We start from the raw sequence: 72,089 nt of genomic DNA, 5'->3' as shown, positions 1-72,089 counted from the left end.
TAACTTCGACGCATAAATCGTAATAAGAAAACATGTAAATTGCGAGAATGTAAATTACAAGAAAATTAACATGCAAGAATGTAAGTCGCAAGAATATAAATTGCAGGAAAGTAATGTGCATGAAATTAAATGACTTCGAAAGTAAAAGTTTAAACAAGGAAAGTAAAGAAATCGAAAAGATATTTGATAAAAGTAAATTTACATGTATTCAAATTGGTGGTGTCATACGTACATTTCTCAGCGAACTCTTTCTCTTAACACTTGATACTTGAGCGATATGTGAGTGATTTGTACAAAATGAACACACCAAATCCTATCATTAAGACTCCTATTTATACTAAATTTGACCCTAACGGTCATACAATAATCTAATGCCACGTTATCCACGAGAACTCTGGGGATGCCATCTGTCTATGTGCAGTTACATAAACCGTTTCGCAATTCAAATCTTCCCGCTCAAGTCCTTTTCGACATGTGGCCATATAGTTATATTCGAAAATGTTACGGAAATACATTAAGCTTCAGTACTTTATGTAATTTTCCGCGAAATGTCTAAGTCTTGGCAAAGATATCTTTCGTGTTAGCTTCGATACTTCTCTCCTTCGTTTCAACTTAGACATCTTCTTGAAGCATGGCCATCAGTAGCCATTTTTTAAATCTTCGAAGATGGTCATCAGTAACCATCATTCTTCGAACTTAAAACCTTCGAAGATCAACTTCTTAAACGAAATCTCCAGCTAACACTTGGATGATATTGGAGACTTTTACAGAAGGAGAGAACTAACAACGGTTTCGGAGAACGGAGATCTTCTAAGGCAATCTCAATTGAAGATCAAAGAATTCCATAATTTTGTAATGTCTATCATCTCTGATTTTAATTCTTCGAATATTACGATGAGTAGCTAAACCCCCCAATGCTAGGAGGGTGTCCCTGAATCGCCATTGTTATGAACATTATTTCCGTCAGTTTATTTTATTGAAGTTTTTATGAGTTTACTTTTATTGTGCAAAAGTCTTAATACCTTTTCTATCGGACAAATAACTTTCGGATCCACGATTGAGATTTAGGTCGAACAAACAAACTCAACGCAGTTTGTGCAATAATAATACGGTGAAATCGCTTAGGAATGAGGATTTAACCGTAGTAACCGTGTAAATCTTGATAAATATTGTTATATTGCTTGATGTTATCTTTAACGGCTAAGGAATTAGGATTAGAGATAAACACCAAAGGTTTTCAGTTAAGGAATTAAGGAAAACGATTATGGAGATTCGGTAGTAAACCATAATAACAATATTTAATAAATTGTGGACTCAAGTTTACTACAAGGAAATTTAAACACCTAACCCTAGCATGCTTTCTCATTTATTCAAAACCTTTATTTTATGATTGATTTAATTTGTTACAATTTAGTATAATTTCTAAACAACAACAAAATCTCCCATGATATTTTGTTCAATTGAATAATTATAGACTTTGTATTTCCTACGCAATCCTCGAGTTCGATACTGGATATCAACCCCTATTTAAACTACATCAGTGAAAATAGTACACTTACTAATTTTCCGATTAGTACTACTTGTAAAACATAAGTTTTAAAACTTATCTTTTAACTCATATTTGGTGTAGTAGTACATATTTCAAATGAAACAGCTTAGCTATCCATAACTTATGTTTTAAAATTTTTATCAATGTGTTAAAATTTGTTTAGAAAAAGTTATATTTATGTATCAATATGTATCAATAACTTATGTATCAAATTAGTATATATCAATAGAGAAAAAGATTTCAAACATTTGGATTAACCCATTACCCGGACCGAAATGGAAAATAATGAAGCAACACTGTTATGGTTCGATTATGGATTATCTGATTACTCTATCGGTCCCCAAACTGGAAACTCTGATACCCGAACCGAACCGAAAACATACCTACTATAAAGGTATATCAAATAATTGCTAACATAAATACATATATTTTATCCCTAATATTACATCACTTATAATAACCACTTAAGTCACATGACTATTTTTCTCATGTGAATCAGAAAGAGAAGTTTTAAACATATTTTTTAACTATTACATCATTGCAAGTTATGGAAGTCTATGAAATTATCACTAATATTTATATATTTATGTAATAGGTTACATCTTTTTCCATGAAGGTTAATCTTTTTTATTTATTATTGTACTACTACTAATTTGTTCCAAACCAACACGCTTCAACATGAAGACTCATAAAATACGATCCACCAACTTGAATCCACGGGTTGCAAATTAATTGGTTTACATGGAGGAGTGTATTTCATCCGTTATTAAATAATTGAACTTACAAATTATAGTATAAAAGAAACATAAGAGATAATGTAGTTTCTCACAGGTAGAATAATTTGAAACCAAATCCAATTCGCTTTCAATCGAAGAAAAGAAGAATAATTCATTTCATGGCTTCAAAGTTTCGAGCCTTTTGGAATCACCCAATTGGACCCAAAACCGGTGAATTGCTTTTATTTTTTCGTCTCTTCTATCCTTTCGTCCTTTCGTGTTTTCGTTTATGAATTTGGTGTTTTCAATTTGATCATCCATTTATTGGATTTGGATCCCTGATTAGTGTTTTCTTAGAATGTCAATGCTTAATCAGATTTTTGATCTATGAAGCAAACACACCACAAAGATGATACCGATCCTAACACACCGACATCAATAATAATTAATAAATAAATAAATCGCGCGTTTCAAACACCAACAGTATTACCATCTTTTTTCGAAAGTGTCTTATTATAAAACTTTTGATTGCTCGGTAAAAAAAAGGTTGATTGCAAAATTATTATTAGAATGTCAGTGCTTATTCCATTTTAATCGAGTACATTGCTTGTTACGTTGATTTCCATTTGTTGTAATATCTTGGATGCTTCATGAAACCTGCACTTGTTATTATTATTATCATTATCAAAGAACTAGAATTATATGACAAAATTGTTGGATTTTTGATGAGTGAAGCTAGCATAACACACTCGCATGTATGAATTTCACATGCTTTAAGAACAAATACCAAATAGGTTACATTTTTCACCTGATTCAAATTGTTGTCTCTAATTTGTTTTCATTCACCACTGTTGTTGTCTAGTGTTAATGTTGTTATTTTTTATCTGCATACAGTTCACTTCTGGGCTCCTACATTTAAGTGGGGAATCAGCATTGCCAATATTGCTGATTTTTCAAAACCACCTGACATGATCTCTTATCCTCAACAAATAGGTATGTGCATGCACGCCCTTTTGCTCATCATGTGTATTTCTGGATTCTCTGAAAGGAGCAGACATATGCAAGTGAACGAATTTTGTGGAATGCCGAGTATTCAAATTGCAATATAGCAATTATGCTGCATGTATATATTGTTGATCCCTTTTGTTTTTAACACAGCTGTTATGGCTACTGGACTAATCTGGGCGCGTTACAGCACTGTAATCATACCAGTAAGTTATATATTTTTTTCAAAGACAAATTGCTTTTATGTAGTATATGGTTCGCAGTCGCAGCTAAGATATATTGTTCGTTTTGGGTGTGAAAAACCTAACATCTTTGATATGTGGAGAAGACACCTTGTTTAGTTGAGATATATAAATATTGTATATAAACTATCATTAGCCTCAGCTTCCCAACTCCGCTGTGTGGGACTATTCTGGCCAGTCTGAAATAACCACTACATAGATTATTTTCTGAATATTATTAAGTGTTATTTTCTTTTAGTTTCTGTTTACGGTAAAATTTTCCATAATCCTGATATGTTAGTGCCAAATACTTTCGATGTTGCAGAAAAACTGGAACCTTGTTAGTGTAAACCTTGCAATGGCAGGAACTGGCATATACCAACTCTCGCGCAAATTGCGGTAAGTGATATATAGTTATCAGTATTTATGTGAATTTTCCGTGAGATTGTTATTTGACTACTTTGTGATTCAATGTGCATGGCCCAAAAATACTTGTTTGTTCGCCGTATCAATGTCAGAGTTGTGTTTGGGGTGTCCATACTTGTTTGTTGTGTTTTGTATTTTCATGCTGTCAAGTATATTAACTCGTGTTCTACTTTTCAGGGAAGATTATTCCTCAAATGAGGCTGTAGCAAAAGAATGATGAAGAAGAATTTGAAAATGTTGGGTTGTTGTGTAACATAAACTCTGGACCCCAACACCTAAGAGCATCTTCAATAGTGAGAATTTATTTTGATTGTTTGAGCTCTTTATGTGAGACCAAATTGTCACATTACATTTAAGCAATATCTAAGCAATCTAAATAAATTTTATTCCAATGATGATTTAAATAAGCGATCTATACGTGACCCAATCAATTTATATTTGACTCCACAAATTATCAAGATTAATATTATTTAATGATAAACAATACACTTTTTAGATTGCTTCATGAAGCAACTTAAACAAATGTTTAAGCAACAGAACGCCACACATATCTACTTCAATGGTTAAAATGTTACGTTTCGAAACTTATAAATCCTAGTGTGCATTAAACAAAATCCATTGAAGATGCTCTAACACAAAACACTACTTACACATTGTTTACTTAAAAAAAAAAAAAAAAACACCAACATTTGATATATTCATTTATATATTATAATTAAATTAAATATGATTATTTTAGGGAATTTCTTTCTTTATATACCTCTTAACCTTCTTAGGGGTTTTTGGCAAAATTCTCGTTTTAACCCCTAAACTCAAAGATGCACCTCTGAAAGCACCATATTTCATTCTCTTTTTTTTTCAAAATCAGAGGTGTTTCAGAGATGCATCTCCGAATAAACTCATTCTTAAAAAGTTTTAGGGTTTTTCGGAGATGCATCTCCGAATTAGGGTATATACATTAAACTCACGACATAAACCCCTCATTTCTATTTTTGTTCCAAAGTTATACACTCAAACACCCAAAAACTCCAAAATCTCTACTTTTAAAACTCATTTCAACTTATTTCTACTTATTTCTACTCATTTCAGCTCCTTATTTCTACTCATTTCAACTCCTTATTTCAACACTATTAAACCTCCAAATTTGAGCAAGTTTCTCCTAATCCCTTGTTCTACTTTGCATGTGTATAATAAGTTGTTTAGAATCATTTAAATTAATTAGGTTGAAGTATAACTTGTCAAATTTGTCTGTTTGATGTAAAAATTGCATCTTTTGGTGATTTAGGTATAAGCTTCAAAAATGGTTGTTCGCATTTGTTTTCAGAAGTGCATCATCGAAAACACCTATGAGGACTTTCGAAGATGCACTTTCGAAATTATGCTTGAGTTATTTTTTTAAAATTATTTTCAAATCTGTTCTTGTTCCTTCCCTATAAGTACTGAATTTTTTTTTTTAGAAAAATGGTTGACAACCCGAACAAAATTAAACTCGGCAGGCCAAGTCAAACTGCTTCCACTCGGCGTGAGAGAGCTGAGCAGACTACGAGGAGTCGAGAAGGCGTTTAGGTATCGTGGGAAGAAGTGGAGGGAACATTCACTTCTCCTCCCAGGAGTCGTCTATCATGTGCGTCCTCATCAAGGGATAATGAGGAGGCACCAGAGGAGGCACCCATGCAGGTTAATAATCCATAGTATCCAAGAGGACCTTCTAACACCTCCCTCTTGATCTATTACTCCGATCATGTCGTCCGACATGTTTCCACTGGACAAGTATATTTTTTATTACATTTTTTATTTAAATGATTTATGCACAAGTATGTTAAAATTGATATTAATATTTATCTTTACAGGAACGGATGGTACTAAATTTCGTGAACCATGTTCGAATAATATTTACTCTGCATCATCCTATTGCAAACTGGTTCAAGGAGGCCATTTTTGCCTCCGGACTTTCCAGATTTTGTTGTTCTGGTTACATCACTATTAGCCACAGAATGCATGGGGCATTCGTAAAGAGATAGCACCTTCCTATCAAAGGGAGGCTCCTTAACCACTCTGGATGGTGTTGCCTGTCTTCTACACCTTCCTATCAAAGGGAGGCTCCTTAACCACTCTCGCGTCACTCGTGATGTTTTCATTAAATGGATGCTTGACTATTTGGGTGCTCAACCAAAAAAGGCAGTTGAGCAGTGTTCCTCGACTAATTGGGCACATGCAAAGTTCTCATTCTTGAAGGACCTTTATCACGACCATCTCATTGTGGCAATTGATTCTGAGAATGAGGGCAATGCTTTCTTTGTTTAGTATCACTGGGAGTATGCTTTAAAGTGTTACTTCATGTTCTTGGTTGGCACGTCTCTTTTTGTGGACAAAAGTGCTAACTACATGGATGTAACATACCTCCGGCATTTCATGGATTTGGATACAGTGAGGGAGCGGGACTAAGGGGCGACTGTTTGGTATACTTATACCAAAAGTTGAACGAAGCCTCTAACTGGAGGATGAGGCAGCTTACAAGCTCTTGTACACTACCGACGGTACCTTTCATTCCAACTATTAAATTTATTTTACTATTAATAATTTGTTCTTACATTCACTTTATTCGTTATTCAGGGATGAATCATTTTTCACTTCCACCTCATTCATGGTTTGATCTTGATCTTGACTATACAGAGAGAAGTCGAGGGCTGCCATGTATCTGCCCCACATAGGGAATCAGGTTGTGCTATCGTTCCAGGTGTATCTTGATTTGATTGTTCATGATGACGTCGTGATAACACAAATTTATACCATATATTTAGCTTAAAATCCATAAATATTGTTAGCATTTTCATTTAATTATATTATTTTACTATGGTATTATGCGGGTATTTGCGATGTTTTAGGTATTACGTCCATGTTAAAGACTATTTGCGAAAAGGAGAAGAAATAGAGCAAAATCATGCATATTTATTCCAAGAAAATAAAAGAAGAGGTGCTGAAGTGAATAGGGGGTGTAAAGAAGACCCAAAAGCATAAAGGTGGAAGCCCAGCCCACGAAGGAAGCTGGAAACGACCACCTCAGCACGTGGAGACGTCCATCTCCCACCTCCCTCAAATATCTCCACTTGAGACGCACGTCTCAAGTTCGTTACCAAGTCTTGCTGAAAAAGTGGAGACGCGCGTCTCCCAACTCTGAGTCAATAGGGTACTACATTTACGGAAGAAAGCCGCCAAGACTCACCTATAAAAGGACACTGATATTTCATTATCAAGGGTCCGAATTTTCCACAACGAAGTTCTGCCGAATTTATTTCTTAAGCATTATTTTCCTTCGAATTTTTATTCTCAGCATTCTTTTCTCACAGCAATTTCTATACCGGAAATTGTTGTGAATTTTCAATAAATCTAACCTTACGTTAGATTTAGTTTTTATTTCCTTGTTTTAATTTTTACGCCGAATAATATTTGAAGAACGATCCAACCAACTTGTGGTGGAAGTTCGAGTACTTCAAGATTCAAGATTTTATTTTGTTGGAACAAGATTTGTTTTGATCAATATTCTTAGTTTTGATGATAACAATGTATATGAATTTTGTATGAGATAATGTGGTACTCTAATACAATGCAACTTCCATTTCAGGAATTATATAAAGAGTATGCACAAAATCAGCGCAAGAAGCACTAACTCAGAAGGTTCAACATGCAACATCAGAACATGGTCTGGCAAGACATCAGAAGATGGTCAAGCAGAATCAGAACATGGTCTATGGAAGCATCAGAAGGACTTGAGATCAGAAGCAGAAACACTGAAGTTCTCATGGTATCACGCTCAGAAGCACTTCAAGGTCAGAAGACAAGAAGATGCTCTGCACCAAGCTGTTTGACTCTGATGATATTCAAACGTTGTTCACACAAACATCAGATCAGAAGCAAGTACTAGCTGACAGGCTACGCTGACTGACAAAAGGAACGTTGAAAGCTATTAAAGACAACGTCAGTAGACACAGTGAAAGCAAGGCTCGAGGTAGTTGACAAAAGAGTGAAACATTAAATGCAATGTTGTACGGAATACGCAAAGCATTAAATGCTCCCAACGGTCATCTTCTCAAACGCCTATAAATATGAAGTTCTGATGAGAAGCTGAATACAACACTTGCGCAAATATACAGAAATGCTGTCAAATTCAAAAAGCTCTCAAACTTCATCTTCAACCTCACTACATTGCTGTTGTAATATATTAGTGAGATTAAGCTTAAACTTAAGAGAAAATCACAGTTGTGATAATAGCTTTATAAGAAGCATTGTAACTCTTAGAATTTGATTACATTAAGTTGTAAGAACTAGAGTGATCAGGTTGTTGATCAGAATACTCTAGAAAGTCTTAGAGGGTATCTAAGCAGATTGTTCCTAGAGTGATCAGGTTGTGATCAGTATACTCTAGAAGACTTAGAAGTTGACTAAGTGAAAAACCATTGTAATCTCGTGTGATTAGTGGATTAAATCCTCAGGTGAGGTAAACCACTCCAAGGGGGTGGACTGGAGTAGTTTAGTTAACAACGAACCAGGATAAAAATCATTGTGCAAATTGTTTTTATCTTACAAGTTTTAAAGCTACACTTATTCAAACCCCCACCTTTCTAAGTGTTTTTCTATCCTTCATATTTCAGATCTCTATTATTCAGGTTTCTTATTTACAGCTTTTATTATATTTCTTTGCATGATATATTGTATGCCATTTAATATGCCTATTATTATGAACCAAACCAATTTATGCATGTTTAACCGTATCAATATGTCTGGCTAATTAATTAAGATATCGGTATGTAAGGTAAGTTAACCGTGGGATCCGAAATAAGTTGGCTTAAATATGTTTTATTAACTATCACTTATTTTTGGTTTTATGTCTAATCTAATTTGCTAAAGTTCTAAAATCAATAGAGCGAGAGTTTGAGATTTTAGGGCCGATAAAGGTTAAAATCAATAGAGCGAGAGTTTGAGATTTTTAACTGGATAGTAGACATAGGACATTAGTTTTAAGGATGGCGTAAGCGTACTAAAATTGATTAGAATTTATTTATTTTCAAAAAGTGTTCTTAAACCCGACGCGGGACAGCGAGAGCGTACGTTAGGGAATACTAGCATGATCCGAGTCAACAGAGCGAGAGTTTGAGACTAGGAGATTTAAGTAGATAACTGTTAGGAGTGAATTAGTAGTATTTTCATGTGTTAAAATAACTACCTTTTGATCTGAAGTGGAACATATCTTATGATTTTTAAGGATTTTATGGTTAGAATTGAACTCTAGAAGTTCAATGCTAATTGTAGAGCAAATTGTATCACTTTTGGGTGTTATTTGTGCAGGTATTAAGGTTGAAAAGTAGGGACGAGGAAGCGCGAAGGCGTAAGGACTCTGGAGAAGCAAAATCACAAAGAGATGAAGCAGAGGCCGAGCCGCAGCAAAACTGGGCGAGACGCGCCAAACCTTCTGTTCCCATTTCGCGCCTCTCCAATCAGTGTCGCGCTGCGGAAGCTTCGTAAAAAGAAATAATGATATAAATAGAAGCCCTAATCCTCATAAAGGGAATATCTTTGGTGAGCGAAATTCAGAGAGCATTCATATTCCAGAGCTGAAAACAACATTCGACGGAGAATTCAACATCAATCGAAGACATTCCCTTGATTAAGATGAATCCCTCTATGAAGTTTTGTGTGTTCTTCATGTCTATGGAGAGCTAAACCCCATTGTGTTGAGTTTAAGGTAGTAGTTAACCTATGAAGATGCAATAACTTTGATTAATTCCTGTGAATAATTGTTTAAGTTTTATTATCAATAAAAAACCTTGCTTTTATTTTATATCATTGTTGAACTATCAATCGAGAGATAGGGTTCATACTTTTGCCCTAGGTTTTTATATTGACTTGTTCATAATTTTCAGAGATAGGATTGTGAATAAGTTTTCATAAATCATTGTGTTTAATTCCCTATATCTTTATAGTTATTCCGAGAAATCGAATATCATACCGGTAGAGGTGGCTCTAAATTAATCTTAGACATAATATCTGTTTTGAGGATGAATGAAGATAATAGCTTATGTAATGGTTCACTTGTGGATTAATTGATCATTGCATACGAATAGGTTGATGAACCCTAGAACTCAACATATTCATCACCATTGTTACTCATTCTTTAAGCTTTCAGTCAATTAATTATTACTTTCTTATACGCACTTTTAGACTAAATAATCAAAACCAATGTTTTTTACCACTCATTATAATTTGACTATAGAATGGCAGTACTATTGATTCAGCCTCTGTGGATACGATATATTAGAAAATATTTACCCAAAATACTTTCAACAATAACATCTTCATAAAACAAGCATTTTATTAACTATGTTATTTTCAAAAAGCTTTTCTAAATCTAATGGGATGGCGAGAGCGTACATTATGAGTTAGGATAGTAGTCAAAATCAACAGAGCGAGAGTTTGAGAGGAGGACTTTTAAACGACAGAATTAATAAAGATTTTTAATTAAACTAGAACCATAGCCAATGGACCTTCGGATCACCTAAGTTAGACGAAATACATACTGATATCCGTTTATTATTATATTTCTTAGAATTCACAATCTATTTTTCCCTTAGAAACAACCAAATTATTAGTAGCCTTAGCTTTACATAGTAACCTTAGATAACGGTAGATCGATTCATAGTCCCTGTGGATTCGATATTTTTTAAAACTACACGACACGACTGTGCACTTGCAGTTATCAGATTTATAGACACGTAAAGTCGCGATCACATCCTATGGACGTCATTCGAGGATCACACATAGATTATCCCATTCGACTCCATCTCATTGTACTTCGGGTGGCTGGCATGTGGGACCGACACTATGGTCAGTATCTTCCGAAGAGATGTATGCGGCGATTTGGTTATGTTCTGACCATACCCAAATCTCCATTTTAGGCTGCTCCCGACACCATTGTCCGCCGGGATCTCGATGACATCTTTGAGGATTATGAGCATCATATGGTACCACAAGAGTATCAATTGATGCAGACATCCAACAGTTAGCATTATGTAGAGGGATACATAACATGGTTCTACACAGTGTCACACCTTATCAAGACACTGGATGCTCCTAGACGTCCACTTAGGCCAGCTAATGAGGAGATCTTGGAGAACTAGTAGGCGAAAGATGACCATGTCACTGATCTCTTACCGGTCTGTCAGCGGATACAGTTTATTAGGCAGAAGCCTTTGGAGTTAGGTATCATTGAGAGGGGCTATGCCTTTTTTATATTTTTGAACAATTTATGTATTATTTTTTATTATTTCTGAACAATATACTGTGTTTATTATCATTTTTCATTTCTTATCATTTTCCCTTTGCATTTTTATTGTCGTTTTAATCTAACTATGTATCAAAACTTTGATAATTTAAAAATAATAATATCATTGTCCAAGATTTCGGAGATATATATCTGAAACATCTTTCTCAAGCATATATATAAGACAAAAGTCATGATTTTTTTGTTGCCATTATCTTATGAAGTTCTTAAAATTAAATATCTTACAGCAACCAATGCACATATTCTTTGTAACTGTTTAAAAAAACAGCATGAGCATGAAAAAAAACTACTACATTATTCTTTGAAAAGTTTGTTATGATTTAATACATTTGTTTTTACAAGATTTTAAAATTGTTCATGCATATAATTTTGCAATATTTATGATTAGTTGTCAATTGACAGGGTAAAAGAAAATCTGATGAAAATATGTTAAAAATAATTTTTATTTTTATTTCTTATGTAGTTAATATGCTGCAACATAAGTATTGAAAAAAGAATAAGATACTAGATAAAGAAGATAAGAGTTTAATAGTATGCCCTTCTCAAATGTGTGTTTATACTAAAATTAAGTAATACACAAAATAGCAAATAAAGGATCAAAAGACAATAAAGATCATAAATACTTCACACATACTACTGGGAGGATAACTGGCTCGGAAATGAATTTTGTTTGAGCAATTATGATGTGACGATTTCAGATGTATTTTGTGGAGCTTACATGTGTGATTTGGTCACTGAGGGATGGGACTGAAACTTACACATTCTCGATAGTTGGCTTCTTGATCAATTGGATTGAGAAGTTAAAATCTCGATTGCCTTCAATTAAGGGGAAAGGTACTGACGTTTTTTGTTTTCCAGTGCGAGTAACAACAAATTCTCGGTGAGAGAGATGTTCAATGAGCTCGAAGGTTACAATTTCAAGGAGGTTGATGGTGACTGGAACAAAATTTGGAAGGTGTCGGTTCCGCAGAGATGCAAGACCTTCATGTGACTGCTCAAACATAACCGATTGCTAACAAAACTTAGCAAGAACAATAAATGCCTCGGAAGTGCGGGATGCAAGCTTTGTGGAGCTGTCTGTGAAACCAGTCTGCATGCGTTGCAGGACTGTCGAAAATGCATGCAGGTTTGGAAAAGTCTCGTTCCAAGTGATATTAGTATGAAGTTTTTCTCAGCGAATTTGATCAAGTGGATAAGGATTAATATCAACTATAGTGGCATGGATACTAATGATTGGAGTGACATATGAATTATAGTGTGTCATGCGTTGTGGTCGTGGAGAAACCAAGAAGAACATGATGAAAATTATGTGAGACCTCTTGATCCTATCATTCATATTTTTAAAAAGGAATGAAGATAATAAGCAAGCCATTAAGTTGTACATAACAATTAGAGAAGAGGGTAGTGGGAATAAATTTAGTGGTTGGGTCCCTCCAACAAGGAGTGTAATTAAACTGAATACGGATGGTGCTAGCAAAACATATAATGTGTCGGGGTGTGCGAGTGTTCTTAAAGACCATAAAAGGGAGTGGAAATGAAGTTTCTCAAAATATGTGGGAAATAGTAGTGCTATATTGGTGGAGTTATGGGGAGTGTTTGAAGGCTTGAAGCTTACAAAATGGTTGAGGTATAATAGAGTGGAGATTAATGGTGACTCTATGCTGGTAGTAAAAGTTATGGAGGCAGGAGAGGTGGGTCATGTGGAGTGTGTCTCTATTCTTCGAAACATTATGCAGATTATGTGTCTTATGGAGATAGTTGTTATATCGCATATCTACAGATGTGTGAATGCGTGTGCGAATTACTTGGCAAATCTTGGGTTTACTGGAAAGAGATTTGTGTACTACGACAAAGCGCATGGCTTCCTTAAGCCTTTGTTGGAGTCTAATGTTTCTGGGATTATCCTATTGTAGCTTTAGAGTAGTTGTTTTTTCTTTTTGGGCTTAGGCCCTCTCCTTTATCAACTAAAAAAAGACTAATAATAAACCTCTACTAGCATAATATTCCTAGTAAAGAGCAAATAAATAAGATTTTCATAACAAAATTGATTGCGAAATTAAGGGGGAAAATGAAATTATGCAATAAAATATAAGTGCGGTATTTTAAATAATAATGTCAAGTATTTTTCTTTTGTGCAATATCAAAGTCCTTCATTCCAAATGACTTGCTTAAATTTTTCTTTAAGTATTGAGGTACGGTTTGACCGAGCTTTTTTCGGCTGTAAAAGTTACTTTTAAGTTGAAGTGGAAAATAAGAGCTTTATAAATAAAGTTAAAGTTGTTTGATAATATTTATAATTTTTCAACTTACAAAAAAATAATTAAATCGTTTGATATATATCTATGAAAATATTTTATTTAATATATTGATGAAATAATCTAAAAAAGTGAGAAAATAATAAAATATGATTTTTCATCTAAATTTAATACAATGTTTAATATAAAATATTTGCGAGTGAAAATACTGATTTTTGTTCATACTTTTAAAATAATAAAATATTAGATATATGTGTAAAAATATTTTACTCAAAAATGGATACAAATTAAAATAAAATACTACTATAATACTAAAAGATATGAAATATGTTAAGATAATTAAATGAATATTTTTTTTATAAATATTTGAAAATATGTGAAGATAATATTGGCACGTGAATGAATAATTTTTTTTTAATTAGATAAAATAAAATAATATGGGAAGAATTATGAAAATGTATATTGGAACGAAGAATTAAAAAATAATTTATAATACTGTGATATTATAAATTGTGTTCACTGATATTCGAAAATATATAATTATGTACAAGTAAACGTTTCAAAAAATTATTATAAAGTAACTTTCAAGTACTTTTATAGAAGCTCCTTAAATTGTATTTTTACTCATAAAATAAAAGTCATTTTTTAAGGAGGTTTTTCTAAATATTGTTTGGCCCTACTTCTCCTTTAAAGTAAAAGATAAGTCAACAAAAAGTCAGTTCAAACGGTAACTAAATCTTCTTAGTGTTATGACCAACAATCAAAATTTCATCAACACGCAACAAGAGAATGATAAAATCATAATTAAAGAATTTAATCACAACAAGAGAATGATAAGAAATCATCATTAAAGAATTTAAGAACAAACACGCAATGATCAACAACAGTTTACAATTCTCATTCTTCTTCATAAAAGATTCAAACTTCTTGTACCATTTTTGTAGTGCTTGCTTATGTTTGTATAAACTTTTCTTCAACCTACAAATAAACTCTTCATTTCCTTTGACTTAAAATCCCTCATGTTGCTCTATATAGATCTCTTCCTTCAAACTACCATGAACAAACATCATCTTTAAATCAAATTGTTCAACCTCTAAGTTCAAGTTATTTGCTAAATCAAGCAAAACATTATTATAAGTCATCCTCACGATAGGTAAGAAATTATCTTCAAAGATAACATGATTCTTCTATTAAAATTATTTCACAGCCAATGATGTGTTGTATCTTGGCTGAGATTTTTTCTCTTCAAACTATATGTGATCATCAGATACTTATATGGAAGATATCTTTGAGAAACTATGTGCTTTCTTGTAGACCTTCTCAACTCAAATTCAATGGGTGGCTCGGGTTGAGTCTCTAGAAATGCCTTATCGTGATAGGATTATTGCTAATAGTTACACTCTCATCATCTATATGTATGTTTCCTCCATTCATTAGGGCTTGGGGATAACATCAATATAACTTCTAGCACATATTGTTATTTCTCATCATTACAAAAATCTTGAATGATTTGGTCTTCAAAAAGTATTACATCACCACTTATGATAATTTCCTTTCCCATTGGAGCCCACAATCTATTACCAAACTTTTCATGATCATTAATCATAAACACACAATGTTTTAACCTCCTATCAAGCTTAGACATCGCATCTCATGAATGTGAACAAAATTCCTATAATGAAACTATAATCCTACCAGAGATATGGGGCCCGTTTGTTTTGGCTTTTTTTTAAAATGATTTTTATAGTGTTACCAAATTTTGCAAAAAAAATTTTTACAAAAAACTTTTTATAAAAGCTTCAAATGAAAATTTTGTTTGAATAGTTATTCTTAAAATGTGATTTAAGGTATTTCATCTTTTTATGGGGAAAAAATTTGGATATCAAAATTTCAAAAAATCACTTAATTTTGAAGCTATTTCAAATAGATTTTCATAAAAATCATTTTTGAAATACAACTTTTTGAAAAAATTATGATTTTGACTAAGTTTTGGTCTTCAATTATGTATGTTTATGTTATAAGATGTCAAAATTAATGTTTCATTTTAGAAAAAACGAATATAAAAAAACTTGTAATATTTTGAAAAACGGATTTAGAAAATCTATTTTTTTAAAACCGAAACAAACTGGCCCATGGTCATGTACATACTCTATTTGGAACATCCATATAAAGTAGAAAAGAAGGATAAATATTGATCAAATCGACTCTCACTGCCATTGTTGCACCTTAAAAGATTTAAATCAATTTTAACTAGGAGAAGTTTGTTTGATTCTATTATTAATGCTACAACTCATGCTCTCTACAACTTTATTATGTTAAGGTGTGTTTGAAACTCTTTTCTCAAAATTGATTCCATACTCTTTGCAGTATTCTTCAAATAGACCTTTTTATTCACCACCATTATCTGTAGACACATTTCAATTTCCTTCCTTTTTTCCCTTCACCACTCACATGAAAGTGTTTGAAGATACCTAGTACACAAACTATAGATTTTAAAATGAAAGTTTTCACTTTCTAGTGGTCCTTAGTAAAAGTAACAAAACATGATGCAACACCTAAATATTTAGCATTCATTATGCAAACGTCATTGAAAATTAAATTTAGAATATTTGGTCTACAATGACGATAAGAATTATGAAAATAAATTCAATGTTTATTACCACTAAAAAGGAAAGTTTTTAGAAGGGCGTCTTTCACTGGAAGAAAATATTTATTTGCAAGAATGTTAAATCTTTTTTCACTCAAGTGACCAATGCGTGTATGCCGTAAATCACTAAATTCATTTCATCCTTGCAAAACTTTATACACACCCCAAAATTTGTGAGATTTTTATTTTTTCCTACAACTACTTACCATTTGGTGATCGTAATTGTGCCAATACCACCAAAGTAAGTGTGATAATCCTTAATATTCAAGACTTGTTTAGAAATCAAGTTGAGACAAACATGTCTAATATACTTCAGTTGAAGTTGACATCCAACACTAGTTCAACACAAACACCTCTTGTATCAACAATTTCAAAATCTCATTCATTTCCTTTTTTTTACTGTTTCAAAATCACAACCAGTATAAGATGAGAAGAAATGACGCATAGAAGTAACATAGTACAAGACTTTTCTATCACATGTAATTGGATCAATATCTTTATCATTTTTCTTCTCATTGTCTTCATCCATTTTCCTTGAATAATCTCCTTTGAGGATATTAAAATTTCTCTATATATGTGTCTCGCCTTGCACAATTGTATCATTTAATTTCTATTTTAATTCTTAACTTACTTCTTGATTTGCCACAATTCTCATATTTGTTCTTATTAAAAAAAGGTTTAGTTTCTCACATGTGACTTTGTAACTAGAGCTTCTGAATGAGTAAGAGTTGTAGGATTTTTTCATAACCTTATGATATTAATTGATATAGAAATCAAGAATAGAGCTCTAAACTAATCCCTATGAGTCAAATATGCCTTCGAATCATATCCATTAAACTCATACCATAATTCAATGAGAGATGAAAGTGAAAGCGTATATAATTTTGTCATTAAAATCGTTGAAAGTTTACGGGTATGTGATCTTCCAATTTGTAGAGTTTCTTAGGGTTCCTTGAATCTTTTTTGATGGAGATGAAGAGAGAATCCAGATAAACCGTGTATTTTGATCGCTTTATAAATGAAGAAAGTGTAAATAGTTGAATATCAAAATTTATTAGTTGGAAAATATCCAAAATCATAGTATGCATACATAATACCAAACATAGAACATAAATTTCATAAATGACTAACTCCCACTAAACTAAAGATTCCTTGAACCGTAAAACACCCATGTTATCAGTGTACTCATAAAAAACCTTGGGTGGAAGACCTTTTGTAAGAGGATCTGCTACCATGGAGTTTGTCTCTAAGTGTTCAATGGAAATTTGTCCACTTTGCACTCTTTCCTTAGTAACTAGGAACTTGATGTCAATGTGTTTTGACTTGATTGAGCTCCTATTATTATTGGTAGATAGGGTGGTTGATTTGTTGTCACAATATAACTTAAATGGTCTTTCAATTTCTTGAATATATTGCATCCCAGTGACAAGGTTCCTCAACCAAATATCATGGTTGGATGTCTTATAACATGCTATAAATTCAGTTTCCATAGTGGATGAAGCCATAGGACTAAGAGTTTACTTAGCATTGCGCCAAGAAACTGCACCACCAGCCAACATGTAGATATAGCCTGAAGTGGATATTTTATTATCTTGGCATCCAACAAAATCTGAGTCAAAGTATCCAATGATCTCTAACTCGACTGACCTCCTATATGTGAGCATACAATCTTTATCATCTTTAAATACCTCATAACCTTTTTGGCTGCTTTCCAATGATCCATTTCTGGATTGCTTAAATATCTTCCTAACACCCCAACTATCTTCAACAAATTCACCTCAAAACCAAATGAGAGAATTACTTCATGAAACTTGTGATACCATTGACGAGACGCTTGCTTTAGTACATAAATGGATTTTGTTAATTTGCAAATTGTACTAGTTAAAAAGTACATGTGTGCATGTTCCCCCTTAAAGGGAAGGGAGACTCAGAGGCCTTTGTAGGTATATAACACATTTTGGTAGTGAGGGCTTACTCATGGCGGCGAGAAGCCATATACAATGGTTTTTTAGGTTGTTTTAAGGACCAACTCACATGAGGTGAGAGGTCCTACAGGCGACCGGCGCTGCTTGGTTACATGTGAGAGATTATGTTAATGAGGGTGTTGCAATTACAGGGAGCATGCTGCTCTTTTAGGTTCTATAAGTTGGGAATGATCGAGAGTTTGTCTCTTCCCCTTGAGGGGTGATGTATTTATATGGATCTCTTGGACCTAGGGTTTCCTTAGAAAAGGCCACCACTCACTTAGTCAAATAGTGACGATTGAATCCCTATTTCCAAGAGAGACGTAAGTTACTAATGACCTTGACTTTCTCTTTATCCAAGACACGTCTTATCCCATATTTTTCCTACATTTGTGAGGCAATACCTCCCACCGGGTGACCTTAATTTGTCGCCTCCTCCTAGGACAGCCCCAGGGCACCGTCCTAGGAAAGACATTTTGTAAAATATAACATTACACAGTTCCTCAGACACGAGGTCTTTGGAAGAAGGCGAGTTATTTTACACATGTGACCAATGAGGGTATCTCAAGAACTGGTACTCCCCTTGTGGGGTTTTAGATGATATTAGGAGCCCAAGTTCTTCTAGACACAATAATGCCCATCTTGGATAACGAAATGCTAAGTCCCTCAGGCGAGACATGTCAGCCTTTCAGGCAGGACTTCCATCGAGTCCTCCATAAAGAAGGGCATCCTTAAAGTTCTTAAAGGATATATGTAATGAGCTCAACAAGAGTAGAGTCTTGTCCTCATCATCAATCTTAACCTCAATATTCTCAAGATCATCAATAATCTTGGGAAATTATGTCAACTGCTCCACTATATATTTTTCTCCACCATTTAGAAAGAGTAGATTTATTATTTCAGGCACAACCTATGAGCAGACTTGGTCATATACACCCTCTGATCACATTTATAAGCAAATTAAATTTTGTTTCTTACATTTGACTATTAATGTATGTAATCTATATATGGACTACATACATTAATGGTTAAATATACCAAAAAAGTCAATTTTGCTTATAAATGTGACCAAAGGGTGTACAATGATTCAAGGTTTGTCCATATAGAAGTTGCAGTCTACTCCTCGAGGCCAACCCATCAAATTTGGAGACAAAGGCAAAATTTTAGATAAATAATTTTATAACTGAAAAATATATATTAATAAATTTGCATTAATTTGTTATTTTGAAATAAAAGAAACCATCAATAAATTTCTTAAATTTTATTTTTTTCATTAAGTCTCTAAATAATATAAAATTAATAAATAAATGTTAAAATATATTGATTTTATTAATTTATCCTTAATTAAAATTTTAAAATTATCATATTACTTTTTACCATCTTAATAACGTGAATTAAATTTACTAATTTTATGTATTTGTTGAGCTATATAATAAAAATAATTATTTATTATAATTATATAATTTAAGAATTATATTACAAAATTATTAGTATTTTAAAAACATCATTTAAAATTATTCATTAAAAAGATGTATTTTTATCCATGTATAAACAATAATGAAAATAATTTATGATCAAATGAAAATAGATAAGATATCAAAATCAAATTATATATAATTTTGTCAAATAAAAAATAAAAAAAATATTTATAAAAGAATATTTATAAAAATTTAAAATAAATGATTAAATTTATCATAAAACATGGGAAAATTGATAAAAATAAGACTCTAAAAATGGAGTAATGATTTGATAAAAATAAGACTCTCAAAGTAGAGCAGTAAGAGCCGAATTAAGCACTTGTAGGTTACAGGAGTTTTAAGATTTTGTTTGCGAGTTTGAAAGAAAGGAGACGGAAAAAACTTTCAAAAAATATAGAAAATATTTGACATTTTAAAAAAAAATAGTTAGAATGATAAAAGAGTCATTATCATTACTATATTTTTAATATTCAGAATATTATAACAACCTAAAAGATATTTGAAAAATTTATGTAAGTCCTCCAAAACCCTTCTTCAATACAATTTTTTAGTTCACTCATTTTATAGGATTTTTGGTGTTATAAATAAAATCAAACCCTCAAAAACCCTCATACCTAATTTTTTTTTATTCTTTTCATCAAATTCTTTCTATTTTTCAAAGTTCTACTCTCCCATCCCTTCCAAACTAACAAACAAAGCCTTGATATATTCCTACATCTTACTCATTTGTAACTTAAACCATATCTAATACATAGTAAAGAATAAATTGGTGTCATTTGCTTAGCAGTTAGCAATTTTGTTTTCTCTTTATATTATTTAATAATAATAATAATAATAATAATAATAATAATAATAATAATAATAATAATAATAATAATTACTATTCACTCATTCATCTTTATGAATATATTATTAATTTTATAAGAAAAATATTGCACTAATTAATATTTTTAATTATATAAATAAATTTGATTAATTTAAATCTTTATATTACTTAAAGAGTAATAATAATTTTTATAAATGTTGTGTTTTTATCAAATTGAAGTTAAGAAAATTTTATTTTAATATTTTAGGGTTAACTATTTTTTTTGTCCTTATAAATATATCAAATTTTATTTTTAGTCCTTATTAAAAAATGACATATTTTAGTCCCTATAAAAATTTTATGCATTTAGTTTTAGTCCCTTTTATTTTTTAAAATTTTGAAAACTGTTTAATTATCCTTAAAATTTTAATTTATTGAATAATTTTTTTCATACGTGTTTAGAATATTAAATATTTCCTTACTAAATTATATAATTTTTAAAATGAGAAGAATTAAATATGATTTTTTTTTAAATTCTAAAAGATAATGATAAAAGTAATGGAAATCGTGATTTAGAAATCAAATTTTGAGTTCCTTTTTTTTTCGAGGAACTTTTTACAACATTTTCAACATGTCTGTAAAATAATCATTCAAAAATACACATATGTTTAACAGTAGAGACTAAAACTACATGCATAATAATTTTGTGAGGACCAAACTATATCATTTTTTTAATAGGGACTAAAAAAGAAATTTGAGATATTTATAGGGATCAAAAACATACTTAACCCTAATATCAACAACGTCACAGCAAAAATAATTAAATGATTATTTTTATTATTAATTTAAAAATAAATTAAACAAAATTGATTATAACAACTAAATAAACAATTTCTTATGTTACGTAAATTTTAATTAAAGATATAATTATTAATAAATTAAAAAAATTATTTTAAAACGCCTTAATCTTTAATATGTGTTGGATCGGTCTTGCATGGGGTTACGATACAAAGTATTTTCGTCTGTTTAATTATATTTGTTTACGGAGTTGGAGGCCTGGTTTATGGGATAAAATGGTGAGGCCCAAGGCAATGGTTTTGCTTGCCTTGCCCTTGGGTCAAGTCTGCTATTCCCTGACAACTTTTTTTAAAAATTTTATCCCGAGACACAAGATAATGGCAATTTTATCCATATCCACCATCTCGATTTTCTCTGCTTTTGTCATAGCTCCAATACACTTCTCATTGAGTTAAAATTGTTTGCATCTTCATTTTCTACAACCCAAAATTGTTGTCTCCGAAAAACTGTGATATCCGATTTAGTCATGGTTCTCACTTGTAAACAATACCCTTATGCTCTTCGGTAGGCGCCACTTGTTGTGAAATTGGTAGAATAATTAAAATCGCTTGTGAGTAAATTTTTCAGAATCCAATCACAACAAAAAATTTGATGTGTGGGGACAAAGAACAATGACAATCAGAATAAATGGCCTACAACAATTGTAACTCTTTAATGCTATAAGACAATGTATTAACCTGGCAGAAGAAGATAAAAAGAAGACGAGAAACACAACAAGTTTGTTTACCTAATTCAATCAAATGATTCACATCTAAGGAGACAACAGTTCTCCAATTCAATATACTCCAAAAGTTGTTACAATAAATTACAAAAGAGTTATAAGAAAATAGCCTTCAAGGTTTCCTAGAACAAATCCTATTTTTTACCTAAGTGTTTTTCAATGTATTGTCTGATCCTTCTATATAACTCTAAAATGTTTTCTTAAATCCTAAACTCTTATTTCTTCCTTTTTGCTATAAAGTTCTAAAATTGTCACACTTACAATAACAGAACAAATACATATTTATAATTGTTAAAACCCAACAAATCCATGACAAAACTCAAAACATGTCTCATTAATTGTAAGAATAAAAAAGAATATTAATATCTTATAATATCTCTTAAAATATTATAAATATCTTATAATATCTCTTAGAATATTATAAATATTTGATTCGGCCTGAATAGATTTTCTATTGGATAATCTAATATTACAAATGAGTTGTAGTCGCGTCTGAAGCGTGGTAAGAAAGTCGGTTTCGATGTTAAAAATCCTCTACCTAGAAAAGAAACTAAAGTTAAGTATGACTCAATTGAGGATATGAAAATTCTAAGAGCACTTTGACATAATTTATTTTTCAGTTCCAGAAGAACTAATCAAGTACTTGAAAAATGAAATAAAGAAATCTCGTTAAATTATGTCATGAATGAAATACGATGAAACCGAAATTAAGATAACCAAAATAAAGTCAATATTGACAATGTCGTTGTATACAATATAACGCTAAAAGTGATAAATGATAAAAAGAATCATGAGTCAAAGTCTATCAAAGATTGTAGACAAAGTGTAAATTGGCCAAAATGAATATATTCAATTGAAGAATAATTAAACTTACTTTACAAGTGACTCGATTTTGGGCATGTAGTTTGAACACCTCAAGGTGTGAAAGCAATTGGATATAAATGAGTTCTTATAAAAAAGCAAAAGAAGAATAGTATAAAGTTTGATTTGTTGCTCAATGATTTTTACAAAGACCTGAGATCGAGTTTGATGAAACATATTCACATGTAGTGGATTCGATTAATTTTTGATTAATTAGTCTTGTAGCACATGAATGACTTGATTTGAACATGATGGATGTTGTAACATCTTATTTGTATAGTTCAGCTGATAAGGCATAAAATTGAACAAGTATCTTCATGGGTTAAAAAAATATAGACACAAGTGATATAATTATCTTAATAAATATTTGTTAAGGGAGAGATATACAAATAAGTCCACAAGTCCTTGTATTTTTATAAAAATTTCTAAAAAAATACTTTTCTATAATAGTTATCGATGTATATGACATAAAATTATTGGAACTCCTGAAGAGATTCCAAAAGCTATAAATTGTTTTAAGAAATTATTTGAGATGAAGGACTTGGGAAAGAAAAAGTCATTACTAAATGAACATTTAGAAAATGAAACTTTTACATACCAAAAAGGTTATATAGAAAAAAAATTAAAATATTTTTATATGAGAAAATCTCGTATATAGCAAAATGTTAAAATGTTCCTATATGGATAAATCTTGTATGTTGTCTACCTATATAAGGTTAGATCATGGAATGTGCAGATGATTCTTTTAGACCTCGAGAAAAAGATGAAAAAAGCATTATTCTTGAAGTACCATATCCTAGTGTAATTCAAGCACTAATCTATCTTGCTAATTATACACACCATGATATGTTAATTTCTATAACTATACTGGCAAGTTATAGTTCTTCACCTACAAGAAGACACATTTAAACAAAGTCAGACATATACTTCAGACCTTTCAATGCAAAAAGATTGGTCTTCATCGTCGAAGAAATAATCATTCAGCTGAGGAGAGAAATGCATTCGTTCAGCTGAGAGGGAGAAATGAATTTTTCTTAAAAGAATAATGTACTTTTTTCCTTCACTAAGTTTTTTTCTGCTGGGTTTTTCTAGTAAGGTTTTAACGAGACATATCATGAACAAATATCCGAAGAGGACTATTATAAATAATTGATTATTGTCTTCCAAAATTTTCTTTCTTGTTTGTAATAATCTGTATTAATTAGTAACAAGGTAGTTTCTTCAAAAAGAATGTTCCTTCACTAGAATTTGTTTCACGGAGTTTTTTCTAATAAAATTTTAGTGAGGCATATTCTTTATGGACATTCAAGATGGAGTGTTATAAATAACATGATTATGGATGTCCAACAATTAGAAGATTTCATATTGATTTTCTATTTATTACATATATCTTATAAATATGACTTATATTGTACTTAAAATCGACACTAATGAAAATAATATAATACGTAGTATTATTTCTCTCTTCTATTTCTCTCCTTCATTTCTATTTTTATATTATATTATATTACTATTTTTATATTATATTATATTACTTCTTATTAATTTCATAACAAATCTATCATATAATAGTTAAATAATATTTAAGATGAGATATATTCTCACACCTAAGCAATTAAACACAAACACAATACCCAACTTTAAATCACATAATAATCACACAAAAATCACATTAGAAACGTCAAATTTTTAATATGAAAAACTTCTTTTAAAAGTGAGAAAACAAAAATTACATAATCTAATCTAATAAAATCTTTTACTATTTAAAATGATAAATGCACACACACAAAAACTTTATAATAGCATGAGGAAACTACCACCATTATTAAAGGTGAAAATTAAACAAAAAAATAACACTTTCATAAAAATAAAATATTAAAAAAAATTAGAAAAATTATAACTCCTTATAAAATATATCAAAATAATTATCAAAATAATTAGTGATTTCAAATCTCCTTTCTTTTTCTGGTTAGTAATTTCAAATCTCCTTTCTTTTCTTATATGTACAAGGGCCAATACCAACCAAATCCATTACTTTTAAGACATTGCTTCTTTTTCTTTAAGTTGTGTGACTCCACTTAGGGGTCATCACTCAATAGAATAATGGAGAAAAATCATCTAAATTTTCTATCAAAGTTTTATAATTAAGAAAAGATATGCAATCATTAAATTAAAGATCAATTATTATTTTAACAACTCACTGCAAGTATAATTTATCAAAACAAAAAAAAAAAAACTCACTGCAAGTATTCAGAAGAGTAATAAAATTTAAATAATAACATTAAATTTTCTATCAAAATTTTATAATTAAGAAAAGATATGCAATCATTAAATTAAAGATCAATTATTACTTTAACAACTCACTGCAAGTATAATTTATCAAAAAAAAAAAAAACTCACTGCAAGTATTCAGAAGAGTAATAAAATTTAAATAATAACATTATTTATTATGTTCTTCAATTTGCCCATAGAAAAACTTTGATTTTATTATTAATTTTATATATTATATTATAGTGCACTAATTTCTATTTCTTTATCATTAATATTTTTTTTATCTTTTTATTTATTATCTTTTTCATATTTACTAAAAAAAATTAATATTTATCAAATTTTCATATAACACTTCTCACATCAAATAATTTCAATTTTCATTGGAGTCTTCTTTCGATTAATGGACTTAAATCATAATCCTACTCACTAAATACAGCATCTATTATCACTGCTTTAATTTTCATTGAACCAACTAACAAATTATATAAAAAAAATCCATTTACTTTAATTTTCATTGAATCAACTAACAATTTATATAAAAAAAAAAATCCATTTTATGTATTTATCTTTAAAAATTTTAATTTAATTCAAAGATAGTAGAATTTTACTATTTTTAAATATTAGCTAATACATATACTATTATTTCATGAATCATGACCCTAACAAGAGTGAGAAAAAAATCTGAATCGACTGTCTGACACATGAAATTCTCAAAAACAGTAGACGATATTAAACCGATTTGTACATACAAAATAAATAAATATCATTAAATACTACATTTTACCATAATAACTTTACATATTAAATATAAAATTAAGAGTGTGTGTTTCACGAGGATTTGGATTTTAGTATAAAGAAAAAGTTAACGAATGTTTTAGGAATAAAAAAAAAATTAATAGAAAAATAGAAATAATTAAATAATTGTACAGTAATATAAACCTATGATATGTTAATTATTCATTTTTAAAGCATGATATCTCGGCCACTAGTTCATTTAAAAAATAATAAATTTTTAAAAAATATGTAAATTCAATTCATTATAAATACTTTTTTTATTTTGAATCTTTAAAGCATGTTCTGAGACGTTATCATGGCCCATAAAAAAAATATAATAACATTATAATTATAAATAATATAGTTTCTCTAAGTTGAGTAAGAAGCTGAAACCAAATCCAATTCAATTTCAATCGGAGAAGATAAGAAGGATTCCTTTCATGGCGACTTCAAAGCTTCAAGCCTTTTGGAATCACCCTGCCGGACCAAAAACCAGTCAGTTACTTCACGTTTTTCGGGTTTTTTCGTATCGCTTTGTGTTTTTGTTTGTGAATTTGTTGTTTTTCCATTGATACGGTATCTCTGATTATATATATAGCAGCTATTTGATTTGGATCCCTAATTAGTGATTAAGATTAATTAGATGGTAAATGTTTGATTCCTGATTACTGATTTATTGGAAGGTCAATGCTTAATCTGGCCTTTGATTGCTTTGTAGAAAAGGGGTTATTTTTAGGGTGAAGGGATGCAAAAAGTTGTTATTAGAAATTGGGGATTTGTTTATTAGTTTCTGTTCTTATTTCATTTTAATTTAGGATTTTGCTTATTATTTTATTGTTAGAGTTTCTTATTAGACAATATATGACTTGAGCATATGCTTATAAATGGGGGCAATTCTCACCCTACAAACCGGTTTTGTAGGGATGGGTTAGACCTAACCACAATTCTTATTATTCATACTATCAAAGATTTAGAATTATAGAAGGAAATTGTTGCATGTATGATGAGTGAAGGTAGCTTAATTTAGCCTTTTTGTAGATAAAAAAAGATAGTGAAGATTTATGTATTCTGCATAGACCCTCTTATCACTATTTTAAGCAAATTTGACTTTTTTTAGTTCATTCATATGTTGATGTATTTGGTTTATATATTAGTCTATACATCAACTGTTCAAAAAAGTTCTCTAGCACCAACACTTCTGAAAAAATACGTCAGTGTTGGTGATCGAAACTAACACTGACACTTGTAATTAAGTTTAATTTATTTAGTTTTCAAATTAATACATGTGTCGGCGTGTCAGTGTAGTGGTTTGGTGTCTGTGCTTCGTAGTAAAAAAATATATCAATTTTACTTATAATAGTGAGTGAAGAGAGTGTGTGTGTGTGTCTGTTGCTTTAAGCATTAGTACCAATGTTGTCTCTTTTTTGTTTCCAATTACCAATGTTGTTGTCAAGTGTTAAAGTGTTATTGTTGACTTGCATTATTGATGCATAAATTGACTATTTATTTTGTGCAGTTCACTTCTGGGCCCCTACATTTAAGTGGGGTATCAGCATTGCCAATATTGCTGATTTTTCAAAACCACCTGAGAAGATTTCATATCCTCAGCAACTAGGTATGCATGTGCATATATAACTGCATTTTGTGTTATCTATTGCAGACTTCTCTGTCACCCACCCGCGGGCGTTCGCTCATCACTCACCCTTGTGAGAATGTGTATTTCTGGATTCTCTAAAAGGAGCCGCCATGTGCAAGTGAATGAATTCACGGAATGTAGTGTATTCATGTTGCAAGCAGATCTTAGCATATATTGTCGTGTATTGCCTTTTATTTACATCTATACATTGCTGATTCCTTTTTTATTTTAACACAGCTGTCATGGCTACTGGACTTATCTGGTCGCGTTACAGCACTGTAATCACTCCAGTAAGTTTTTTTTCTCTCTCAAAGACAGATTACTTTTGACTACTTCATGAAAAATTGAAAATTTAGCGGACTCAGGATCATTTGTGGAACTTCAATGCAAGCAAAGTTTCACTTCACACCTTCATCACTATATGTGATGTGTGTATGATTCTGGTTTGTAATTGCATTTTCTCTCTTCCAAGAGTATGGCATACCTAACTTGTTAATTCTCTAACATCAGTTTGACTATAACATGCAATGCAGAATCTATAAAGACTATACTTGTATTCCAGTTTTTTTGTTGCCTAGTTAAATTACGCGATAAATAATATGATTTTCTTTGGCATTTATCACTTCCTCCATAATCTTTGGTTTTTTCTAGACTTTAAACCTTACTGATGTTTGCTTTGTCTGAATTTTTATCGTATACCAATCAGCTCCCTCCCTGAATGTATGCGTGTCTGCCAAGAAATTAAAACCTTATCCTAGGCTTAATATTAAACATAGAGTATACAATAGTTTTAATCTCTGTTTACACGGCAACTTTTAGGTACTATTTAGCTGCCAGACAATTACTAAATGAACATTTTCTTACTGATCATAATGGCTGGAAAAAGTAAGAGTAGGAAAATTGAGAACTACTACATATATTAGTTTCTGAATATTATTAGGAATGTAAAATTATTTTAGGTTCTATGTGCAATACACTTTTCCGTAATCCTCATATGTTAGTGGCAAATACTTTTGATGTTGCAGAAAAATTGGAATCTTTTTAGTGTTAATGTTGCAATGGCAGGAACCGGCATATACCAACTCTCACGCAAATTGCGGTAAGTGATATTTATCAGTATTTATGTGAAGCTTCTGTGAGTTTGCTAATTTGCTACTTTGTGATTCAATGTTCATGGGCCCAAAAATATGCCTGTTGATTCAGAGGGTTGGATTGAATTTATTTTAAAATCAAATTTTGGCATTTTCTTGAAAATCCTGAAAAGCAACATAGAAGGACAAATTACAATTTCAATTGAAAAACATCCTCTTTTTTTTAGATTAACCTTATGTGATAGCCATTGATATATTTGGTGCTGTTGCAAAGATTGATTTTGGTACTGTTTTGTATCTGCATGTTGAAACACTATTAACTCGTGATCTACTACTTCCCAGGCAAGATTATTTCCCAGAGGAGGAGGTTGTAGCAAAAGAATGATGACGAAGAATGTGAAATGATGAAGAATTTGAAAATAAGTTATTGGAGTTTGATGCCCTAATTGCAATTTACATGTTGAACATTTATCTGAATTATAGTTTTTAGGAAGTGTGGCTCATTTGGTAGTTGGAAAAAGCATAAAACTGTTAAATCTTCTCCATTCTGTGTGTATCTTTCATTGGTACTTGAATGTTGTAGAATTAGGGACTCAAGATAAGTGGGCAATCTCAACACCACATGCTCCTATTTTATCCATCTTTATATTTATTGTTATGTTCATAGATTATACTATGTCCTTTATTCAGTTGACCTATAACATCTCTCTTATCACTTTGAAGGGCTCCATCTTATTGACAGCATCCCATGCTTCTTGCCCCTGAATTTGCAGATTCATGTTTAACATTGTCATTGGATCCACCCATACTGTCATGCCGAGCCATTACCAATAATACCCTACATTAATCACACTCCTAAAAAAGTATGTTCACATCTTCCAAAACTTTTATGTCTAGAATAGTTGCCCCACTATCATCAATAATTTCCTCTGTTTTTTTTCTTTCAGTAGGACCTTTATTTTAAATCAGTTATGTTATTTTTATGTCCCACGCCCTGCAGGTATTACCTTTTCCACTAAGTTCTAGCCCCAACCACTTCATGCTACTACTTTTTCCTTCAAATAGGGGTATCCTCTACTACTAAGATAGACTTCTTATTCCATTGCAGTCTGAGTTCGGACCTCAATTACAAAATTTCCACGAGATTCCCATTGGAGGTCGTTCCTGGGTACGCGGCACCCTGGTTTGCTTGGATGCCTTATTCGACTTACCACGCCTTGCACAAGATGTTATGGAATCTGTGTCTGCATGCATCACCTATCAAACATTCAAATGTCATACATTCAAATTAGAAAGCATTTGGCCTCTTGAAACCTCTTCCAGTATCTTTCCAAATATGACAGAACGTATCCATGGATTTCACCACCGACCTTTCGTCAACACGTGTGAAATCTCACATTTGAGTGATCATTGATCACCCGCCTAAATACATAAGGGGATTTTTTAACCTACCCTATGTTTTTCTAGCGAAATTTTAAAAATACTCTTAAAAACCGGAAATGCGTTTTCAGAATGCACTCATGCACGTACAATTTTTTTCAAATTTGAGATACATCCGGTACAACTTAATTTATTTTAAAATTGCAATTCTGAAAATTTACGGAAATGCATTTCTGATTCCTAGTTTTATATCCACATATGGAGCTACCATCCGTCATAATTTCAGCCATAGCGGAGTGCCAAAAAACCCACCACCGATGTCAGGCCATGGCCAATATTTGACACCCCTTCATATTTTTTAAAACACAAATCTAGACTGCATAAATTAACCAAAACAATGTATACAAACAGTACAAAATAGTGTTATTAATGTTCATCATATGGCAGCAGCAAAATGCTCTGGTTTTGAGAAAGAACCTTTTGCCTTTTTGGAAAGAAGCTGCTTAATTATGTGTAGATAGATGACAGTAAGCTTTTTCGGTCACTTGCAGCATTTTGAGAAATTTTCGAAAATGCATTTCTGAAATAAATTTAGTCGTAAAATATGGCGTTATTTCAAAAACAAAAGAACAGTATGTGTGAGGGTGCATAACAGAAAGTCAGAAATGTATTTTCAGTTTTCCGAGGGCCATTTTCGGAATTGCATAGCGTATTTTTAAACCCGATAGGGTGGATTAAGAAACTCTCAATACAGAATCCTTTAAGTGCTACAATTTTTTAAGGAAGACAACCGACCATAAACCATTAACATCAAATTAATGACGTCAGACCAAAGATGTCATTATTTTAATTATGGTTTCAAGAAAGGTTCTAAAGCCTTAGGAACAAACATGGATATGCCTTAGAAGACCACTTAATCATGGAACAAAGATGATTGCAGGATGGATTTTATCCAAACAATTGTTTCTTTTAACAAATATGTTCTACGTAAGGTTTTATGTTCTCAAATTTTAGGGTCATAATGTAAAAGTTTCTTTTAACAAATATGTTTTGTGGAGAAGGTTTTATGTTCTCAAATTTTAGGATCCTACGGGAAGTAAGATGTCAAATCAAGGACAAACAATTTTATCCTAAAAATACTTCTTATTTTCGATGATCTCTTAAGTGTCAGAGTGTTACAACTACTCCCTCCCCTACATCAAACTAAACTTGGAAGGGATTAGCAATTTCTCATATTTACCTCTAGACCATACTTGTGTCATCTATGAAAATATTTGTCAATATTTTATCACATTAATCAATGTCGAAATGGTGAACAACAACAAAAAAATCAGAAATCCAAATGTCCTCGTTGATCTGGAGCTAGTAAGTTATTAAGGTCAACCACAACGCACCACCCACCTCGACCCATTTGACACCAATATATATATAGGTGGATCGAAGGCCACTGCAAGCAGAAGGACTGAAGTTGAAACTTTATAAATTAGTTAGGTCCCGACAACGAAGAATGCAAGTTTTAGATTTTATATTTCTTTATGTTTATTTCAATCTTCTTTATGTTGAAATAAACCTTGTCACCCCCTTTTAATTCCATCTTGCATTTATCATTATTAATCAATTGAAACTTTCTTTTCTCACACATCATGATCAGGTAAAAATATTTAGAAAATTAAGTTTCTCCGAAATGGAAATACCATAGAATCGCTAAACGACGAAGTAAAGCAGTAAAGCCCTTATAAATGCTCCAACAAACAAAGAACATCACTATCAACAATTTTGGCAAGCAAGCTATCGGCACGAGAGGGGGAAGGTGTTCGTCATTCTATAATTGGTTCCAAACTCCCTTAAATTTTATCTATGTTATATAAGTTTTGTTGAGCGTATTCTATATGTACCGGGTTGAATACCCCTTGTACTCAATATTATTGATAATATAATTTTGCTTATAAAAAAAAACTATCTATATAGATGATAAATAAAGCCACATATAATGGCAAGAAGACCTCACTACCCAACTCATCGCTGAAAAAGGCATATGGTCGTTCTTAAACGATTTACCCCATTTCCATGGTTGAAGCCTGGGTTTGAGTCAGACAAAGTGTATCCCTTTGTCGGGAACATACCAATTATGGAACTCCACCGCAGCAAGAAACAAAGATAACAAATATCATACGTAAGGAAATCAAAATCAATTTCTATCAAGATAAATGGCCTTAATCCTCTCAAAACCATAAACAACATTGGTCGTCTCAAAACAAGAAGGCAATGACAGCTAGAAAAGGGCAAACGCCTTTGTTTCAAATCATACAAGCTGAGTAATTATGTAATTTCATGCAAATAAAAGCACATAAAGAAAGAAACAAAGCGTCAAAGTAGACCATATGTCGGGGTAAGCCCCACAAAACAGTGTTCATGTTACAAAAAAATTTATCTCATATCGCTAATCCCATAGATATAGCACAAATAAAGGTGGCACGTATGTCTGAAAGCTGATATTCACTCAATCTTATCACTTATCATGCTTTTACAAGCATCCAAACTCTTGATCTTCAAATTATATTGGGGTTCAATAATGGGATATGGGAACAGGGCATTTTCAGAGCTATAAATACTAAAAGAAGTAATATTTGCCTCATATTCAGAGAATAACGGACCAAGAAAAAGAGCTTCAAATGTCAGTGCATAAATCTTCCATTCATCTTGAAGATGTGCTTTTTAATGAATCCTCTTTAATCCAGCATTTTATACAACCAACAAAACAACTTTATTTTCAGCATCCAAGAGTTTGACCTTGTCAACATGTTTCTTGAAAAGTACATTTTTCAATCTAAGAATTGAAACCCTATTCTCTGAGGTTAATAGTTGAGCATCCAGTATTTTCTAATGATCAATACCGATTGACACCATGGCATCGACCTTACTTTTTTCTTCATTAGGAAACAAGATTTGCTTTTTGAAATATCTTTCCAACATTTGGTAAACTTTTGTGGTCTTATCTAAGCTCTCTTGGGAAAACCGTAACTCCAACATGTCTCATTGTCTCAATTTCCTACACACCTCTTCCAGGCTGCCTGCCTTAATTCTCTAGAGAGATTCTTCTCCCTGGTTGACAAAGCAGTATCCGACGTAAGAGAGTAACAAATTAAAGTCATAAGAGAGACATATGGGACATACAGGTTGCAAGTGCAAACTCATGACCCAGGGATCACAAATTAAACACCAATTGGTGTCTGCTTCCGGGACGGAGGGTCGAATTTTTTATGGATCTATAGGAATAGGAGCCACGACCAAAGAAAGAAACCTGGAGTCACTTTTATGATCAGAAATCATAATCTCAAGATTCCACTCACTTGGAAGGTAGAGACAACCTTCTATCATTATTACGGTACATTGTGGCAACGTTTTTTAGACGAGATAGATCTTAGCATCTGCCATGTTAGCTGCAAGATGATAGAATTAAGGAACAAGAAGAACCAATACGTTTTATTACCAAAAAAGTTAGTACACACTTAAAGTGAGAGTAGAATCATCCTTCAGGAGGAGGAAAGGAAGAAAATATAATATATGAGGCATGGTGAGATCCGCCTACTCAATGATTCCACACAGCCTTTTAATTTCCAAATATATGTTGAAAGTCTCAAATATGGGTCTAAAACATAGGATAAATATGTGAGAGAGCCAACAATAGATTCATGAAAGGAAACCAGAAGCCATGATCCCAAAAAAAACATCATACATCCAAAATCGAGAACATGGATACGCTTTCCTCTAGTGCTTTGTTGGGCGGTACAAAGAAATTGGAAATGAGTGCACCGAAAAACAATACAACATAGAAAACTCATCAGCTTGTAACTTCTAACTTCTAACTTCTAACTTCTAACTTTTGGTTGGTGTAATACTAACTTCTAACTTTTTTGTCTATGAGATTTCCAACCCCCATTTTGACTCTGTGAACGAAATCCTCGGGCATTCACTATCAAAATCATCGACCATCACTTTTGTCCAAAAGAAACCCACATATCCGATCAACACCATAGAGGACGACGACTTATTCCTCAAGCTTCCCAAAGTTCATCAAAGGGTCAAAATATTGCAAGCTATATGGATCTCATATTAAATGGAATGGAAACCAAGGTAAAGTCGATTGAGGGGTTTTTACAAGATCGTTAAGTCTGCAAGTACAACAAGATCATTAAGGGATACTAATGAAGTTCACTCATAAATGTTTGCCCAAATGGGATGCACTAGACATTAACATTGTCTCGCCAAAATATACATTTTTCCACTAACTGTACGTATAAATCTCCTACGGCAACAAGAAATACTAAGTAAAGAGGTAAGAGGTCAATGCCATCATGAGAAGAAACTACTGCGCCATAAGTGAAGGCTCGCACTACAATCGATATCCACACTGAAAACCTCACATACAAACGCACAATTCAAGAACACGTGAAAAAAAGAAATAAATGTGTTTACTAAAATTATCCACATCAACACAAAAAAACATGATGGAATCCAACCAAAGAAACAGGACATAGAAAATATAGCAGTGAAGAAACATGAGTTCACACATTGAAGAAGGAAAATGAGATGAAAAGACACAAATGAATGTGATAATTCTTATTTATAGGAAAATTCCATAAGTAAAACCAAACACAAAAAGCCACTTAGATTAGAATCTTTTCACCTATGTTTTCCCATGTCATTATTATCACGTCTAAGTATAAGTTTAAGGATCGTTAATTAAGCTTCATGCCTAGAATTTATAAAGACGTGCATATGAAGACATGCCACACTGAAGAAAAAAACAAAAGTCAGAGACAAAATAATCCAAAATAACCTTGACCAATGTGGAAATTCCCATATCGCAAATCAACATAAACTAATGACTTTAAAATCATATAGATACGAGGAAGACAACTCACAACAAGTATAAAGGATCAATGAAATTAAGATTGTTTAGGTCAAAGATAATGAGACCCACATCTATGGGCCATTCCTCAGTTTGAGGACATTACTCCCTTAAGCTCTCAAAGCGGTACTTCGGATCCTCTCAGATCCTTCACACCACTGTCCCTTTCAGATCCTTCACACCATTGTAATAATTGCTTACGACCTTCACAGATTCTCACCATAACAACTTTGCTCACCAGTACTGGCTACCACACTTTGAAGACAACCAGAGATCTCCAACCCTTGATTTATTGGATAGGACTTCCTAACACCATAATCACATGGGAGAATGCTTACAACCCTTGATTCATTGGAATAGGACTTCACAAAATTACATGGGCGCGAATGCCATTTGGATAGACATGTCCTCATCTCAACCTTGAGGATAAGCTTGCAGTCAAGCCAGCGAATAATGATGCATGCAAGTCCATACAATGACTCAGATACAGAAAGAGGGCTCGTAGAAGACTATTATATCTGAGCTACAGAAATATACAATAACCAAATTGCATTGCCTCTCTAGAAGATCTAGCAATTTTTTTCTACGTAACTACCTGCTGTGCAAAAATGCAGTTTTTTTCTATGTAGCTTACTTTTTATGCTTCCATACGGAAATAATTCCCTTCTCTCCTGGAGCTGCTTCTGCTGTAAAGAAGTTTTTTCTCAATTGATCCTTGTCATAATTTTGCATCTTTTAGTATTAAGCATAATTCAAAGAACACAACTATAAGACACCAATAGCAGAATCTTATTAGTGAGGTTATTGATTTTCGATTTTCGAAAAAAGAAAAAACCATTTCACCAGCAAGGAAAAAAATTAGTCCAGAATATTCTGCCTAGGAAAAAAATAGAATCTCATTAGTCCAGAATATGCTGCCTAGGAAAAAATTATGTCCAATGATTGGGAAAATGTATATATGTTCTTGCATTACATATTCTGATTACACCAGCAAGGACACTGCATAATAATAACATACAACTGTCATATGCCACCACAATAATCCAACCTAAACCAGCCAGGGAGTGAACCATCTAGCCAGGGTGAAAACTCACTTCCATTAGGCCAATATAGTCTGAATCACTTAGAATGACGAGGCAACCCTGCGCATGTCTCAGTGCCACTTGAGCTCACTTTGCGTTACTGGCCTTCTGTAGTTTGATTAGTTTTTGAATCAGAATCATTCTCCTCATCATGTGATGTCAGACCCAAACTCAAATCCAAACTCTCATTGAGATCTTGACGTACTACCTGATTTTTATCTTGAGGCTGAAATATAAAGTCGTCATTATACATGATAAAGTTAGTAAAAAAAAGGTATAACAAATAGCTTGCTAGTTATTGCTGTGGACTTCAATTGAGTTGGTAACACACACGACAAAGTTGAGACATGTAGTTACTATTTACATGATAATAATTCCAAACTACAAATTTTCAAATTGGGTAATGCAATGCTTATTTGAACTCTAAAACTTGCCCATTTCGTTTTTCTTTTATATTTTTATCAAGTTGAAACAAGAACAAAGAGGTAAAAGAGAAACTAAGGTCTTATCTAGTGATCCCCAAGTCATCAGACAATGCCATAATATTCTATCCCATATCATTTTTTATCCAACTCATTAACACATGTCCTAACTACAACTGCAAAAACATCTTCCTTCTATCTATCTATGTGCGCATTTGTATAGAATGTGAACTGCAGTTATTAAATTCTAGAAAAATACAATGGTATGCAGATAAACATGAAGTAAGTGAAAATATTAGCAAGGGATTACCTCGCTTTCTTCCATTGGGACGTCATTTATATCAGGTTTTTCATCCAAAATCTCATTCTTGCTAGTTGGTTCTGCTGCACTTGAATCGGCCTCTACTGGATTAGATTCATCTTCTACCTTTTCAGCAACCTCGTCAATTTCTGCAGCCTCATTTTTCTGCTCCTCTAGTACAGCAACCTGCATCATCAGACAGTCCAGAATATTACCACAATGCCTTCCCATTCCCCATGACATTTAACATCACATTTGAATTTATCATCCATCGAGATAATTGGCATCAATACAAGGAATACTGAAATGATTTATTATGGCAAAAATGTGAAAGTGTAACAAAAATGACTTCAAGTTCCAGGCTCGACTAAAACATGGGAAAGAAAATTCCAGAAGAGTGAATGATGGTGGGGCGTATTGTCGATGGCGGAGAGCCAAAATCCCGCCGTACCGGCCGCTTTGCAGCGCCGGATGTTATATACCATTGTGGAGAGGCCGAAAACCGCCATGTATATCTGCCATAGCGGCTATCACGCCGCTGTTTGATAACACTGGGTGGGACTGGGTCTCCTCGTCAAAGCTGGAATCAGCTCATCAGATTTAGGATCACTCACCTTGTTGGCGCATTGATTCATTGCAGACTTGCAAAAGTTGCAAGGTTGAGACTCGATACAACAATGTTCCCCTTGTTTATAGATGAGTTCACATTGAGATGCTAAATGCATCTATGGAGTCATGCTATAACTAGGTTACTGCTACCATAGCCACATATCATTCAACTGTTGCTCTTATCTTAGGGTTTTAAAAAAAAACACGGCTACTGACATTGTATTGTACAATTTGTATTCATACTGGGGACTCTATGCGTGTCTATCCAAGTCTACTACAAAAGCAACTTTTTGAGTTAACTCAACTTTGATACCTACTATTGCAAAGTAATATGATACAGAAATTGACAACCATGGATGATTATAGCTCTAAGTAGTAGACTCCACCCAGTGTTATCAAATAGCAAATAGAGGCGCCATGGCCTCTTTGGTGGATATACATGGCTGTTTGCAGGCTCACCACAATGGTAAAATCAGTCATATTGCAGGTTTTTCCGCCATTATCCGCTATAACGACCCCGCAAAGTGGCCGGTATACTGGGACTTTGGCTCAGCCATCTGCCATCGACAATACTGATTCCACTTGGTGGCAAACAATATGGGGAAATAAACACCATTGAAGGTTGCACAAGCCATTTCCAACACAAGTGTGATTTACCCAAGGGAACGCTAAGGTAGCATTCTAAAAATGTAATCAGCAATCCATCCCAGAGATGTATTAAGAAATATCCATATGGAATATACCGACACAATGGAAAGATCAGTATTTTGACATGAATAAAGACTAAAAAATTATTGAATAATAATTTGGCAAATATCAGTATCTTTGCTGACTAGATCCTCCTTTACCATTAGACTCTGTCTAGGGCCACAGACCACTATGTAATGACATCTTTCCTTTTCATTTTCACCAAAATAATCATGTCTCCCTCCAACACTCTTTGATTCTCATTCTGACCTACTTTTTCATAGAATTCTTATTCCAATATCTGAATCATGCCACTTTCAGCAATAGATTTGTAATTTTCTTATTCCAATATCTGAATCATGCCACTTTCAGCAATAGATTTGTAATTTTATGCATCATACAAGGTGCAAAATTTCGTTTACCATAAATTATTTTCCAAATCCTATCCTCGAACAAAAAACTACCGCCGTTTTTATAGGAATTCTCAGTAGTCACTTTTATTTCGTCCCCACGGCACTCAACACCTTTCCCACAATGGTTCCTATACTTGTGCGATTCAGAAAGCCGCCAATAAGGCATTTTGGCATCTTACCAAACACTCAAATATAAAAATTATCAAAACAAAACTAAGATGGCTAGCACGGACACCAGACACCACACCATTGAACTTAATGTCGCTTCGATATCCGACACAGACAAGACCTTTTTTCAAAAGTGCAACAATTAATAGAAACACAAAAAACAATCGGCATCCATAAAACCCTACCAATCCAAAAGCTGCAAGGTTGAGACTCGACACAACAAAGTTCCCTTGTTTATAGATGAGTTCACATTGAGATGCTAAATGCATCTATGGAGTCAAGTGCATAACTAGGTTATACCGCAGCCACATATCATTCAACTGTTGTTCTTATCTTAGTGTTTTTAAAAAAACACTGCCACTGCCACTGCCATTGTATTGTACAATTTGTACTCATACTGGAGACTATGCTCGTCTATCCAAGTCTATTACAAAAGCAATTTTTTGAGTTAACTTAACTTCGATACCTACTACTGCAAAGTAATATGATACAGAAATTGACAACCATGTATGCTTATAGCTCTAAGCAGTAGATTCCACCCAGTGTTATCAAATAGCAAATAGCGGCGCCATGGCCGCTATGGTGGATATACATGGCATTTTGTAGTCTCACCGCAATGGTAAATATCGGCCAGATATTGTAGGCTTTTCTGCCATAATCTGCTATAACGGTGCCGCAAAGTGGCCGGTATGCCGGGATTTTTGCTCCGCCATCTGCCATCAACAACACTGATTCCACTTGATGGCCAACAATGTGGGGAAATAAACACTATTCAAGGTTGCACAAGCCATTTCCAACATAAGTGTGATTTACCGAAGGGAACGCTAAAGTAGCATTTGATAAGTGGTATACATGGCTGGAACATCTATTTTTTAAGTTTTATACTATAAAATAGAACGACAAATGAAATTTAAAAGTGGTACGTTTTAATTCCACTAAAAGGATTGATGTGAAGTGTGGATCAAAGAGAACAAAACAAAATATTCTATTATGTTCAGTATATGCATATGACGAGCACTATCTAAAAAAGTAAAAATCCGCAGCTGTACTACACAGAACAATTCCAAGAGTTAGGTCTAGGTATATGCTCATCAACCGAGTGTTGTTTAGAAAACAAAATCATTTGACAGTGTCATTGTGTTAACAGCTCAACTTTTAATCTATCAGCAATGCAATGTAATTCATGTCATTAGAAGACTAACTTGATCTTGCTAATCTTTTAAGAACTAAATTGAGGGTTTCCAGTTGAATGAATGAACAATTATTTTGTCTATCACAATAACATAATACTGGCATACTGCCTAATATATAATAGAACACACAAGAAAAGCTTATCTGAGATAATCAATCAATAATCCTAAAAAAATTCTTAGTAAATGAAATGATAATATACAATATTCCGAAAATGTAATCAGCAATCCATCCCAGAGATGTATTAAGAAATAACCCTATGGAATATACCGACACAATGGAGAGATCAGTATTTTGACATTAATAAAGACTAAAAAATTATTGAATAATACTTTGGCAAATATCAGTATCTTTGCTGACTAGATCCCCCTTTACCACTAGACTCTGTCTAGGGCCACAGACCACTATGTAATGACATCTTTCCTTTTCATTTTCACCGAAATAAACCATGTCTCCCTCCAACACTCTTTGATTCTAAATCTGACCTACTTTTTCATAGAATTCTTATTCCAATATCTGAATCAGACCACTTTCAGCAATAGAGTTGTTCTTTTATTCATAATATCATACAAGACACAAACTTTTATTTATCATAAATCACTTTCCAAATCCTATCCTCGAACAAAAAACTACCACCGCTTTTATAGGAGTTCTCATCGGTTAACTTTATTCGTCCCCACAGCAACTCAACACATTTTCCACAAGGCATCCATTACTCCATTTCCATCTAGGGACATTCACGGTAAAGTGAATTTCATTTCTTAAACAAAAAGTCATCGGTTAACTTTATTTCGTCGCCACAGCAATCAACGCATTTCCCACAAGGCATCCATATCTCTATTTCCATCTCGGGACATTAACGGTAAAGTGAATTTCACGTTTCCCACAAGGCATCCATATCTCCATTTCCATCTCGGGACATTCACGGTAAAGTGAATTTCACATTTCCCATAAGGCATCCATCTCTCCAATTCCATCTCGGGACATTCACGGTAAAGTGAATTTCATTTCTTAGACAAAAAGTCATCGTTAACTTTATTTCGCCCCCACAGCACTCAACAGATTTCCCACAAGGCATCCATATCTCCATTTCCATCTTGTGACATTCACGGTAAAGTGAATTTCATTTCTTAGACAAAAAGTCATTGTTAACTTTATTTCGTCCCCACAGCACTCAATAGATTTCCCACAAGGCATCCATATCTCCACTTCCATCTCGGGACATTCACGGTAAAGTGAATTTCATTTCTTAAACAAAAAGTCATCGGTTAACTTTATTTCGTCCCCACAGCACTCAACACATTTCCCACAAGGCATCCATATCTCCATTTCCATCTCGGGACATTCACGGTAAAGTGAATTTCATTTCTCAAACAAAAAGTCATTGGTTAACTTTATTTCATCGCCACAGCACTCAAGACATTTCCCACAAGGCATCCATATCTCCATTTCCATCTCGGGACATTCACGGTAAACTGAATTTCATTTCTCAAACAAAAAGTGATTGGATAACTTTATTTCGTCGCCACAGCACTCAACGCATTTCCCACAAGGCATCCATATCTCCATTTCCATCTCGGGACATGCATGGTAAAGTGAATTTCATTTCTTAAACAAAAAGTCATCGGTTAACTTTATTTCGTTGCCGCAACACTCAACACATTTCCCACAAGGCATCCATTACTCCATTTCCATCTCGGGACACTCACGTTAAATTGAATTTCATTTCTTAAACAAAAAGTCATCAGTTAACTTTATTTCGTCCCCACAGCACTCAACACATTTCCCACAAGGCATCCATACCTCCATTTCCATCTCGGGACATTCACGGTAAACTGAATTTCATGTCATAAGAAGATTGATCTTGCTAATCTTTTAAGAACTAAATTGAGGGTTTACAGTTGAATGAACAATTATGTTTGTCTTATTACAACAACATAAAACTGCCTAATATAATAATAGAACAGACAAGAAAAGCTTATCTGAGATGATCAAACAATAATCCTACAGAATTTCTTAGGAGATGAATGATAGTATACAATATTCTGAAAATGTGATCAGCAATTCATCCCAAAGATGTATTAAGAAATAACCCTATGGAATATACCGACACAATGGAGAGATCAGTATTTTGACATGAATAAAGACTAAAAAATTATTGAATAATACTTTGGCAAATATCAGTATCTTTGCTAACTAGATCCCCCTTTACCCCTAGACTCTGTCTAGGGCCACAGACCACTATGTAATGACATTTTCCTTTTCATTTTCACCGAAATAAACCATGTCTCCCTCCAACACTCTTTGATTCTAAATCTGACCTACTTTTTCATAGAATTCTTATTCCAATATCTGAATCATGCCACTTTCAGCAATAGAGTTGTTCTTTTATTCATCATATCATACAAGACACAAACATTCATTTATCATAAATTACTTTCCAAATCCTATCCTCGAACAAAAAAACTACCACCGCTTTTATAGGAGTTCTCATCGGTTTACTTTATTTCGTCCCCACTGCACACAACACATTTCCCACAAGGCATCCATATCTCCAATTCCATCTCGGGACATTCACGGTAAAGTGAATTTCATTTCTTAGACAAAAAGTCATCGTTAACTTTATTTCGTCCCCACAACACTCTACAGATTTCCCACAAGGCATCCATATCTCCACTTCCATCTCGGGACATTCACAGTAAAGTGAATTTCATTTCTTTAACAAAAAGTCATCTGTTAACTTTATTTCGTCCCCACAGCACTCAACACATTTCCCACAAGGCATCCATATCTCCATTTCCATCTCGGGACATTCACGGTAAAGTGAATTTCATTTCTCAAACAAAAAGTCATCGGTTAACTTTATTTCTTCGCCACAGCACTCAACACATTTCCCACAAGGCATTCTCCATTTCCATCTCGGGAAATTTACGGTAAACTGAATTTCATTTCTCAAACAAAAAGTCATCGGTTAACTTTATTTCGTCGCCACAGCACTCAACGCATTTCCCACAAGGCATCCATATCTCTATTTCCATCTCGGGATATTCTCGGTAAAGTGAATTTCATTTCTTAAACAAAAAGTCATCGGTTAACTTTATTTCGTCACCACAGCACTCAACACATTTCCCACAAGGCATCCATTACTCCATTTCCATCTCGGGACATTCACGTTAAAGTGAATTTCATTTCTTAAACAAAAAGTCATCGGTTAACTTTATTTCGTCCCCACAGCACTCAACACATTTCCCACAAGGCATCCATATCTCCATTTCCATCTCGGGACATTCACGGTAAACCGAATTCCATGTCATAAGAAGATTGATCTTGCTAATCTTTTAAGAACATTTTCTCAAAAATCTTTTACCAACTAAATTGAGGGTTTACAGTTGAATGAACAATTATGTTTGTCTTATCACAACAACATAATACTGCCTAATATAATAATAGAACAGACAAGAAAAGCTTATCAATCAATCAATAATCCTAAAGAATTTCTTAGGAGATAAAATGATAGTATACAATATTCTGAAAATGTGATCAGCAATTCATCCCAGAGATGTATTAAGAAATAACCCTATGGAATATACCGACACAATGGAGAGATCAGTATTTTGACATGAATAAAGACTAAAAAATTATTGAATAATACTTTGGCAAATATCAGTATCTTTGCTAACTAGATCCCCCTTTACCACTAGACTCTGTCTAGGGCCACAGACCACTATGTAATGACATCTTCCCTTTTCATTTTCACCGAAATAAACCATTTCTCCCTCTAACACTCTTTGATTCTCATTCGGACGTACTTTTTCATAGAATTCTTATTCCAATATCTGAATCAGGCCACTTTCAGCAATAGAGTTGTTCTTTTATTCATAATATCATACAAGACACAAACTTTTATTTATCATAAATCACTTTCCAAATCCTATCCTCGAACAAAAAAACTACCACCACTTTTATAGGAGTTCTCATCGGTTAACTTTATTCGTCCCCACAGCAACTCAACACATTTTCCACAAGGCATCCATTACTCCATTTCCATCTCGGGACATTCACGGTAAAGTGAATTTCATTTCTTAAACAAAAAGTCATCGGTTAACTTTATTTCGTCGCCACAGCAATCAACGCATTTACCACAAGGCATTCATATCTCTATTTCCATCTCGGGACATTAACGGTAAAGTGAATTTCACGTTTCCCACAAGGCATCCATATCTCCATTTCCATCTCGGGACATTCACGGTAAAGTGAATTTCACGTTTCCCACAAGGCATCCATATCTCCATTTCCATCTCGGGACAATCACGGTAAAGTGAATTTCACGTTTCCCACAAGGCATCCGTATCTCCATTTCCATCTCGGGACAATCACACGGTAAAGTGAATATCACGTTTCCCACAAGGCATCCATATCTCCATTTCCATCTCGGGACATTCACGCTAAAGAGAATTTAATTTCTTAAACAAATAGTCATATATCGTGTTCCTGATTCAAGTTTCGCTAAACTGTAAACCAACTTATAAGTTATAGCCTAGGCAATACTGAAAAGTTAAGCAAATAATTAATTGGTTCCTATACTTGTGCGATTCAGAAAGCCGCCAAAAAGGGATTTTGCTATCTTACCAACACTCAAATATAAAAATTATCAAAACAAAATTAAGATTGCTAGTACGGACACCAATAGTAAAGTGTAGTGTCGCTTCGGTATCCAACAAAGACAAGCTTTTTTTTCAGAAGTGCAACAATTAACAGAAACGCAAAAAAAAAAAAAAAAAATCAGCATCCACAAAACCCTATCAATTCATCTTCATCCAATAAAACCCTAAACCAATAAAGATAACAAAAGAATTGCATCGTAAAGAAATTACCGGAACATATTTAAATTTCCTCCGGGGAGGCTCTTCCACCGGTTCAATCTGCGCGTCCTTAACGTTCCCATTACTGCCGTTATTGTTGGTGTTCTGGCTCTGAGTAATAGGCGTCCACTTATAAAGAAGAAGATGAGAACCGTTGTTATTACCGTTATTAGAAGAACCGTGATTGTGATTGGTGTTGTTATTGGAATTAGCAGAAGCGGAAGAAGGTGAAACGTGAACCCATTTCTTCTTCCACTTTCTCACCGGTCCGGTGAAAACCGTTGCCGGTCCGTAACGGGTCGAGGACCGCCCCAGTCGGGCCCCAACTCCTTCCATGGTAACTCAACAGATCCGCCTTCCTCCGACTGCCTGGGCCTCCGATCCACCTCTAACGATAATCAATTTTTGGTTTTTTTTTCTAAATTTCGGGAATTTGGTTTTTGAACTCTCGATCTTGGCTCTTTGAGAAAACTCTTTGTTTCTCTCTATAAAGAGTACTAGTTGTAAATTTTGGGGTTTTAATAGTTTAGTTTCCAGGTTTTAGGATGCGTTATCCAATGGCTCACGTTTGCTGTTGGTTGTGTTGTAGCCAATCGGGACCGTCCACGCCTTTCTTTTTTCAAGAAAGAGATATATTTATGAATTTAATTTTTATTTCCTGTCAAAAGTCAAAAATGAATTTAATTTTTATGTACGTTAGGGTGAAAAGTTGAGTATCAAAATCTAATTTTATGTCTAATTAAATAAAATAAAATATTTATAAAAATATAATGATTATGATTAATTAATTGTATATAATATTTTACACTATATATATATATATATATATATATATATATATATATATATATTGAATTTTATATGATGAGTGAAGTATTTTATTAAATAATTTTGTATATTACTTTAATCAACTAACTATTAGGTGTGCGTGTGTGAGATCTAGCGGTGAAACACTTGAGTCCGGAGAGTGTGCTCCTCTCAATGCTTTATATATTTTTTTTAAATAACTTTGCTTTTAAAATAGTTAAAAGGTTTATAAGAAAAAATAAATGCATTTCATTAAAATTTGAATATTTATATTTAGATTGTCACAAATATGGTAGTTCAAGGCCCACGTGTTATAAACAATTTCGATTTAGTGTGTTGCATTATAGTTATGTCAGAAGGGCGAAATAGACGATTCACGAGACTTCTTTAAAAACAGGTTATCTACCACGATTTTTGATTGAGCGGATATTAACATAAAATTGTGCATGTTCGATTTTTCAGTAGTATTCTTTAAAAAAAGCATTATAGTTTTATGCGATCGCTTGTATTGTCAAAGTGATCCAATATTGTGAAGTTTGTTTATAGCAAAGTTGGAATCAACTAATTAGTTATTTGGTTTTAATGATGATAACACTTGATATCAAACGATATCCCGTGAAGCCCTTGTCTGTTGAAGATAGCTCAAGTGACTGAAAATGCTCAAGATGTTGTATAAAAGGTATTTTGTTGAATAAATTTATCCTTTAAAAATGCTTTAGATCATTAATTCATCTCTTTCAAAGTCAACATTGTCATCAAACGACATTCTATGAAAACTTTTGTTTCAAGGTTTATCGATGGTTTATCTTCTCAATTCCCCGATGATGGTAATCAACATAAAGATATTGTAATCCTCATTAAGACGACTCAGGTCTTGGTGTTATGCTAAACTCAAAGATAATTATGTCAGGACTTAAAGCTTTAGTGTTATGAAAGAAAGGAAGTGCAAAAGTTTGTCTGGTCATGTCTGTTTGAGTGATCAGTGTCTTGTAAAGACACAATGGTATTTCTGGAAATACTATGGAAAATTACACACATATTATAAACCTTTGAAAAGGCTAAATAATTTATTATTCCTACAAACCTAATCAATTATTTTCTCTTGGTTGAGTCTAAAATCGTTTGGGGCAGTCTTTTAATGATTGATTACGGCTAAATATCAAAACCATATATTTTTGGCTTGAACAATCGACTATTAGAGGTAAATAGTTGATTAGTTTAATCGATTATGGCGTTCATATGGTCCATGGATTGTTTCTGTTGGAATAATATTAATTTGTACCATATCTCTAAGGTTTTGATGATAATAAAGTATTTAAAGAACAATTGGGTATACTAACTTATATTCAAGTGTGCATGATCATACACTAAAAACTTATGTTACAAATTAAGTTCTAACACCAAGATTGAACAGTAAAGAGAAGTTTAACAAACCAGAATCTGAAGGATCGGAACCTAAAAATCATTCTCTAAAGAGGTCAACTTCTGAAGAACATAGTCTAAAGAAAGTCAACCTCTGGAGATTTAGACTCTGAAGACTCGGAATCTAAAGAGGTCAAGTAGTGAAGATTAGACTCTGGAGAAAGTTAAACTTTGAAGATCTATACTCTAAAAACTCAGACTCACAATTCAATCAGAGCGATAGGATTAAGAAACTCTGATAAGTCACTATTAGACTTTAAGGATAAATTGTCTTCTTCTGATCATGTGAAGATTCAAGATCAAAGATAGCATGGATGAATGGATAATTCCTTTTGAAGCTAATGATTTTCAAAAGTGTTTTTGTCAGGCATTAACCATTTGAATAAACATTTCAACATAAATGATGAAAGCTTTTCAGAGGCTCACGTGTGCAAGAATTATTCTCCAACGTCTCTTTTATGTTTCTCTATTTAAGGAACTGGAGACTTGAAGAAAAGAGACAATGAATTATTGACAAACAAGATTTTTTACTCTGTCAAATAAAAAGTACAAGTTCAACTTAGAATTTCTTAAAACTTGTACATTCATAGAAATCATTAAGTCTCAAAAGTCTTTTGTATTGTATCTTGTTTACACCTTTGATTGTATATCATGTGTAACTCTCAGACAATCTCATATTTTAATAGTTAGATTGTAAGAAGTCTCTTTCTTGTATGCTTGAGCATTTGAAAGTCTTTTGCCTGTGTGCTTGAGCATTAGAAGTCTCTTACTTAAGGGTTTGAGCATTGGAAGTCTCTTGCTTGTGTGCTTGAGCATTAGAAGTCTCTTTGCTTGTGTGCCTAAGCATTTATAATCAAATTTGGTTATAGTGAAAATCGCGTGGAAGTGCAAGAGGATTGAACTACTCCTGATTTAAGGAAGGTACCATGATATATTTATGGTTTTTTTCAATAAATTTTGGAAATTTGGTTTTTGAACTATATGGTTATACTGCTCTTTACAAAAACTGATTGTTTCTCTCTCTCTCTCTCTCTCTCTCTCTCTCTCTCTCTCTCTCTCTCTCTCTCTCTCTCTCTCTCTCTCTCTCTCTCTCTCTCTCTCTCTCTCTCTCTCTCTCTCTCTCTCTCTCTCTCTCTCTCTAAAGAGTACTAGTTGTAGAGTGCAAGGTTTTTATAGTTTAGTTTCCAGGTTTTACGATGAGTTATCCAATGGCTCACATTTGTTGTTGGTTATTCTGTAACCAATTAGGGTCGTCCACGCCTTTTTTTATTCAAGAGATATACTTATGAATTTAATTTTTATGTAAAAAGTTTTATAAAAATCTAATTTTATATTAAAAAATAAAACATTTATAAAAAATTGATGATCATGATTAATTAACCGTGTATAATATATTTTAATTAAATTCTATAATTATTTTATTTATTTATAATAGTTTAATCAAATAAATAATAATAATAATTGATTAATAAAGAGCATGTATATTTTTTTTAAAAACAAATTTGCTTTTAAAAATAATCAAAAAAATTATAAGAATAAATAAATGCATTTCATTAAAATTTGAATATATTATATAAACTACTATACATATGGTAGTATGAGGTATACGTGTTACAAAGAATTTCGATCTAGTGTGTAGCAATCACGTGGGATGTATGAGAGATCTTAAATAAGAAGCAATAAAGTGATCACATGCTCGGTGTTGCACCTCAAAATTTGCCCTATTGATTTCAATTATAATTAACTTATGCTTCACAATAATCTGCATCTATCCATTAGGTCAATAACCTCACAATCATGAACATTGGTTAAAAATCACTTGATTCATTTGATACAAAGTCAACTGCTCAAAATCAAAGTTTGACTTTTGAGATTTTTTGTCAACCATAGACTTCTCAAGTCAAGAATCATGAAAATATGGCCAAGGTGTGCATTTGAGCAATCCTAATCAAGAAAATCAAGCAAAAGATCAAAATAAGAGTTTTGGAATTTTTCTAAGTACCAAAAACTCATGTTCGTCTAGCCAACTTCTCAAGGTTATATATAACTTTCTCCTCAAGTATTCTATATTTGCAAACAAAGGCTCTTTGAAAAGGTTTTGTGGCATATTTTAATGTGGTGAAAAGTTTTGAAGTCAAAAGGATCCTTAAAGGTGTTTAAATTGATTACCAAAGTTGGTATTTCAATTTGTTGAAAAATCTCAACACTTAGAAATTTTTCTAAGTGTTTTGACCTTACCAAGTGCATAACTTTATAGTTAATTTGTGATCAATTCAAGCCACCATTTTTCATGCCTAAGAGATATACTTAAAGATGACATTACATACTTTATTATTATGGAAAGATTGAATCAAAAAGCTCATGGAAATTTGAAGATGTGAAGTGCTAAAGTTGAGGTTTCATAGGGGTGGAAATTGTAAAATACCCATAACTTTTTCTAAGTGTTTTTCTGTTAGAATATTGATTTTTGATGGTAAGTTTTTATCATGATCCAAGATGATTCAATGAAAGTGATTAACATGAAAGTTGTAGAAATGATGTCTTTTTTTCAAAGAATTCAAGAGCATGCATTTATCTTACTTGAGTTGGGAGTTTCGTAGAGAGGAAGTTGGCATGCCAGAGCTTGATTTTTGGTTCAAGTTCATGTCACAAACCATGTCCAAACCTATGTCATACCTCAATAGCTTTGATTACAGGCCTAGGTTGCTTCTAAATCTCAGCAAGAAGCATGCTTTACAAAAACCTTTGGTGCATTACACAAGAGCTTTGAGCATTGTCCAAGTTTCATGCCATTTATGAAGCATTTCTTCATTAAGCTCCATTCACATTTTTGCAAAAGTTAACTTTAATCACAAGTTGACTTTTTAAATGAGATTAGCATCTAATCACACTCCATTCTTGCTCCTGGTCACACTTTTCCATTGCCCCTAATCTCCTCGACCACCCTAAAAAGCTTGAAATTATGCCTTGAAACCATGTCATTCATGAAACTTCAAACTTGAAACTCAATCAAACATTGATCAAACTCATTTCATCTAATCAAAAATCCTCTCAAGGACCTCTATAAATAGAGAGCCAAGCTCAAGACCTCACTACACCAGAATTTATCAACATTCTCACTCAAAACTTCATTAAAGCACCAAAAAAATCATTTCTTCAAAACTTGCTTCTCTTTCAAGGTTTTTGTTGAAATTTTCATTCAAACACCATCCATATATCATCATTAACTTACTATAAGCATTAGTTTGCAGCTGTAATTACTCAAACACCATCACCCAACTCCAACATTTTCCACTTGCAAGTTAACTTGGTCAAGGAGTTTCAAGGCATATCAAAGCATTCTAAGCATACCTATGTGTTCATGGGAATGCAAGAAAGCTAGAGGAATCGTCATTTCACTGCTGTAAGTGCAAAAAAGAGGAATTGGATCTTGCTCCAATAGGTACATTTTTGCCACTTTTAACTCACTTTATACGTGCATTATTTTGAATGATTCTTGAATCAAAAATATAGTATTTGATGTAAGGAGTGAAAGCCCTATGCTCACGAGTTCTGATTGTGCTGAAATGCTATTTAATTTGTGTTTGAATTTTTAGGGTTCTTACTTTAATCTAAAAAAATGGAATGTTCGAGTAAGAATTAATAAAAGCTAAATGCATATTCATAATCCTCATGAAATTTTGAGGGAAATGGTATATTTATTTGTCACTTTAGGTGCTTAAATGAGAGAGTTTGATTTTTGCCATGGATGCTTGAACTTGGTTTCACGAAGAACATGAAGATGCAAAGTATGTGTCGATGCATAGCTAGCTATGCGTGGACCTCCAGCCTCCAGAAGCGTTATTTTTCATTTTTTTGGTTCAGTATATGTCAATGCATAAGAGCCATGCGTCAACCTCCAACAGGCACAAGCATTTTTTTTCATTTTCTAGTTTAGTATGCATCGATGCATAGGTAGCTATGCGTCGACCTCCAGCAGGCAGAAGTTTTTTTTCATTTTCTGGTTTAGTATGCGTCGATGCATAAAAGTCATGCATCGATGCATGTCTTGCATTTTCGTTAAAAATCATGTTTTTGACTTGTGAAACAAGCCCACATACTTGTCCATCCTCATTTCTATGCATGTTGATCTTAATTAGGGTTTAATCTTGATCTCACCATGTTTAAATGATCCATATTTTGTCTCCTTGTCATTATATGGATGTGTTGATCATTACTTATAGTTTACTCACATACTTGACATGTTCACACACACACACACACACACACACATCTATGGTCACATGATTACTCCATGTTTACAATGTCTATACACATATCCATGTTCACACATGCATGTCCACATGTTCCCTTCACATTTGCTCACCATGTTCACATACATATCCACATGTTTGTGATGTTCACATCTTCATACACATCTATGTGTTCACATATCCATGATCTTTGACACATGCTTGGTATTGTTTTGGGTTTAACATGTTAATACTTGATTGCTTATTACACCTCTTGTCTTGACTTGGCTTTGTCTTGTTTGGGTATATGACATGATTACTTGTGTATACTTGTCTTTGCTTGATCATTGTTCTTGATGTTGTGGAATACTTGTTTAAGTGTCCATCTTGGGTATGATTAGATGACTAAGGTTTATATGGTCATTCCTTTTACTTAGGGTTTCGATGTTCGTCCTCAAGATTTATATAATCCATATTTTACTCTGTCTTTTGTTTATCCACTTGTTGATTGCTTGCTTGATTCACATGATCCCTTATGTACTCATTCAAACTTAGTCTTTTATATAAGGATGAATTTAAAATAGACTTTAGGATTCTTAATCCAAGCATGACAACATTATGATAGTTATTCCCCTAAATCCAAATTTTAGGACCCTTGATGCATGACAACATTAGGTTAGTCTTCCGTCTTCAATCTCAACTCTAAGTCCATCATACATGACAACAATTAGGATCAAGTCTCCAATTAGATTTTTTTTCCTTATTTTGCATTGAATTCTTATAAGACTAAAACATTTTCATAATCAAAACCTCAAAACACTTAATCATATCTCAAACACTTTCAAAATTAAAGGAGAAAATGTTCAGATATCGTGTGTTTAAGGGAGTCACTTGAAATAGTTCTCCTAACAAAAAAACAAACCAAATCCAAATTATTTTTGCCCTCTTGGACTCTTCTCTTTAAAATCTTTTCAAAGGAATATGTTAATTTCATTCTACATAATACAACAACATGCAAGTCTCCAGAGGTCGAGCGGTAAACGTTAACTATTAGAATGCGAACTTAACATCATCCATAAAAAACACCAATATTAAACAAAAGCTTTTTTTACGAACTACGATGCTCTTACTTCTTCATTGCACCATAAGGATACGTAGACACAAAGTTTCACAACTGAGGCGAGCTCAATAATAAAAATCTTTTCTTTTTCCCCTAATTAAATCATTAATGCATCCCCCTTTAGCAAGTAAGTTATAGATATACACACTCATTGATTAGAACAACAAGAATGGATCCTGTAGAGTACCACAAAAGTGAGAGGTGCTAATACATTTATCTTACGTAATCGACTTCCGTACCTAGATCTATTATTAGGGTTTTATCGATATTTTCCCTTTTCCTTTGTTGGAAATGATAAAGTTCGGTGACGACTCTTGCTCATTCGAGTTAAGTTAATCAATAGCTTAATCTCAAAATTTCCCGCCACGACACTCGGTATGCAAACTAGATAGACGCATCAAAAAAATTCCACAAAAAGAGGTTATCTGCCATGATTCTTGATGGAGTGAGGTTAGGCTGATTGAATTTGGGAAAAAATTTCAATTCATTGCGTGTTTTGTTATATATATATATATATATATATATATATATATATATATATATATATATATATATATATATATATATATATATATATATATATATATATATATATATATATAAAAGACATATCTAGTGAGAATGAGTAAGTTATATAAAAATGTAAGAATTCAATTGCAACTATTAAATTTAAATTAAGGGTTGTAATTAAAACATAAATATCGTAAATGAAGGATAGAAAAACACTTAGAAAGGGGGAGGTTTGAATAAGTGTGACTTTAAAAACTCTTAGGATAAAAACAGTGAACACAATATTTTTATCCTGGTTCGTTGTTAACGAAACTACTCCAGTCCACCCCCTTAGAGTGATTTACCTCAACTGAGGATTTAATCCACTAATAAACCTTGATTACAATGGTTATCCACTTAGAAACACTCTAAGTCTTCTAGAGTATACTGATCACACCTTGATCACTCTAGGAAATCAACACTTAGAAACTTCTAAGTCTTTTAGAGTCTACTGATCACAACTTGATCACTCTAGGAACCTTTTACAAATCAATGTAAAATAAATGTTTACAAGAGTATTGAAATGCTTCTTAGAAAGCTATAATCACAACTGTGATATTTCTCTTATGTTCTAAGATTAACTCTCACTCAAATATTACAATGAAAGTGAGGTTGAAGATGAAGTTCGTTAGATTTGAATTCAGCAGCGTTTTGGTAATCTTTGCAAGAGTTGTTGTAATTGCTTCTGATCAGAACTTCATATTTATAGGCATTTTGAGAAGATGACCGTTGAACTGCATTTAATGCGTTGCGTGACTGGAAAGCTTTGCATTTAATGTTTTCACTGTTTTGTCAACTACCTCGAGTCATGCTTTTCTCTGCTTTTACTGACTTTGCCTTTTGTAGCTTCTAACGTTCCTTTTGTCAGTCAGAGATAGACTTCGTAGCCTGTCATCTAGTACTAACTTCTGATCTCAGATTTTGTGAATACAACGTTTGAATAATCAGAATCAGAGTTACAGCTTGGTGCAGAGCATCTTCTTGTCTTCTGACTTTGAAGTGCTTTAGCATGATACCATAAGAACTTCAATACTTTTGTTTCTGATCTCAAGTTCTTCCGATGCTTCATAGACCATGTTCTGATTCTGCCTGACCATCTTCTGATGTCTTGCGAGAGCATGTTCTGATGTTGCAATCCAGAATCTTCTGAGTCATTGCTTCTTAGCGCTGAATTGTGCATACTCCTTATATATTTCCTGAAATGGAAAATGCATAGGATTAGAGTACCACATTGTCTTATACAAAATTCATATACCTTGTTATCATCAAAACAATAATATTGATCAGAACAAATCTTGTTCTAAGAGTAAAGACGTCTCTACAATAATGGATCAATTTTGGAAGATTACACTACATTAAATGAGTGAATTTGTAGTTGAATAGTTTGAAAGAATATAAAAATAGTCATAACATTAATTTAATGTAGTGTTTAAATCTCGACCTTTAATTTAAATCGAATGGTTGTTATTAAATTTTCATATTCTAATATAAGTTAGTCATTCTTATCTCATATATATATATATATATATATATATATATATATATATATATATATATATATATATATATATATATATATATATATATATATATATATATATATATATATATATATATATATATCATATGAGAATGCATTTTTTTATATGAGAATGTGAGAATAAATCTGAATCATTGGATTTTAAAATAAATTGTGGAGATTATGTGTGAAACTTTTTCTCTCTCTCCTCCATTATTAAAATAAATGACGTAGGACAGAGAAAAAAAAGATTCACACATAATCTCCACCATTTATTTTAAAATCCAATAGTTCAGATTCATTCTCACATTCTCATATAAATATGGTATTCTCATATGATATGCCATATATATATATATATATATATATATATATATATATATATATATATATATATATATATATATATATATATATATATATATATATATATATATATATATATATATATATATATATATATATATATATATATATATATATATATATATATATATATATATATATATATATATGTGTGTGAGGGTTATATTTACTCCAAGAGAGTAAGTGTTCAACACTTACTCCAAATCATAACCATTGATCATTTAATCTAATTATTTTTGGAAATATTGTTTTATATAAAACTTTAATTAAAACTGTTGGATTAATAAAAACCAATGGTTATGATTTGGAGTAAGTGTTGAACACTTACTCTTGGAGTATATATATATATATATATATATATATATATATATATATATATATATATATATATATATATATATATATATATATATATATATATATATATATATATATATATATATATATATATATATATATATATATATATAGAGAGAGAGAGAGAGAGGGCTATTCTTACTCCAAGAGTAGGTTATTAACACTTATTCCAAATCAAGATCATTGATTCTTCTCAATCTAATATTTAAAAATAATAAGTAATTAAATATGGAGAGAGAAAACTACTACTTATTATTTTTAACCATTAGATTGAGAAGAATCATTGGTCTAGATTTAGAGTAAGTATTAATAACTTACTCTTGGAGTAAGAATATTTTTCCTCGTCTATATATATATATATATATATATATATATATATATATATATATATATATATATATATATATATATATATATATATATATATATATATATATATATATATATAATTTGATCATCTTTTTCATATCAATCACTTGAAGCACATAGTTAATAGAATTAATGGGAAGAATGCATTGAAAATTGACATTAATAAGGGTTATTATATAATTGAGAGTTATTTAAGAAGTATTACAATGAAAATGAGTTTGTTTTGGTGAAAAATAGATGAATTATGTGTCGATGTTGGGGAAACTGATAATTATTATACACTAATGAAGGAAGAAAATATTGAAACCACCTTACAAGTGAGATGTCCTAGTCATAGTGCCCCACTATCATTATACATTTTCATCATTTATGACGAGGTTTACCACACTGCGTAATTAGCCAATCCGTCAAATAATGTAAATAAATTCATATGAACAAGTAGAGCTGTCAATATGGGCTACCCGACCCATATGGGCTTTGGGCTTTTTAGGGCTGGGACCAAAAAACCCATTTTTAAATGGGCTCTAATTTTACTACCCAGGCCCAGCCCTGTCTGGGCTGCGGGCTACCCGGTCCTAAATGGGCTTCGGCCCTAAACGGGTCCATTTCTATAAAAAATTAAAATTTTCTCCTTATTTTTGTAAGTAACCATATAATTGCATGCAAGAATACATTTTATATATATATATATATATATATATATATATATATATATATATATATATATATATATATATATATATATATATATATATATATATATATATATATAAAATTTTATATCCAAAATTATAATTTTTAAATAATCCATATAAGTTAATAATTAAAATGTAAAACAACACATTAACTTAATTTAAACTATCCAAAAGACATCACAAATTATATAATGTAGCACAAATAATTAAATAACTTGTTCCAACAAATTTTAAGTTATAAATATTCATGACAATTATAATTTTATGATAATTATAACAAGAAAATGTTATAAATTTTTATAATAATTATAATTAGGAAAGGATAAATTTTAATTATATTAAAAATATTTAATTTTTTCGGGCCGGTGGGCTACCCATGGCCCATACGGACCGGCCCATATTTTTTAGGGCTTTTTAGGGCCGGGTTAAAAAAGGCCCGAATGTAAATGGGCTCGAAAAATGAGGCCCAGGCCCTAAAAATTTTCGGGCCAAATGGGCCGGCCCATGGGCTTCGGCCCATTTTGACAGCTCTATGAACAAGAATAAGATAAGAGACGAGTATACACGAAATTTATTTACACGACCAAATCGGTATATTCTAGAGAAGATATCAACTATTTGATTTATTATACTTTAAAAATTGTTACAATATATTACAAATTAGTTACAAGAAAATAGTCTCACAAATTCCCGAGAATCTATTTTATCTTCTACTCCCAAGTATTTTTCTATCTCTCCAATTATAAATATTTGTATCATATAAACTAGGGTGTTTATAATATTTTACAATCTTCTTAGATGTCTTCAAAGGTCTGCCACATTCTTGGAATTTGAATCATAAAAATTCCTACCATGTGAAAGAAGACATTCTTGGTGTCAAGGTGTATCGAGGATAGGGATGGGTACTAGTGGATACACGCAAATAGTATCCAAAAATAATACGGTAAAAACGCGTAAAATGGGTACTAGTACGAGTACCGGTAATTACCCACTAAAATAAGCGGGTATGAGTGCAGATACGGGTACCTTAGTACCAACCCCACCCTATACAGGCATAATATATATTTATATATTATTATTATATACACATGTATGCTTATTGATGACCTCTCGACAAGTGTACCGATAACGTCGAAGTAATAATAAAAGATTTGTCTCATGGAGATTGGATTTTAACAAGAAAATTAATTGTGAATTTTATTAATTAAATAGGGGGGATTTTTGTTAAAAAAAATTGTTCTAAATTAGAATTAAAAAAGATAAAAATCAAGAATGCAAAGGCGATTAGGACTATTTATCAAATCCTTTTGTTTTTACCTGTTGATGGACTATGTATCTGTTGAGTGTCAATCATATTATTATCTCACTGCAAATTTACATAATCACTACACTCAATTCCTTGGTGTGTAGCTCACTAATATATACAATACCCCCTAATTTTGTAAGACAATTCAAAGACAAATTAGGTGTTGTCAGTGCGTTAATTCTTAAGCAACAATTCATAAATTCTTATTCATAGTTCATTACAAAGTTGAATAAATTGTTTAGTTTAGATAATTCGACTAACTGTTAGAAATCCTTGATCATTTAGATCAATTTATATGCCTATAATCGACAAAAGCATTAAACACAAGAACAATTTAAATAAGATAATAATCTTGAAAGTAATCAACAAATCTCCAATAGACATGTTGTTAATTCTCTAAGATTGTATAATTGGCATTAATTTTAGTAAAACAAATTAGACAGCAACATGTTAGGTAGAATATTCAAATTGCAAAATGTATATGCTGGACTTTATGTTGAACAAGATGTTCTATCAACTGCATCTGGTGTAACATGTTGGACAAGATGTCCTATGCATGATCATACAACATCGTTACTAGATGTTATGTTGGGCTTTTGGATACTATTTAAGTTGTTACATATGCAGAATAATTAGAGAATATTATGCAATACAACCTAGCGCTAAATTTGAGGATAAAATATTTTATCTGGTTTGAAGATTTTCATGGTTTCTAAATATGGAGAATATTTAGGAAACTAATGATTGAAGTCCTATTTTTATGGAGATGATGTTGCAGATTTCTAACAGTCTCCTTATTGCGTTTTAAAGCCCAAATCCAGTTCGGACGTGTGCTTTAAATAGAAGACTACAAACCTAAGTGAAGAGTAGAGCTTAAGGGAATAGGTTAGGGTTTGTATGCAAATTGTGAGCCTCTCTAATATCATGTTGATAAAAGAGTAGGACTGGTTTTTGAGTTGTAAGTTCTGTCATGCATTCATAAGTTGTTACGTATTGAATGTATGTGTGTCACTTAGGTATCATTGATACATTTGTCTAAGTGTGTGTTTCTTGTGATTCAAGCTATTGTTCTTGATCAAACTTTTAAACAAGATCAAGTATTTGTTGATTAAGAGAGTCTTAATCGTGTATTGTTTGTAATTGAAGATTGTGGTAAAGGGGCGTCTGTAATACGGTGAACTGACTTTAAAGAAATATTGCGGTGAGCAAGAGTCGCCACCGACTTTTATTTTATCCAATTTAAAGAAAGGCTAAAAGAACAGAAAAAGACCTTTTAAAAAGATTTTGAGTTCGGGGGGTAAATTATACAAAGGGAAGGTATAAGGCACCCTTTGTATCCATGGTTTTCCATGGGCTCTTAATTGCTTAGCTCACTTTTGTTTTCAAAATTGTTTGAAGTGTCGTGTGTGAATAGTAAAAACTTTGAAGAAGAACTTTAGCTAGTAAATAAGCGTAGTCTTTTTGAATTTGATTTGAAAAAGAATGGAAAAGAGTTTTGAATTTGAATTTGAATTAAGCAAGCATTTAAGAGCAATTACCCTTAAGTTATAAAAAATGTTCTTTTAGCTTTTCGGGCGAAAGGGTCTATCCGTACCATGAGAGGGCAGGAAGTCTTTCAATAGGATGTTAAGGGTCATCGAGGAAAGTATCGTTCGCCATAAGACTGTCCATACCATATAGAGGGCAGGTAGTCTAAGGGAAGGATAAAATAGTCATTAATCTTTTTAGGCATCATGCGAGGATACCTTAGCAATTGGGACAATCATCTTTTACCGAGGCGACTTCAAGGGACTAGACGATTTTCAATCTCTTTAGGCAACCTTGCTTTAGGTATCCTCGGAATCGAGGGACTTGACTATTATTTAGTATAATTAGAGGCAACAGAATCATAAGGCAATAGGCAACAAAGGCAACAAGGCAACAAGAGGAATTACCCTAAAGGTGTGTGTGGCACAATCATATGATTCAATTCGAATATTTATCTTATAATTAGTGATGCTAATTCAGTTCAAGGCTTGCACTCCCTAAGATTACTAACCACACATTTTAAAATAAGCAAAAATTAAAGGCAGGAATTAAAAGTCCTACGCTATTACAATAAATACCTGCGGGGAAGGGGGAATAAAGGCAGAAAATAAGAGGGATCAATAATTAGTATAAACATCTTCGAATTCCTTGATCTTCCTCGAACCCTCGATTGACTATGAAAATTAAGAGGAAAATAAATAAGGGTGAGTGCATTACAAGTTCACTGGCGATTGAAGCAAACCCTATTTTAATTCAAAAGGAAAAATAAAAATAAAAATAAAATGATTTAGAAACTTAGCTTTTCGCTCGGGTATGGCGCGTGGCTTGAAGGATCTTTGATTAACCCTGAAAATTAGGCACAAAGAAGAGAAACGGTTAGTGCATTAAAGATCGACAACCTTGATTTACCGGGACAAATCAGGGTTGGAAACCATAAGATTAAATAATTTAAAGATTAGTAATTTAAATAATATCAAAGATTAAAGAAAAGTCGGGAGTTCGATTAAAATATATCAATTAAATAATTGTTGGATTAATCCTAATTAATTAATTGATTAAAAGTATATACAAAAATAATAATTTTTATTGTTTGAAAAACAATTATTGATAAAATTATGGAAAAATCGAGTTTACGATTAAAAAAAATAAATAATAATTAATTATCAAAAATACTATTATTTAGTAAACAAAATTTTTCTAGAGGAAATAGAGAGTAATTAATAAAAAAAGCAAAGAAAACAAATAAAAACAAAGAATTATATATTAAAAGAAAATTAAAGAAAGAGAGACTTAGCTCTGATTGTGTGTGGCCAGGTCCTGGAACGCCCATGGTGTGCATGCATCTCTACACGCGTTGATCGTTCTGGACCCTGATCCGACGGTTTGGTTTTGGAAGATGCATGACGGGGATCCCTCATATTGTGTACGCTGTATCTGCAGGCAAAAAGTCTGAAAAAATAAAATGATGGGAGTGGGGATTGAACCCACCCTTCGTATCTCAAACGTACTACTCTTCCTTCTCCCACTATGCCAATGCGTGCGCGCTGTTAGTAGTATGAGCAGCAAACAATATATTAAAAAAAAGGATATTTGAGAATTTTAAAAAGAACAAACGCGCGCCCTGACCCCCATCGTCTTCAACCTTGGCCTTCTTTTGAAAAAGCAGACCTTTACCTACGGTTTGGTGCGCGTAGCCATAGACCCTGAAACTTCAAAACTACAAAAAAAAAAACAACAGTAAATCCAATCTAAGGCCATGGTTTAACTCGAAATCACCTCCTGATCCTAATTGTACCATTAATTTGATCCAATTTCACTTGATTAGGAAATTCCCAAATTCGACCTCAAAAACCCTAGCCATTGCAGACTTCAATTCCTGCGTCAAAACTTAAAGCCAATAATCCAGAAAGCTTCTACACATCAATGTTAACACAAATATGCAACTAACAAGCATTCATGATGCATAAATTAACGAAATCGAATTACAAAAAGGGATGCAAACTATAGCCTTGTTCTTACGATTTTGGGTGCTTCAATCGATGGTGATTATCTCAATAGCTTTAGAGGACAATGATGAATCGTTCCTGATGCTTAGAATGGCTCGGAATTTGCTAAAACTCTGACTGCAATTCCATCTTCCATCATGTTTTTTTATGCTCTTGACTAGGGTTTTTTTGATGCTGCCAATCCTTTTTCACGCCTTGGACGTGTTATGGCTATATAGTAGAGTCAATTAGGTCAGCCAATTTGCATAAAATCTCCTTGAATCATGATATTGAAGATTGATTGAAACTTGATTGAATATCCTTCCAATTTTGGACTTTTTGTATAAATCTTGTACCAATCTTTCCTTACACGAATTTTGAATCAATTATGGAGTAATTTGATGATTGAAATTGATTAGAACCAAAAACAAATCAAATCTTTTGAATAGTTTCCACATTATTTGATTTTATATTACTTTTCAATGAATTAAATTCAATAAAAAACAAATATTAATCAATAATTCGTGGCATTGGACTTGGACCTTTTTGATAACTTGAGTAACAAGATTGGATCTTAAAAACTTGGGCCCATTTGCAAGAAAACTCATTTTGGGCCATGTTTACTTCACATTTTTCACTCAAATTTGTCCAACTTTGACAAGGCATATCTCCCTTAATTTTTAAGGTATGGAAGAGTTATAGGCCTTTTTGGAAACCTCAAGATGTCTTCTACAAGCCACTTTGGAACATATTTTGCATTTGAGGATTTTATCTTGATGATATGGTTCCTGACAAAAGAACTGTTTTTTTGCGATCTTCTAGAAGGACCTGTAATATTTTGGCTCCTATCTCCCAAATGGTGCATTTCTGGCCTTGGCTTGTGAGAGACAAAGTTGTAGAGAATTTAATTTCCTTCAAAATAAGCTTTGGGATGGGAAATTTCGGATGTTCCATGTGAAAGTTATGGCTGGTCAAAGTTGGGTTGACTTTCTCCTTAAAAATCCTAATTTAGAAACTTAGGTTTTCGATGATTTTGGAGCTTTTCTTGATGAATCATGATCAACCCCTGATCAAATGACGAATCTAACATAAAAATGTGAATGTTGACAAAAAATCAGGAACTTTGACTGTGTCTTGACCATAGTTTGACTTTTAGGTCAACCAGTCGATTATTGGTCGTTTGGGCCATTGAGTGAGCAATCTTTTGAATCAGAGCTTGAAACTTGGCATGAGGACCTTTTGAAGCATATGAGAGGCCATGGAATCCATTTGAGGTCTTAGAACTTGATTTTACTTTGAGAAATACAAAACCCTAGTTTAGAGGTTGTTGTTTAGGAGAGAGACTGCATGCTTCCTTCTTGTGTATCTTTGAGCATTTGAAAGTCAGATGGACTGAAATATGATTAAATATGATGGGCAAATTTTGGGGTATGATAGCGTCAATATCAGTAACTAGGGTAGTTATTATGAGACATCACTGTGGTGATTGGAAGTGAGGAAGGTTTCTCTTATCTAAAAAGTTCTTAGGTAAAAGTTGCACTAGGTAGGGATTAAGTGAGAAGTTGTAAACTGGAGGTTGTTTAGCTTCGAAATAATACTGCTGATAATGGATTTCCTTCTTGGATTAGTAACCCCTAGAGTAGGTGTTGTTGTACACCGAACTGGGTTAACAATCCCATGTGTTCAATTACTTTCCAGCATTGTTTTTCATTCATAGATATTTGTCTGTTGTATGTTGTATCAGATTAGGTGTCCCAATAAGTCATAAGAAGTCCTGAATCTATAGACCAAAATTTCAATTGGTATCAGAGCAGGCATCTTGTTCTATATCTGGGTGAGAGTCAAGGAAGATACTTTCTGGTTCAATGGACAGGGAAGAAGGATGTAATGATCAAATCCATGAAGAACAAGGAACAGAAAATAGTGTATGATAGAGGAAAGCTTGTGGAGTTATGTTGCTACAAGAAGGAGAGAATCTTCTTTATGACGTAGCATAGAGTGTCTGCAGGGACATCTGTTTTAGACAAGATGTCAAGACATGTCTGAGAAAAGTTTGGAGAATTTATTTTTTCTACAACATGTCTGTTGATTCATGTACAACCTTCTCTCTGTATAAGGAATGTTGACTATAAGTAATGGTCAAGATGCTCTGATGATAAGTTGAGAGATATTGTGTTTGATTTATCTTTAAACCAATGTTTGATTTGAGGTCAACTAGACTGGGATACTTGAGTGTAGAAGTTATTAAAATGCACCTGAAAGTTACCGAGGAGCTTGTATTCTTGATGTGTTCCGCTGCATGTTATGGAGGACTTATATTAATTCTTTATGTATCTGATGGTGAAGAGGTTTAGAGATTGGTCTCAATACACTAACTAAGGGGGAGAAGCTCCTTGTTCCCTGTAGCAGGTTTAAAGATTGTTGGATTGGCATGTGATGCAAGGATGTCAGATATAATGTTGTAATATTCATCTGACTGGTTGAGAGTATTGCGTCTCTCAATGATGATGTAAATAGATTCCTCTAACTAACATGCTCTATATGTTCTGATCTGTTGCACCTATGGTTGTGGAATCTCTGTCATGTGATTTATTTTCTATAGAGCTGACAAACTTAAGGGCTTGATTCATCTTCAAACTCCTGATGCTCTCTAGTACCCATGGATGAAGGATAGTTTGATCCTCTCTAAAGGTGTATCCTATGGGGATGGTATTCTTGGAAGGTAACTTCAAACAACTTACAAAAGTTGCCAAAGATACTTGAAGTTTATCTCAAGTTTGTTGCACCCCAAAATTTGCCCATCTAATTTTACTGCTAATTGGCTTATGCATCCCATAATCTCCATTAGGTCATCTAACTCGTCATTCATCATTAATCAATAACTTGGTATTGGGATGAAAGATTTTGAATTATTAAGGCTTCATATTGATCTTGAGGTGTACATATCAAATAAAACTTATTCATTTGGCTCTCCTCTGTGCTTCGAACTGGGACTTAGAGAGTTTATGGTTGTTCCTATGGATTAAAGGTTTTCATCATTAGGTAAGGCCTAATTCATGTAAGTCTCGTTGAAGAATGAATTATCTGATTATTAGGACTACAAGACATATTTAAGAGAAAGATTGGAAAATTGAAGGAACTTATGAATCATTTCAAGCTAGAAGATACTTGATAGAATTGTTACTTTTTTATCAAAGTCAATCATGGGAGGATGACTTTTCAAGCACAGTTCTTCCTAAGACTTATGGTTTTCATCATATTTGTTGATACTCATTCAAGGTTCTAAAGAACAAAGGACAATTTGAATTTTGGAAGAAGGAAAATACATGTCCAAACGTCATGTTTGAGAAAGATCGCCTTGCATTACAAATTCAACACATTTCAAAGTTTTATTCCAATTACAAGATAAACTATTACATATTTTGGGTTTCAAATCTATTTCAGTACAAGGCCACTTCCAATATAAACATTTCCAAATATTACACCATCAAGGCAAACTACACAAAATGTGCCCTTAGCCTACTGTCTCCAATCCTAAACTCCCATCGATTTTGTGTTGGCCTCTTTGATTCCGTATTACATATCTTTTCTTCAAGTTCCAAGCCACGTGTCTTCCAACTTTCAACCATGCTTCAAGTGTAAGGCTCAAGGCTCTTCTATCCCGCTAAGTCTAAACCTGCACATTGAAAACCAAATCCATTCCACATTAGTTCATATTGCATTCTGCACATTTCAACAAAAAAGGAAATAGAGGTCCAAATGTTCACATCCATACAGTTCAAAAAGAAAACAGTCCCTACACCATTTTCAGTCGAAACAGCCCTGCATAACAAAACAGAATCAGCATATATCCTATCCTACAACCAAAGCCCTTGCCATGAGAAATCAAAAGCCAAAACAAAAGAACCTAGAATTCAAATGGGAAAAGCACATCGGTTCGGCAACAAATAAGCAGTTCAGTACAAAGTCAGAGTATTTATGACACTTCAGCAGGTTTATCAATCCTCAAAAAAAAAAACCTAACAAATAAATGGAGCAAGTTCACTACCATGCAATCCACAAGCTCAACAGTTTCGCAATTTCAATAGAATCCATACACACTCCTAACAGATTTACTAACACTCATAACTGTCATTACCAAACCTAACTAACTTTCCTAACACAATAACTTCTTTAACCTATTCAGTTATAACTTCTAACAGAATACTAACTGATATAACTAACTATAACCATTCAGTTAACAAGAAAAGAGAATGCAGGGAATAGATTTTTACCTCTGAAACAGATTCAATCCTCTCCATCCATTGTGTAACAAACCTACTCAATCAAGGGCTGAGATCTCTTCACTCTATAACTAACTTCTCTTCCCTCCATCAACCTATATATTCAACAGCTCCACCATTTTTCAGTTTCCTCCACCATTTTCACCAATCCTCCACCACTTCTCTGCTTCACTCTTCAACATTCTTCATCTTCTTCTCAACCTTCCCACGATTCTTCATTCATCTTCACTCTCTTCACTCCACCATTTTCAATCATCATCTTCATCCTATCTCTCCTCCTCCATCATCTTCACAACCTTCACACACTCTTCAATTCTCTCACACTCGGCAATCGTCAAAACCTACACCAAGAGCTCCTTCGACATACCCTTTGAATCTTCACATTGAAGTTTCATAGAGGTGGAGCTATACCTCAGCATTTCTGCAATCTTCATCTCACACTCACGAAGAACACAACAACACGCAACACGCAACTGTAACAACACGGTTCGACAGAAAAATCAATCAATAAAGACAACATCGCACAGAAGAAAGGAATACGAGAAGAAGAAGAATCGGCTAAGAGCAAAAGCAACAAAGATCAGAAATTGTTACCTGAAGAAATCTTCTGCCATTTGCGTTTATTTCGCACCTTCAGGAGCTCATAAAAGAATTCTCCTCTGACTTTTCGTTCTTCCACCGTTGGCCTTCAATTCAGGTTCCTTTTGATTGTTTTCTTTACAAATTCGTGTGTATACTTGATTCAAGAGAACCGTGATGTGATTTATGCCTCAAATTGCTTAATATCCGTTCGGACACTCGACCGTTAGAATTTAGGGTTCGTCTTCTCCTTTCTCTGATTCGGACATGTGAAACTTCCTCTCAAGACTTCGATTACAGATTCGAGCTCAGAGTAGTTTTTAGGCTAGGTATGAGTTTAGAGGTTGGGCAAGAGGGTTTGGTGGCGGCGATGGCGGTGATTATCCGCCGGAGACCACGTCTGAGAGATGATACGAGAGCGAGGGTGAGGAGAGTTCAACGGCCATAAGACAAACCCTAATTTTATTCATTTCTCTTTTATTTTTAATCAATTGATTAATTGTTTTTTTAATTAGGATTAATTGCAGAATTAACATTAGATTAGTTAATAGTTAAACAAAATCTAATTAACCATGGATCATCAACATCTTGGGCCATAGTGAATTTCATATTCTCACCCTCTCTGGCCCAGAGCACCACGTTTTTGGTACTGGAAACAATAACAAAAAAACCTCTTTTGGACCAATCATATGGGCCCTGCGCCTCATTTACTCTTTGCTCCTATAATTTCAATTTACACCCCCCCTGACTCTTTTGTATTCTAATTAGAATTAAGTCTCATTTTCACTTGATTTTTCCTACTAATTTCTAAGTTCTAAAACAATAAAAACCATCAAATCTGTTAGAATTTTAGGCTTTTTTTTTACATAGAAAAATAGTAGTTTTAGGCTATTTGTTTTAGTCTTTTACTTGATTTGTAATTCAATTCCTCTCATTAAAATCAATATAAAAATAATAGTATTTTACTTCATTTTGTACTATATTTTGACTTGTTACTTCATGCTTGTGTGTAACTTTGTACCATTGTATCATTCTTAAATCCTTGCTTATAATTGTGACTCTATTTTCATGTCTCTTTAATTCCTAACTTTAGGTAGAAACCATGACAACATTAGGACTTAGAAGTTCCCTTCATAACATTAAGCTAGTTATTCATTTAAGGCTAGTTTTCTTCTTCTTTTTCTTTTCGACAATAAAACATTAACAAATAGAGATACGAATCACATTAAGAAAGTGATAGAGAAATGAGTGGGATTCATTCCCTAATCTGTTTCTCAATCACTTAGTGGCATAGAAATGAGTGGGATTCATTCCCTAATCTGTTTCTCGGTCACTACTTAATGGGAGAGAAATGAGTGGGATTCATTCCCTAATCTGTTTCTCGAACATTAACTAATGGGATAGAAATGAGTGGGATTCATTCCCTAATCTGTTTCTCGAACATTACATAATGGGATAGAAGTGAGTGGGATTCATTCCCTAATCTGCTTCTCGATCATTATACATTTTTATGTGATTCGAATCGCAAAGTAAATTCCCTTAAAAAACACTCAACCAAAAACATTTAAAACACTTAATAAAGGCTCAGACCAAATCAAAGTAATGAAGTGGTGCGAAGCCTTGTATTGGGTTTTGTTCATCATGGAATTACATCTAAAAGACACAAACCAACTTTCTCTCTTCTCTTTCTTGCCTCCGAGGCATTCTTTCTCTTGCCTTCAGGGCATTCCTTCTCCTAATCGGACACGTTATTTCCGCTCCATTCCCAGCTTAAGACTCCAGAGGTCGAGCAGCGGAGTGCGAATGTAACTGTTCAACTAAAAAACACAAAAACAAACTAAAACATGTGAGCCGAACTACGGCGCTCTGATTCCTGAAAAGGATACGTAGGCATTAGGTCGCAGGGCCTAAGCGAGCACAACTATTTATAACCCTTATTTTCCCCGTGTTTCTTTTTCTTTCATTTGCATGCATTCCCTTAGTGATTAAGCTATAGATTTACACACCCTTAGAATAGAACAAACATAGGTGGATACCATCGAGTACGATGGGCGTGAGGGGTGCTAGTACCTTCCCCTCGCGTAACAGACTCCCGTACCCTATCTCTGGTTGCAAGACCTTTTCTTATCCTTTCTTTATTATAGGTTTTCTGATATTCCTTTCCCTCTTTGGGATAAATATATTGGTGGCGACTCTGTTCATTTTCGCGAGCCTGCGACAGCTGGCGACTCTGCTGGGAATGTGATAGACCTGTGCTGGTCCATTCTTAGCGAGTCGATCCTAGCTTGTGTTTGTTTTCTTTTCTTTGGGTGTTTATTTATTGCTTTATTGCTTCATTACTTTATTGCTTTATTGCTTTATTTCTTTATGCATCGCATTTTATTTTCATATACTATGATTATTATTCTGCTGTCTGTTGGGATGGGATGTTACTGATTTGAGGTAAAAGGCCCAATACCCAGGCCAGAGTGATACTTAGGCTACCTAGGACAGAGTGGATAGTCATGACGCCAACAGAATGTCAGGTTCTGTTGATTGCGATCATGAGACCCACGACCAGTTGAGGTTTAAATGGGATACCATTGTTGGCATGTATTTGCAACAATGATGGTGTCTCAAGAGAACTGTTAATGCTGGAGACCTTTTGACCTACCATATTAGATCCTACCTGTGAGAGGGGTTGGGAAATTCTGTTTTGCAGGAAAACATGCCTTCATCCTACCCCATGGCCATTCATCCTATCTATCATGACCAACATCGAACCTCTGAATCTGGAAGGTTCGACCTTATGTGACTTATGCAAAGGTTATCTATCCTGAATCAACGTCGAACCTCTGAATCTGGAGGATTCGACCATCTTTGACTTATACAGAAGTTCTACATCAGTTATCTATCAGAATCAATCAACGTCGAACCTCTGAATCTGGAGGATTCGACCATCTTTAACTTATACAGAAGTTCTACATCAGTTATCTATCAGAATCAACGTCGAACCTCTGAATCTGGAGGATTCGACCATCTTTGACTTATGCACCGCCTAGTTATCAAGAATGCAACGTCGAACCCCTGAATCTAGAGGATTCGACCATATCTTATTGACCATGAGAAGTTATTATCACAAGAGGCCTTGATCCTTGATCCTGATTCCTACTGCATTTGCATCATCATTAACATTTTTGCATTCATGCATATGCATCCATGGTTACCAAGACTCCTACATTCTTCCTCTCCATCAGATCAGACAAGACAATTCCTCCACACCGATATCTGACAATGGCTCACCGACAAAGAATCATGGGGAATTGCAAAAAAAAAATCAAGCTACTATCTAAGGACCCCACGCCTCCTCATGAGGGTACCTTCCATCAAAGGAGCCTAAAGACTTTGTGTTTGTCAGAGAACATTTCATTTGCATCAGAATAAGGCCAAGCTTGCCATTGTATAAATTCCTTCAGTATTTTCAATTGTATTACTTTTGTTGTTATCAAGTACTTCTCATTGTAAGAAACTCATTCTGTTTGAATAAATAAAAATAATGCGATATACATGTTTTTCTCAAATCATTTCATCTTTGTCATTATGTTCATTGATATTCAACTCATTTGTCTTAAGCAATTAAAAAAGGAGAATGATGAAAAATCAAAAACACATGAACTACTAACTGTATGCTTTTGGAACAAAGATCCTGCTGACGATGTACAGGCATTGTTTCAATTCCTAAACACTGGAGTTATAAGGGAGTGAAACCTTCGTCAACCTCTTTGAGCCTAAGGAGTAGTAGTTTCTTTTCAAAAAATACAAAACCCTCAATCTTAACCAGGGGCAGGGTAGTCTTCAGTTAGTGCGACCGAGCGCTCAACTTTCAGGTATTCCATCAGAGGATCAATCAAATTCTATCTCTCGCGACAAAAGAAGAAGAGCACAATCCACAATGGATGTCTCCCATTCACTAAGGAGAAGGCGGTCACAACCTTTTCAATAAAGTCAATCACAAAGCCATACAACTTGTTCCCGAACGAGGCAAAAAAAAAGGAGAATGAAAAAAGTTATGAACCATGATAAAAAAAAAAAGGGAGACAATAGCCCGCTAAGTCAAAAGAAAAAAAAAAGAGAAAAGCTTTGAAGCAAATGACTTAGGCAAAAATTAGGGCATATCCTGCTGGACAACGAACACCAAAATCAAAAGAAACTTTTTGTCCAGGCAAAAGTTAGGGAAAGCAAAAAACAAAGCAAAAGAAAAATCCTCCAAGGGACGAGTTAATGTGACCATCAACGAAAGCATGAAAAGGCGGTTGCCACCTCCATCAAAGCTACAAAGGATCCTCATCCATCACAATCCTTCCTGAAAGGTGAACACTCATGTCAAACTAGCTGAACGTAGGACTGGAGAACATCACGAAGAAGGGGTGGGTTAAGTAGAACTTGAGCCTTTATCCTTGTTTCTCAAACCGTGAACCCGGCCACGTTACAACCCTCAAAAGTCCTAATTGAAGCAGGGTTCGTTCCGAAAGCATACCAACTGTAAAAGCATGTCCAAACTGACTCCTAATGTTGCTTGTCACTTGTGTTAGTTTCAGTACAACATTTTGACAAATAAAAACTTTTCTTTGAGATTAACATGTGCATTGCATTCTCATTATCTTTTTCAAAACAGAATTGTCTCTAAACTTGAAAGTAAATACTTGATACCAAGGAAAGTTCAACATTGAAATTCCATCGAGTAATCTTACAAAGGAAAAGCTTGGTCATCCACTGAGCAAATATCTGAAGCAATCCATTAGGTGGAAAAGTTCCTTTCAATCTGGGGCATCCATTCCTTGATCAACACTGGGGCATACCATTGCAAATCTCCATGATTCCAGCATTATCAAAGACCTATCTCAAGAGATCCTACAAGCTGGGGCAAACTAGTGACAATTCATTTCTCCATCTTCAATCAAGTGTCAGATATCGAGACAAGTGTCGAGGAGTCAAGCCAAACACCTCACCTTCACAAGTTCTATCCTTCAAGCAACAACCTTTTCGCAAGGGCATCCTCCATCCACTCCTGGTATATTGGATACAATCATTCCATTCATAATCATACATGCATCATGCATATCATTGAATTCTCATTGGCATTTCTCCCTTAATAATCCAATCATCAATAAGTCAGGGGCATCCACCCCACCTTGATTCTCAAGCAGAGTTTCAGAACTCCACCTAATCTATTCCCCGCACAAAAGCAGAAACCCAAATTAATCAATCAGTACACTGCATATAGAATTCATTGCATTGCATCTTCAGAACTGCATCAAATAAATCAAACATTGCATATGAAGCATAAGCCAAGTTACTCATCAGATGAGGTCCCTACAAAGCATTCAATTGATATTCCACTGGATCACTCAGAGTTACCATTGTGGTGTCATCTCCCAAAGTCAATCATGTTCATTTTTCTTCAACCTAGAGTTGATGTTTTTCTGTTCAACCCAGAGTTGACTTTCCTTTCATCTTTTAACCCCGAGTTAATTATCTCTTTTCCCACTCAACCCGGAGTTGACGGTCATCATTTTTCTTCTCCCTCTCACCCAGAGTTGACGGATATCTTTTATTCAATCCAGAATTGACTTCTCTTCTCCCTCTCACCCAGAGTTGACGGTTATCTTTTGTCTTTCCCACTCAACCCAGAGTTGACGGTCATCTTTTATTCAATCCAGAATTGACTTCTCCTTTTTCCCACTCAACCTAGAGTTGACGGTTATCTCTTGTCTTCTCCCACTCAACCCAGAGTTGACGGTTATCGTTTGTCTTTCCCACTCAACCCAGAGTTGACGGTTATCTCTTCTCTTTCCTACTCAACCCAGAGTTGACGGTTATCTTTCTCTTTTCGCACTCAACCCAAAGTTGACGGTCATCTTTTATTCAACCCAGAGTTGATTCTTTCCTTTTCCCACTCAACCCAGAGTTGACGGTTATCTCTTGTCTTTCCCACTCAACCCAGAGTTGACGGTTATCCTTTGCCTTTCCCTCTCAACCCAGAGTTGACGGTTACCTCATGTCTTTTCCCTCTCAACCCAGAGTTGAAGGTTGTCTCTTGTTTCTCTCTCAACCCAGAGTTGAAGGTTGTCTCTTTTTTCCCTCTCACCCAGAGTTGACGGATATTTCTTTATCTTTTCTCCTTTCCCACTCAACCCAGAGTTGATGGATATTTCTTTTCTCCTTTCCCACTCAACCCAGAGTTGACGGTTATCCCTTTTTTTCAATTGATCATCCTTTCCCACTCAACCCAGAGTTGACGGTCATCTTTTATTCAACCCAGAGTTGATTCTTTCCTTTTCCACTCAACCCAG

At 33.3% G+C, this 72,089-nt stretch overlaps 3 protein-coding genes and 1 long non-coding RNA gene across 4 annotated transcripts; 2 read left to right on the top strand and 2 right to left on the bottom strand.

Annotated features, from left to right (window-relative positions):
• The first annotated feature begins 2,357 nt into the window (after positions 1-2,357).
• Positions 2,358-4,296, top strand: LOC131599872 (mitochondrial pyruvate carrier 4-like). The gene is made up of 5 exons (XM_058872117.1): positions 2,358-2,496; positions 3,160-3,258; positions 3,424-3,476; positions 3,817-3,890; positions 4,095-4,296. The coding sequence occupies exons 1-5, from the start codon at positions 2,445-2,447 to the stop codon at positions 4,132-4,134; spliced, it is 318 nt and encodes a 105-aa protein (XP_058728100.1). The 5' UTR covers positions 2,358-2,444; the 3' UTR covers positions 4,135-4,296.
• A 21,921-nt stretch (positions 4,297-26,217) lies between these two features.
• LOC131595408 (mitochondrial pyruvate carrier 4-like) lies at positions 26,218-29,272 on the top strand. Its single transcript, XM_058867751.1, has 5 exons — positions 26,218-26,382; positions 27,404-27,502; positions 27,761-27,813; positions 28,549-28,622; positions 28,957-29,272. The coding sequence occupies exons 1-5, from the start codon at positions 26,328-26,330 to the stop codon at positions 28,997-28,999; spliced, it is 324 nt and encodes a 107-aa protein (XP_058723734.1). The 5' UTR covers positions 26,218-26,327; the 3' UTR covers positions 29,000-29,272.
• Positions 29,273-35,805: 6,533 nt separating this feature from the next.
• Positions 35,806-45,136, bottom strand: LOC131595407 (uncharacterized). The gene is made up of 3 exons (XM_058867750.1): positions 44,654-45,136; positions 36,721-36,897; positions 35,806-36,214 (listed from the first exon to the last, which is right to left on the bottom strand). The coding sequence occupies exons 1-3, from the start codon at positions 44,975-44,977 to the stop codon at positions 36,086-36,088; spliced, it is 630 nt and encodes a 209-aa protein (XP_058723733.1). The 5' UTR covers positions 44,978-45,136; the 3' UTR covers positions 35,806-36,085.
• Positions 45,137-64,414: 19,278 nt separating this feature from the next.
• On the bottom strand, positions 64,415-65,309 carry LOC131599871 (uncharacterized). Its single transcript, XR_009282940.1, has 3 exons — positions 65,170-65,309; positions 64,671-64,717; positions 64,415-64,571 (listed from the first exon to the last, which is right to left on the bottom strand). It is a non-coding gene; the product is annotated as an uncharacterized LOC131599871 (long non-coding RNA).
• Positions 65,310-72,089: the final 6,780 nt, after the last annotated feature.

Source organism: Vicia villosa, linkage group LG4 (assembly GCF_029867415.1).
Source record: "Vicia villosa cultivar HV-30 ecotype Madison, WI linkage group LG4, Vvil1.0, whole genome shotgun sequence".
NCBI classification, from domain to species: Eukaryota; Viridiplantae; Streptophyta; class Magnoliopsida; order Fabales; family Fabaceae; genus Vicia; species Vicia villosa.
Note: the sequence above shows the minus strand (reverse complement) of the source record. Positions and strands in the feature narration are given on the sequence as shown.

What these genes read in the sequence shown, in the direction of transcription:
- LOC131599872 (XM_058872117.1), top strand. Translation starts at nt 2,445, where the DNA reads ATGGCTTCAAAGTTTCGAGCCTTTTGGAATCACCCAATTGGACCCAAA. An exon ending in CTCTTATCCTCAACAAATAG is followed by an intron (nt 3,259 to 3,423) that starts GTATGTGCATGC and finishes TTTTTAACACAG; the next exon opens with CTGTTATGGCTACTGGACTA. An exon ending in ACAGCACTGTAATCATACCA is followed by an intron (nt 3,477 to 3,816) that starts GTAAGTTATATA and finishes TCGATGTTGCAG; the next exon opens with AAAAACTGGAACCTTGTTAG.
- LOC131595408 (XM_058867751.1), top strand. Translation starts at nt 26,328, where the DNA reads ATGGCGACTTCAAAGCTTCAAGCCTTTTGGAATCACCCTGCCGGACCA. An exon ending in ACAGCACTGTAATCACTCCA is followed by an intron (nt 27,814 to 28,548) that starts GTAAGTTTTTTT and finishes TTGATGTTGCAG; the next exon opens with AAAAATTGGAATCTTTTTAG. An exon ending in CAACTCTCACGCAAATTGCG is followed by an intron (nt 28,623 to 28,956) that starts GTAAGTGATATT and finishes ACTACTTCCCAG; the next exon opens with GCAAGATTATTTCCCAGAGG.
- LOC131595407 (XM_058867750.1), bottom strand. Translation starts at nt 44,977, where the DNA reads ATGGAAGGAGTTGGGGCCCGACTGGGGCGGTCCTCGACCCGTTACGGA. An exon ending in GGAAATTTAAATATGTTCCG is followed by an intron (nt 36,898 to 44,653) that starts GTAATTTCTTTA and finishes CTGATGATGCAG; the next exon opens with GTTGCTGTACTAGAGGAGCA. An exon ending in TCCCAATGGAAGAAAGCGAG is followed by an intron (nt 36,215 to 36,720) that starts GTAATCCCTTGC and finishes TTTATATTTCAG; the next exon opens with CCTCAAGATAAAAATCAGGT.